General features: G+C 48.0%; 3 protein-coding genes and 1 pseudogene across 16 annotated transcripts; 2 read left to right on the top strand and 2 right to left on the bottom strand.

Annotated features, from left to right (window-relative positions):
- The first annotated feature begins 12,258 nt into the window (after positions 1-12,258).
- On the top strand, positions 12,259-17,020 carry NHP2 (NHP2 ribonucleoprotein). The gene is made up of 4 exons (XM_003404693.4): positions 12,259-12,510; positions 12,601-12,670; positions 16,264-16,369; positions 16,650-17,020. Exons 1-4 carry the CDS (start codon positions 12,351-12,353, stop codon positions 16,773-16,775), a joined length of 462 nt encoding a protein of 153 aa, XP_003404741.1. The 5' UTR covers positions 12,259-12,350; the 3' UTR covers positions 16,776-17,020.
- Positions 17,021-17,956: 936 nt separating this feature from the next.
- Positions 17,957-38,231, bottom strand: RMND5B (required for meiotic nuclear division 5 homolog B). Of its 12 annotated transcripts, XM_064279230.1 has the most exons (12): positions 29,385-29,495; positions 28,675-28,743; positions 27,831-27,959; positions 23,372-23,456; positions 23,089-23,234; positions 22,816-22,956; positions 21,389-21,489; positions 21,013-21,179; positions 20,011-20,176; positions 18,750-18,852; positions 18,505-18,659; positions 17,957-18,420 (listed from the first exon to the last, which is right to left on the bottom strand). In XM_064279230.1, the coding sequence occupies exons 5-12, from the start codon at positions 23,191-23,193 to the stop codon at positions 18,357-18,359; spliced, it is 1,002 nt and encodes a 333-aa protein (XP_064135300.1). In that variant the 5' UTR covers positions 23,194-23,234; positions 23,372-23,456; positions 27,831-27,959; positions 28,675-28,743; positions 29,385-29,495; the 3' UTR covers positions 17,957-18,356. The 12 variants fall into 12 exon arrangements, with proteins under 12 accessions (XP_064135300.1, XP_064135304.1, XP_064135301.1 ...); XM_064279234.1 differs by lacking the exons at positions 23,372-23,456; positions 27,831-27,959 and adding an exon at positions 23,798-23,865; XM_064279231.1 differs by lacking the exon at positions 27,831-27,959.
- On the top strand, positions 32,265-32,364 carry LOC111751865 (U6 spliceosomal RNA; annotated as a pseudogene).
- Positions 38,135-52,863, bottom strand: N4BP3 (NEDD4 binding protein 3). 3 transcript variants are annotated; one of them, XM_023551928.2, is made up of 7 exons: positions 52,713-52,863; positions 47,299-47,652; positions 46,510-47,040; positions 45,851-46,105; positions 45,199-45,736; positions 38,425-39,192; positions 38,136-38,249 (listed from the first exon to the last, which is right to left on the bottom strand). In XM_023551928.2, the coding sequence occupies exons 2-5, from the start codon at positions 47,617-47,619 to the stop codon at positions 45,209-45,211; spliced, it is 1,635 nt and encodes a 544-aa protein (XP_023407696.1). In that variant the 5' UTR covers positions 47,620-47,652; positions 52,713-52,863; the 3' UTR covers positions 38,136-38,249; positions 38,425-39,192; positions 45,199-45,208. The 3 variants fall into 3 exon arrangements, with proteins under 3 accessions (XP_064135299.1, XP_023407696.1, XP_023407694.1); XM_064279229.1 differs by having other exon boundaries at positions 38,135-38,249; positions 39,058-45,736; positions 52,713-52,862; XM_023551926.2 differs by lacking the exon at positions 52,713-52,863 and having other exon boundaries at positions 38,425-45,736; positions 47,299-52,675.
- Between the last annotated feature and the right edge of the window lie 17,509 nt (positions 52,864-70,372).

The raw sequence follows: 70,372 nt of genomic DNA, 5'->3' as shown, positions 1-70,372 counted from the left end.
CTTTCTCTGTCAGCTCTGGAGGAAGGTCCTTGTCATCAATCTTCCCCGGTCGAGGAACTTCTCAACACAGGGACTCTGGGTCCAAAGGACGTGCTATTCTCCTGGCTCTTGTTTCTTGGTGGTCTGAGGTCCCCTCTGTCTCTCTGCTCTCTTTTTTATATCTCAAAAGAGATTGATTTAAGATACAACATAATCTTGTAGACTGGGTCCTGCCTTATTAACTTAACTGCCTGTAATTATGCCTCATTAACATTATAGAGGTAGGATTTACAACATATAGGAAAATCACATCAGATGGCAAAATGGTGGAAAATCACACAATACTGGGAGTCATGGACTAGCCAAACTGACACACATTTTTCGGGGGAACACAATTCAGTCCATAACAGAGCCTCTCAGAGCTGACTCAGCTTCCCCTCTTTAACATATCTGGATTAGGTGACCCCTTTGTTGTTGTTAACTGCCACCAAGTCAGTCCCCACTCATGGCAACCCCGTGCACAATAGAAGGAAACACTGCCCAGTCCTGTGCACTCCCTGTAATCAGTTGTGGATTGGACCATTGTGACCCACAGGGTTTTCACTGGCTGATTTTTGGAAATGGATCACCAGACCTTTCTTCCTAGTCCATCTTAGTCTACAACTTTCACCGTAACCTGTTTAGCATCATAGCAACACGCAAGCCTCCACTGACAGATGGGTAGTGGCTGTGCTTGAGGTACATTGACGAGGAGTTAAACCAGGGTCTCCTGCATGGAAGGCAAGAATTCTACCCTTTGGATTCTAAACATGCAGCCTTCCTTTCTGATAACTTTTTCACAACCAGAACTCAGAGCTGCATGCTACTGCCCACTCCAGATCACCGGCTAGGAAAGTGGAAGGCAGGGTCCCAAGGCCTGTGACGCAGAACTCGCGGTCCAGCCCTCAGCCCCCATCACTACCATATGCACTGATGGCACAGAGGGCTACCTCAGCTTCCCCTGACCCCCACGGCCCACACAGAGTTCTCGCACATGCCTGCTAAGGCCAGAATCCCCCAGTCATCCCCAATACCTGCTGCTGAATAAATGATGATGTCCCTCCCACCCAGATCTATCCTTGGTAGAGAAAAGAAAAGGAAAGCAGGCCCACCCCTCATACTTGAGGGGGATCAGGCAAGAGTGTAGAGGGTCAGCAGAAAAAGAGAAAGACCCTCAATGAGATGGACTCATACAGTGGCTGCAACAATGGGCTCAAACATAGCAACGATTATAAGGATGGTGCAGGACTGGGCAGTGTTTCATTCTATTGTGCCTGGGGTTGCTATGAGTCGGAACCGACTCAACAGCACCTAAAAACAACAACGGCAAGTGTGCCAGTGGAGGCCCCCCTCTTCTGTTCCTATCCCCGCACTGTTCTGTGTAGTGGGGATCTCACTGGCACATATATGGACACCCCTAGCCCAACATTCACACTCTATCCATGACCTACCCACCCACACCTTGGCTACCCTCAGGCCTAGGGGCACAGTTCTCCTCTGGAAGACAGACTGAGGGAGAGGCTTGGGCAACCCTGGTGGGAATCCCAGGGTCCAAGTACCTGAATGCAGTGCGGGGTGGGTGGGCACAAACCCTGGGTCCTGCAGATTCTCACCTCTTGGGGAAGGGCCCAGGCAGACAAGGGGCAGAGTGAATGCACTAAAGTTCAGGCCCTGAGGGGTACCCCGGGCACCCAGGTCTAAGGGCAGGCAGAAGGGAACCTCCCACATCAAACAGGGGCCTCACAGCTGCCTAGGAGCTACCGTGATGTTGTCCCATTTGACCCTTATCCCACGTTAAATGTGAAGAAACTGAAGCACCAGCCAACCAACCAAGCAACTGATGTCCACCTGGCATCAACTCATGGAGACCCCACGTGTATCAAAGTAGAATGGTGCTCCATTGAGTTTGCAATGGCTGAATTTTGGGAAGTAGATTGCCAGGCCTTTCTTCTGAGGTTTCTCTGGGTTGACTTGAACCTCCAACCTTCTGGTTAGGAGCTGTAAGGAAAAACATAGATTGAAAATAAGAGGTTTTATGAGGGAGCAGGAGAGCAGTGGGATGCAGACCTCAAATTCTCATAAAAAGACCAGACTAAATGGTCTGACTGAAACTAGAAGGACCCGGGAGGTCATGGTCCCCAGGCCTTCTGTTAGCCCAAGACAGGAACCATTCCCAAAGCCAACTCTTCAGACAGGGATTGGACTGGACTATGGGATAGAAAATGATACTGGTGAAGAGTGAGCTTCTTGGATCAAGTAGACACACGAGACTACATGGGCAGTTCCTGTCTGGAGGGGAGATGAGAGGGCAGAGGTGGTCAGAAGCTGGCTGAATGGACAGGAAAAGAGAGTGGAAGGAAGGAGTGTGCTGCCTTGTTGGTGATTTAGGAAATAATATTGGAATCATTATTCCCTGTCTTTGAGCGTAGAGAATGTGACCTAGCTGGAGTTGGGCTCACAAGAGCTCACAAGGACTCACAAGGACACATCAATTGGGCCCTGAGATAAAGACAATAGATAGAATAATCTTGGAAGATATCTTTTAGGGAAACTTTCACATAAGCCAGAACACAAAAGACTTTCCACTCATCTTTTTCTATTAAGTGAATAGAAATTTGTTGGACCAATGAAGACCCTCCTGTCTGAGAGTTACTGAAACCTGTACCAATGATTGTTGAGAAGGACAATTCAAAATGTAAGATCACAGTTTCTAGCCAATCTGTGAAAAGGTGAAGCTTTCAATGATTTTGCCCATTTGTAATGTTAGTACATGCTGATGATTCTGTAGCCTTCCTGGGACTCCACAGACATGGCTGTGGCAGCATGCTTGTCCGTTTTCCCATTCTTGTTTATTCAGTAACGTTTCTTGGACTCGGGCAGACATGGCTGTGAAACGTGCTTGTCCGTTTTCCCAGTCTTGCTTACACGGCAATATTTCCTTGGACTTGGGCAGACATTAGCTCTGGCAGCATGATTGTCCGCTTCTCAACTTTTGTCTTTTTGAATATATGCTGAATAAAACTTTGTTTCTGCTTTACTAAATTTTGTGATGTTTTTTCCCCTACGACACTGGGGGGAGAGCAACTAGGAGTATATAGCAAGGTGTATATAAGTTTTTGAATGAGAGACTGACTTGATTTGTAAACTTTCACTTAAAGCACAATAAAAATTTTTAAAAAAAAAAGAAGAGGTTTTAAATCTCACTCTTGAAAATAAGGTAAGAGGCTCCTCTCTTCCCCTGTTCTTTCAGAATCCACTTTCGATAACTTGTAACTGTAAATTTTTTGTCTCTCTCTTTGAAAAGTATGTAAATCAAGGATGTTTCCTCAAGTGCTTGGGAGCCATTGTCTTTTGAAATGTAAACATCAAGGAAGATTACCCCTACCTTCCAGTTTCCTGTAAGAGGCTTAGCATAACTTCAGGTATCTGAAAGATACTAGGAAATTAGTAATATTATCTTGAAAACATGTAATGGGTTTTATCTGTTGCTATAAAAAAATATATATACATAAAGGATAAAATCCCTGTCTTGCAATCTCTCTAGCAGATTACCTGTGATGCATCACATACTAGTTTACGGTTTATTCAAGAATAAAACTTTGCTTTCTTTTCTGTTTTTGTGAAGAGGTTTTCTGGTTTGGGAGTATGCAGATTTCATTTTATAGTAACTTTTCCCCAACATGGCCAACTTATTAACTGGGGACAGTTAAAAAGTTCTAAACTATACACCTGATACTCAAATAAATCCTGGTCCATTTGACTCCTGATTTAGGAGCTAATATTGGAGCCATTATTTCCTGTCCTTGAGCACAGAGAATGTGACCCAGCTATAGCTGGGCTCACAGGAACACATCAGCTGGGCCCTGAGGTATAAAGACAATAGCTAGGGCAATCTTGGAAAATATCTTGTAGGGAAACGTCCACATAAATCATAAACAGGGCACAAAAGACCCACATATTTTCCATCCTTATCTTTTTCTATTAGCATTTAGTGAATAGAAGATTTGTTGGACCAGTGAAGACCCTCCTGACTGTTCTTACTGAAACCTGTACCAATGATTATTAAGAAAGACAATTCAAAGTGATTTAACAGTTTCTAGCCAATCTGTGAAAAAGGGAAGCTTTCAACTTTTTTACCCATTAGTAATATTAATATGGAAACCCTGGTGGTGTAGTGGTTAAGTGCTATGGCTGCTAACCAAAAGGTCCGCAGTTCGAATTCACCAGGTGCTCCTTGGAAACTCTACAGGGCAGTTCTACTCTGTCCTATAGGGTTGCTATGAGTTGGAATCGACTCGATGGCAGTGGGTCTGAGTTTTGATAATGTTGATATATACCAATGATTCTGTAATGTTCCTTGGACTCAGACAGACGTGAATCTAGCAGCATGCCTGTCCATTTCCCACTTTTGCCTCTTTGAATACATGCTGAATAAAACCTTTCTTTTTGCCTTACTAAACTCTGCGGTGTTATTACTCTGGAATACTCCTAAACCCGTGCTCTCTCTACCATATGCTTTCCATAGGCTTGGCTTAAATTGGTAAAGGATCTAAGCCCCATTAGGTATTAAAAATAATATAAAGAACAAACCACTACAGTTAGCAAAGCAGCTTAGTACTGTTGTAGGGGGAAAAAAATCACAAAGTTTAGTAAAGCAGAAAGAAAGTTTTATTTGGCATATATTCAAAAAGACAAAAGTGGGAAGCGGACAAGCATGTTTCTAGAGCCACGTCTGGCCAAGTCCAAGGAAATATTACTGAATAAGCAAGAATGGGAAAATGAACAAGCATGCTGCCACAGCCATGTCTCCCCGAGTCCAGAGAATATTACAGAATAGCCAAGAACGGGAAAATGGACAAGCACGTTGTGACAGCCATGCCTGTCCGAGTCCAAGTGAGGTTACAGAGTCATCAGTATATACTAACATTTCAAATGGGCAAAACCATTGAAAGCTTCATCTTTTCATAGATTGGCTAGAAGCTGTGATCCTACATTTTTAATTGCCTCTCTTAACAATCATTGGTACAGGTTTCAGTAACTCACAGTCAGGAGGGTCTTCATTGGTCCAACAAATTTCTATTCACTGAATGTTAATAGAAAAAGACAAGAGGAGAAAGTCTTCTGTGTTCTGGTTTGCACGAAAGGTTCCCTAAAAGATAGTTTCCGAGATTATTTTACTGTCTTTATACCTCAGGGCCCAGTTGATGAGTCCTTGTGAGCCCTTGTGAGCCCTTGTGAGCCCTTGTGAGCCCAGCTCCAGCTGGGTCACATTCTCTATGCTCAAGGACAGGAAATAATGACTCCAATATTATTTCCTAAATCAGTGCTAGAGAAAAAATAGAAAGACTGGGAATAGACCCCTGTACATTTTAGAATCTAATGTACAATAGAGGCATTTTACGTAAGTGGATAGAAAAAGACAAAGAATTCAAGAAATGGCACCAGGACCATCGATCGGCTAGTCATCTGGAAAAGAGGAAAGCTGGAGCCCTGCTTGCTCCGAACACAGATGATCAAAAGTAAAAGCACCAGAAGAAAACATAGAGGAGACTTACACGATAACAGGGTAAACAAAAACAAACCAGTTGCCAGTGAGTCAGCTCCAACTCACGGCACTGCCAGAAGTAGTTCTTTTCAAACATGGCACAAAACTTGGAAGCCATAGATTGATACATTTAACTACCTAAACATAACTTTGCTATAACAGTCAAAAGACAAATGACAAACTGGTTAAAAGCTTCTGTCTATATTTGCCACACATAAATCATATAGAGCACAAATTTCCCGAAAAATACAAAAAGCTTTTCTAAAGCTATGAGTCAACTCTATAGAAAAATTGGACAAAAATTTGAACAGGTAGTTCACACAAAATAAATACAAATGACCTGTGAAATTATGATATATTCAGCCTCCCACAGAATTAAAGAAATGGAAATTAAAGATACCATCTACTCCCTCCACAGCCACCAGCCAAAAAAGATGGCTAAAATGCTCTATTGGCAGCAATTAGCACATGAAAAGATGCTCAAAGTCTTTAGTCATTTGAGAAATGCAAATCAAACCCACAATGAGATGCCATTTCACTTCCACTATTGTTGTTGTTAGGTCCCAGTCCAGTCGGTTCCAACTCATAGAAGGAAACACTGCCTGGTCCTGTGCCATTCTCACAATCGTTATTATGCTTCAGCCCATCATTGCAGCCACTGCGTCAATCCATCTCATTGCAGGTCTTCTTTTTTGCTGACCCTCTACTTTACCAAGCATGATAGGGACTGGCCCCTCCTGATAACATGTCCAAAGTATGTGAGAAAAAGTCTTGCCATCCCTGCTTCTAAGGGGTATTCTGGCTGTACTTCTTCCATGCTTGATTTCTTCATTCTTCTGGCAGTCCACAGTATATTCAATGTTCTTCACCAACACCATAATTCAAAGCTGTCAATTCTTCTTCAGTCTTCCTTATTCATTGTCTAACTTTCACATGCATGAGGCAATTGAAAATACCATGGTTTGGGTCAGGCACATCTTAGTCCTCAAAGTGACATCTTTGCTTTTTAACACCCTAAAGAGGTCTTTTGCAGCAGATTTGCCCAATGCAACGTGTTGTTTGATTTCTCGACTGCTACCTTCACGGGTGTTGATTGCGGATCCAAGTAAAATGAAATCCTTGACAACTTCAATATTTTCTCCATTTATCATGAGGTGGCTTACTGGTCCAGTTGTGATGGTTTTTGTTTTCTTTGTGTTGAAGTACAATGCATACTGAAGGCTGTAGTCTTTGACCTTCATCAGTAAGTGCTTCATGTTGATGAGAATGTGGAGAAATTGAAATCCTCCTCCATTGCTAATGGGAATGTAAAATGGTGCAGCTGCTGTGGAAAACAGACGGCTCCTCAAAAAGTCAAATATGGAATTACCATATGACCCAGCAATTTCACTCCTAGGTATATACTCAAGAGAATTGAAAGCAGGGACCCAAACACATGCAAGTATACCAAAACTCACTGCAGTACTATTGATAACAGCCAAAAGGTAGAAACAACCCAAGTGCCCAAAATATGACAAATGGATAAAAAAAATTGTGGTATATCTATACCATGTAATAGAACATTATTTAGCCATAAAGAAATGAAGTTCTGATATATGCCAAGACATGAATGAAGCTTGAAAATATCATGCTAAGTGAAATAAGCCTGACACAAAAGGACAAATACTGTATGATCCCACTTATATAAAACATCTAGAATAGGCAAATGCATAGAGACAAACCTTATTTATTAGTGGTTACTAGGGACTGGGGGGAAGAGGGAATGAATTATTACTGAAGGAATTCTGTGCTTCTGTTTGAGGTAATGTACAACATTTGAAAATTGACAGTGGTGATGGTAGTAAGACAGAGGTCCCCAGGCTGCAGACAATTCCACTGCCTCAAGCAGCTTTCTTGGCATGCCCCGTAGCTTTACACTAGAATCCTGGTTCCTTTGCTTGGTATGCTCCTTAACTTTACATTAAAATCCTGGTTTTCCTCTCCTTAGCTGTTGACCTAAAACTAGAGGAAATTGGTGGAAACTGGTTGAGGTGCCATGTTGACATTCAGGATACATTTTTAGACCTTATACACAGTAACTTCCCTGCCTCTGGGTGTAGTTTAGCAGCCATTTTCTAAACATGAGATGCATGAAGTTATATGCAAACCCCATCGTGCCTTCACAGTACGATTAAGAATGTTGTTGATATAATCCGTATGAACTTCCTACTTGTAAACCCATCCCCCTAACCCTCATTGAGCAATCTTGGTGGCAGCAGCCCCGACTGTCTCCTTTCCTTGTGCAACGAAATAAAGGCTCTTTTCTACTCTCCCACCTCAGTCTCTCATTTATTGGCTGAGACGAGTCACGCAGAGCAGAACCTGGGGTTTCCACCTGGCAACAGTAGCACAGCATGGCGAATGTAATTAATATTACTGACTTGTACACTTAAAAACAGTTAAAATGGCAAGCTTTTTTAATATACATTTCACCACAATAAAATTAAGAAACAAAACCAGTATTGGCAAGTGTTTAAGAGATACATTATTAGATTTTGTAATAGTTTTGGCACAGATGTAGAGAAATTGGAACCCTTATATGTTGCTGGTGGGAATGTAAAATGATGCAGCCACTGTGGAAAACAGTCTGGCAATTCTCAAAAAGTTAGACATCAATATACCATTTGACCCAGCAATTCCACTCCTAGAGAAATGAAAGCATATGTCCACATAGAAACTTGACCATGAGAGTTCATAACAATACTACTCACAATAGCCAAAAGATGAAACAACTCAAATGTCCACCAACTGGTGAATGGATAAAATCTGGTATATCCATACAATGGGATAATATTTGGCCATAAAAAGGAATGTAGTTCTGACACATGCTGCAACACAAATGAACCTTGAAAACATTATGCTGGCTGAAAGAAACCAGATACAAAAGGTTACATATTGTACGATTCCATTTATATGAAATGTTCAGAATATGTAAATCCATAGAAGATGGAAAGCAGATAGTGGTCGCTTAGGGCTGGGGGTGCTGGGGGGTTTGGAGGTGATAGCTAAAATTATGGGGTTTCTTTTTGAAGTGATGAAAATGTTCTAAATTTGATGGTTGCACAATTCTGTGAATATATTAAAGTCATTGAATTTTGCACTTGAAGTGGGCGAATTATACAGTATGTGAAGTATATTAAAAAAAAAAAAATCCTCCTCAATTTTTTAAAAGATGGGACCTTAGTCCAGCAAGGCCTAACTTTTTCACTTTAAAGATAAGGCACTAAAGCCCAAAGAGGTTAAACGACTTGTACAAAGTCACTGGGCATTTAGGAGCCTGGGTGGTACAAACAATTTGTAATTGGCTGCTGACCCAAAGATTGGTGGTTCAAATCTGCCCAGAGGCTCTTGCAGAAAAAAGGCCCGGTGATGTGCTTCCATAAAGATTATAGCCAAGAAAAAAACCCTATAGAGCAGTTCTACTCTGTAACACATGGAGTCGCCATGAGTTGAAGGCTGACTTGATGGCAGCTAATGACAACAACATTTGACATTGAGAACTCTGGTCTACTGCCCATGAGTCACTATGTTCTCACCCACTCTATGCTGCTTCATGGAAGCTCGTGTGACCATTGTCATAGAGCAAAATCATAAAGCCTGGTTAAAATCCAAAGTAAAGAAAGAGTTTTATTGAGGGAATAGAGCCAGCTGCAGCACAAAAGAACACTGCAACAAGAAAACGTGGCGTCCCACCAAATGCAATAGGTGAATCCAAGGGGGAGAAATTGGAGGCACGAGATTATAGGGCTGGAGGAGGAAGTACAAAACACAATATTCTGATTGGTTTACACTGACTGAAGTCAGTCAAAGGTAAGACAAAGTAACGGATAATCTTTGACATTACTGGTTACATGAATACACTATTGGCTAAAAGACAGAACTGAAAGGCATGGGGTCAAGGGGGGGCTTCATGTTAGTAATAAAGCAATGACATGATGGAAAATTTCAGGAGTGGTCTGTTAAAAGTTACCTTGCTCAGAGCGTCAATCTCTAGAGGAGATTGGGAACAAAGAGCTTCCATCAGGGAACAAATGAGTTTCTGGGAGGTATTCACATTCTTTAACCTGACCAGAGAGAAACTTAATTCCTTAACAATAATAGGGGTTGGTTTCTAGGCAACAAAGGTAGAGTAAGGGGGAAAGGTTACTTTGAGCTCTTAGAGTTAGCTAGCTCAGTCATTTTACAAATACTGTCAGAAGCCTCTGATTTTATCCTTTATCACCATTCTAACAAAAAAAATTGGTAAAAATCATACAAACCACCTTGAATCTGGCACAGACCTCTGAAGCTGGCTTTAGAAATACACAGCGTGGTTTACTGAGGACACAAAAAAGCTGACACTTGTGACCTGGCCAGACTGAGGTTCCTACACTTTCACTATCAGCCACATTTCACAATCTTTGCACTAAAACCAACTCCCCTAGTATGGGGAGAGTCTGGGCTTGGAGACAAGCAGACCGTGGTTCAAATCTAGCCGTATGACCTGAACCGAGCTACTCATCTTTCTGAGCTTCAGTAAACTGTGAATAATAATGGTATTTTCAGTGAGCATTGAATGAGATATTACATGTAATATGCTGGGGACACAAACATTCATTTCCCTCTTCCTTCTGTGTAAGAGGAGCCCTGGCGGCGCAATGGTTAAGAGCTTGCCTGCCAACCAAAAGGTTGGCAGTTGGAATCCACAGGCTGCTCCTTGGAAACCCTATGGGGCAGTTCTACTCCTTCCTATAGAGTTGCTATGAGTCGTAATCGACTCTATGACAATGGGTTTGAGGCCTTGGTGAGGTCAAGGCCTCAACCAAAAAAATATGTTTGAATTAGGTTTCTCCAAGAAGAATTTCTCCATTGCTCCCCTGGACAGTTCATCATGCCCCATGCACTCATCTGGGGAGCTTCTCATCTTTGTGACCCTGGTACATTTTCATACCAGTCCTACAAGACTGAATCTGTTCATAGGAATGTCCCTTGGGAAGGAACAGAAAACCCTGCCATAGGTTCAAAGGAGACCACAAAGCTGGTCTCACAGCCTTGCAGACCACGTGGAGAGGCCTTCCCAGCGAGGAGCAGAGCTGCTGCTCCAGGATGGCCAGGGGAAGGGCATGGCAGGGGAGATTTTGGGGGTGGGAAATGGTTACTGCAAAGTTGTCAGCAGTGAGGCAAAAACTGAGAGTGACTTGTCAACCTAAGGCTCGGGAAGAGGCCACCTCAGGAAATTCCAAAGCAAAAAAATTTTATAAGTACATTTTTAAGTTGGACAAGTTGGCTTAACTGACCTATGCTCCAACTCCATGGCCTCCCACACACTTCAAAAGTTCCACTTACTGACCTGTTACATCACCACAAAAATGGCAGGCCTACCACTGAATAATCGAAGGCAATTAATTGGTAGCAATTATCTAATTAATATCCAGCCAGTGTGTTCCAAGACAGGAGTCCCTGGGTGGTACAAAAGGTTAAGGCTATTAATCAAGCAGGCGACTAACCGAAAGGTGGTTCAAATCTACCCACCCAGAGGTGCCTTGAAAGAAAGGCCTGGAAATGTACTTCCAAAAACCAGTCATTAAAAACCCTATGGAGCACAGTTCTACTGACACGCATCTGGTCGCCAAGAATCCAAACTGACTTGATGGTAACTGGTTTGGATTTTTTGGTCTGGTTTCAAGACAAAGAACTATGTCAAAGATACCAAGATCCATACCAGCCCAGGCCTGCTCACCTGACCAGCGCCCCCATCCCTCTACAGATCCATTCAAATCAGTCTGTCTCCTCAGCGCTCTCCTGCACCCCTCTTGCCCCAAATCTCAGACCCAAATGCCTTTCCCTCCCTTGTCCTTCATACCCAGCTCTGTCTCAGCGATGTGTGAAATGCCAGGCACAGTGGTAAGAACTATTAAGAAAATAAAAGGGATAAGGGATGCAGGTGGGAGGCCGGAAGGGGCCACAACTTTGGATAACGTGATCAGAGGATCCTGTCCTATGGGGTGACATTTGAGCAGATACCTGAAGGAAGACACGAAGCGAGCCCAGGGGCTATCTAGGGAAAAGCGGTCAACGAGTGGGGCCATTCCTTGCTCTGTATCTTCCTTCCACAGCCGTGCAACGCGGGCCATGAGAAAGCAAATGGAGAGACACTATGCAAAAACGGAAGAAACCATTAGCAGTGTCAGGCTTTACCATTAGCAGTGTCAGGCTTTACCTTTAGCACTCAGACACTACCCAGGACCAGCTCAGGAGCCGGGACCTGACCAGGCTCCGCACTGACAACCTGAAACTTCAGACCTAACTAAATTGGTCCGGAATCACGCTAGCACGGATTTCCAGTTCTTCCACTATGGTCGCAGACTCCGCCCATCGGCGTGGATCCCGTTCCGTCAGGCATGGCCACGCCCCCACAGGTACTTCCTCCTGTTCCCGCTCCCCGCGACCCCCACTCTCGGACAATAGGAGACAATAGGAAAGTGCAGGCTATTCCCGCCCCACCCCCTAGGCCCCGCCCCTCGCCTTAGTTCTTCCCCCCCCCGGGCCCGCCCTAATCCGCTTTGTCCAATAGAAGTGGCCCCGCCTCCTACGGCCAAGACTCCGCCTCCCTCTCCGTCAACGATTGGCCTGAACCTAGTTTCCCAATTGGTTGTAGCGCACGGCTGGCTTCCCGCACAGTGGGACGACCCGGAAGTGATTTCTGCAGAGGCTTGCCGCGTGGGTTCGCCTCCCGGGAGTCGGCGTGGGTATTGCCGCGGCTGCCGCGATGACCAAAATAAAGCCAGACCCGGACGGGCCGGAGGCTCCTGCAGAGGCGTCCTGTGGGGAACGCACGTACCATGAGCTGCTGGTCAACCTGAACCCAATCGCGCAGCCCCTGGCCTCCCGCCGCCTCACGCGGAAGCTTTACAAGTGCATCAAGAAAGGTGCAGCGGACGCGGGGGCTGGCGGGGCGCGGGGGCTGGCGGGGCGCGGGGGCGGTGCGAGACCCCCGACTGACTCTCTTGTCGTTGCAGCCGTGAAGCAGAAGCAGATTCGGCGCGGCGTGAAGGAGGTTCAGAAGTTTATCAACAAAGGCGAAAAAGGGTGAGACTCCCCTCTCCGCCACGTTTCGCGTTTCTAAACGGTGAACTTAGGTGCTCTGTAAAAGTCGGGTGGGCTGACTGTCCCCTATAATAAAGCAGTCGGTAAGTTTCACTCAGTATAGATACCGACATACCATTTGCAGGAGCTCAGAGGGACCCCATGAGCAAAGTGAACTCCAGAAGGAAGCTAATCGTATCATCTAATTCAATTCGGATAGACCCCTCTCCCTTCATTGAGCAACTAAATGTTTTTTGAGGGCTTTGTCAAGCACTCTGCCTATGGGGATGCAGTGACATTGGGCAAATAATCAGAACACAGTTACAGGTTGTGATAATCACGAAGGAAAAGTGCCGTGAGAAAGACTTCATTCCTCTGCTTCTTTTCTGGCATTTAACAGAATCTGAAATTTGTATTTACATTTTTATCTCCAGTGCCTCCCACGCAGTCCAGACCATAAGCTTTTTGAGAACAGGGATTCCCATTGCTTTATCCCCAGCGTCTGGCACACTGTAGATGCTCAAGAAATAAGGCTGGGGGATTTGGTGCACAGTTGGGTGTCAGACCTAGTTTGACCTGGGTCGGGGGGAGGTCGTGCATCAGGGAGTTTTATTTGAGCTGAACCCTGAAGATGCAGGGGCTGATGGAGGTATGAGGGGGAAGGAGGTGGTTCCAGCCACAAGAGGGGCCTATGAACAATGGTAAGGACTTTAGTTTTTGTACTTGGTCTTTAGGGACCACTGAAGGGTTAAGGCCAGGGAGTGACATTATATTTATGCCTTAACATTTCTCAATCCAAGAAAGAAAGGATTAGAGAGACAAGAGTAGATTTGGGAAAACTCTTGCTAGGAAGGTTACTGTAGTCCAGAAGAGGTGAGGGAGATGGAGAGAATGAAAGTGGGTGGATTTGAGAGGATTTAGGATATGGAGAGTGAATTGCAATTGACTTCTGGATTTTGGCTTGCCCAGCCAAATGGATGGAGGGCCCCATTCACTGAGAGCCAACAATGGAGGGCCAGGTTTATGTGGGAATATCTCAAGTTTGGTTTTAGACAGTTTTTTTTAGGTCCCTTTGAGATACACACCCCCAGCCCCCAACACCCCTCTGCAGCCCCCAGTGCTACTCAGCAGCACAGGTGGCCACGTGGGCTAGGAGCTTGAGAGGACCGGGCTGGAGAGAACAGATTTAGGAGTTGTCAGCACACAGTGTGGGGAACACCAACACTTAAAGGAAGAGTAGTAGAGGCCAAGATGCCAAAAGAAAACTAGAATACAGAAGCAGCATTTTCCTGAATAATCTCTTCAATTGCTTTATCTCTGTGTTCCTTGGCTTGTTTTGCGTATTGCCTTATTTCCTTCTTGATGTTTTGAATGGTTCTGTATATTAAGCTTTTGTATTCTGCCTCTGGTAATTCCAGGAAGGCACTTTCATCTAGAAGATCCCTTGATTCTTTGTTTTTAGAGCTTGTTGAGGTGATCATGCTGTTTCTTTATGTGACTTGATATTGACTGTTGTCTCTGAGCCATCTGTAAGTTATTGTATTAATTTTATGTTTGCTTACCGTGTCATAGCTTCTTGCTTTTTGTTTTGATATGCCCAAATGGGTTGCTTGAGTGAGCTAGCTTGATTATTTCTGCCTTTGGGGCTCTGACGTCCTCTTCCCAGATGGTTAGAGTTGTTATCAGGTGTATTAGTCTAGAAGTCCATTCACTTTTCTTGTATGACTTCAGCTCAGGTGTCCAGGTAGCTGATCTTCAAGTGTGTTAGTATAGGCTCTGTCCTACAGTCTTAGAGGGGCAGGGATGATTGGTGTAGATACCAGTATCTGGTTGCAGCAGGGGGTCATGCTCTGAACAAGGCGGGGCTAAGAATCATTCCCCATGTGTCTCTGAGGAAAGCCTGTCCCTGTTCCCTAGAGTGTACAGGTGGGTGGGTTCTGCAGACGGACCATGGGCACCCAGTGTTCTTGGTTGTAAGGACTGGGAGGTACCAGTTATCCCTGGACCCCTGTCGCGGGTGGCTGGGTGACCTGAGTGGAGCTACCAGTCCTTAGGCCCCTGATGTGGGTAGGTGAGGACCCTGTTCAATAGGCAAAGCAATGTCAAACATCAAGCACCCACTTCGCCGCCGCACAGCTGAAACAGTTGGAGTTTGCCAACAAGGATCTATTCTCCTGAGATAGGCTCACCCAGGTCCATGCAGACGGGAAAGGTACTCAAAAGTCCACAGACTGTTTATACTTGGACAGGAGCTGCTTCTGTCCTGAGCTCCCCCGGTTAGTGGAGCTGGCAAATTATCTTTTCCCCTAATTGCAAATTTATTCCTTCAGCAAGGCCGGGAGGATGGCTCTAGGTGCTCAACAGGGCCTATCTCAGGCCCAGGGAATTCAGCTGTTGAAGCCAGCTGGGGGACCGGGGGGGGGGGGGGTTAAATTATACGCAAGTACTTAGTTTTTGCCAAGAGTGCCGTTCTCCTCAGATTCCAGAGGTGTGAGCAGGCTGTGTGGCTGGCTGCTTCTCCCTGAGGAAACTGCGGCCGAACGCTAGTACCAGCCTGCCGCCGCCGCTCTCGGGAATGGTTCCTGAGGGCTCCTCGCGATTCAGGTCCAATAACTTGGTAAACTGTCTCTTCCTCCCCCTGCCCCTCAATTCGTTTTCTAAGCTTGCCTTTGATGCTCATGGCTCTTAGCTTGTCATAAATATACTCGTTTCACTTGTTTTTTTGGGTCTCTGTTGTAAAGAGGGCTCACCGAAGTGTCTATTCTGCTATCTTGGCTCCACCTCTCCAGAAACAGCATTTTGAACTGAGACTTCTTGTGTTTGCCTGTCCCTCTGTGTCTTCAGGCCTCCTGTGGCCCTTGCCCAGAGCCCCAAGGCAAACCTTGCTAGTCGAGAACCCCGAGGATTCTCTGGCATGCCCTTAGTGGTTCCCATCACTCATGGGACACAGCCCAGGCTTCTTAGCCTTGGTACTCAAGACCCTCTGGCAGGTATGGCCCCCATCTGTCTCTCCAGCTTTCTTTTCCACCCTACTACCCCTGGATTGCAAATCCATCCCAGGTGGCCAACAACCCCCGTGTTTTGTGGTTCCATTCTGCTTCTCAGCTTTGAATGCTTTCCGTATCTCCAGTGCGCCACCCAACCATGGTTGCAGACAGACATCATTCAACCTTCAGTTCAAGTGTCACCTCCTCAGGCTTTTTTTTTTGCGTCTCCTAGGAGAGCTGAGCACTTATTCCTTGGGGTCCGCCCCCCGCCCCCGCCACACCTTTCCTGTCCCAGCACTATACCAGTTGGTGGCATAAACGTTGCCATGTCAGCTTCTACTGCTTAGTCCTTCTTCAGCTTTCTTGGGTCAGACATACTTTTGAAACTGTGATTAAAAAAATAAAGACCATCTCTTCAGAAGAACACACTCAACCAAACACACAATTTTGCACCCACTTTCAGATGCTACATTCCACTATTAGTAACTGGGCTTCTTGAAGGCAAGGTCATCTCATTTGCCTCTGTATCCCCAAGACCCAGTCCTGAGGCAGCACTTGATTCCAAAAGGAAGAACAGGCCAGAAATGACCGTGATTTCTTTCATTTTAGGATCATGGTTTTGGCAGGAGACACACTGCCCGTTGAGGTGTACTGCCACCTACCAGTTATGTGTGAGGACCGGAATTTGCCCTATGTCTATATTCCCTCTAAAACGGTAAGGAGCACATGACCCTGCCAACCCTGGTCAGCTCTGGGGAGGGGTTGCCTAGTAGGAAAAAAAACACAAGCTCTGCAGTGAAGATAGGCCTGAGTCCATTCTTAGTTCTGCTGCTTCCTCATTGGGGTGCAGTAAGTTACCTCTCTGCACTTCTGTTTCTTTCCTGTGTGTGGACCAGATTAGGCCCTTCTCCATCACTGCCCTTCATCAGTTTGTGACTCCTGGCATACAGGTTGTGTGGCCTTCTTTCCCAAATAGCCCATCTTTTTCTCTGTAGGACCTGGGAGCAGCGGCTGGCTCCAAGCGCCCCACCTGCGTAATAATGGTCAAGCCCCATGAGGAGTATCAGGAGGCCTATGACGAGTGCCTCGAGGAGGTCCAAGCCCTGCCCCCGCCACTGTGAGGGACTTGAGCAGCAACCTGGCACCTGTTCTGGAAGCTGCTGGGCAGGCAGCAGGCCAACCGGCTAGCACCCACACTCCCAGCATCTCTCTGATTGCCTGCGGCATGTATTCTTCCCAGGCAGCTCCAACAGCTACTTCAAGAGGATAAAACCAGCACCTTCTCACTCAGCACTGTTTCCTGTTGGGCTTACATGAAGACAGTTCCAAGAATCTGGTGTGGGGGAAGTAAATGCTAAGACTAAAATGTGAGTCTGTGGGTGTTTTTCTAAGCAGCAGCTTCAGGTGGGGCCAAGGAGTTGGTGGACAGGAAAGAGCAGAAGCGGCTGTTTTAACCAGAGGCCACAAAGGACTCTTAAGAGAGTTTAGTGCTTGTGCTTGGCGACCCAGGGCTGGGTGCTTGGGCTCAAGCTCAGAATGGACTCTTTGCTGCCCGCCAGAGCTCTCAGCTCCCACTTCCCAAGTAGGGAGCTGACAGCAGGCGGCAGAGCTCCGAATTCATTTCACGGAAACCTGCAGCCCCAATGTTGGAGGACACTCTTGTTTCTCTTCCCCCAGGAGCTTAAATGTTACTGTGAAACTTCAGTAAGCAGTTTATCTACCCACACAGTACATTTTAAACAGGGATATGAAATACAAAACCCCAGGCCATCTCTCCCGTTCAGCATAATGGCCCCTGGTAATCTTATCCCTTTGGACATTTTAGATTTCTTCTAATTGTCAAAGGTCCAGTGCAGGGCTCAGTGCACATAGTAACCAAGTCTTAAGCACCCTGAAATAAACTGGAAAGAGTCTGGGCTTGAGAGTCAGATCTGGTTTAAATTCTAAGCTCTCTCCTTTGTAAGCTGTGAGCTCTGCTGTGCAAGTCATTTGATCTTCCTAAATCCCCTCACACTGACTGACAATACACAGGTAATAAAACCTATATATGTAAAAGTACCTTGCTCTGGGTCTAGCATCTCCCAGGTTTCTCCTTAAAGCCTCTGGCTTCTACCTTGTTTGTACCCTATGGAAAATGCCTCAGGCTGTTCATTCTCTAACCGGAGATGCAGGATGAGTTCTCTCTGCCTGGGCACTGGCCAACCATGCTCCTGCCAATGCTGCAGTCAGGACAGGCCAGGACCTTGTGGACAGCAGACATGTAATCACTTGTCAAATGAAGCTAAGGGCAGGTGAGGAGAGGTAAGGAGAATATATTTACTTACAGTTAGAAAACAGTGACATTCAGCTCTCACTTGGACTATTTACAGTGGGAGATTCATACATACAGTTGTGTACAGCAAGAGGTGGCCACAGCAGGTACCCATGTGGTGCCAGGGTTACCACAGGCCAGGGTTAGCATGGTGTTGGCATGGCAAAAGATACGGCAGAGGGCAGGGATGGAAAGAGGCCAGCATCTTCATTCCTTGCCAGCAGAGGAGCCAGCTGCCCAGTGCAGGGTGGTCCACCTCCCTCCTCGGCCCCTCCCCAAGGGAGCCCTCCTCAGCCAGTTGCTCTGAAATGAACACAAACTACTGAGGCCAACCACCCAACCAAGGCTCAGGGGTGAAAGACCCTTTGACAAAGTTCCTTCCAGGCAGGAATCAGAAGATGATACGTTTCCCATCCGCTGGGTTCTGCTCCATGGGACAGTAGGGACACTTCAGCCTGCAAAGAAAGGAGAACCAAGGAGGTCTCAGGACAGCCAGCAGGACAGCCAACCTGAGGAGGAGCCAACCATGGGGCACTCACTTTCCTCCGTTAATGAGTTTGTTGAGCGCGTCTCGGGAGATCACGTGGCCGCAGATGAGCTTGATGGGAGGGTTAGAGTCCGACGTCTGCTGGCGGAGGATGGGGCAAGCGAACACTGAGTGGTACCAGCACTTCATGCCTAATTCGATCTCGATCTGAGGAGGCCAAGCACGGGTGAGCCCCATGTCCTGTCCTGGCTGTCTGCCCTGAGTCCCTTCTGCTCACACCCCCCTACTGGGCCTCACCGGCAACTCATCTTTGTGGCTCCAGACCCCGGTGCACTGTCGCTGCTCAATCACAGCTTTGATGTTCATCAGCACAGGCAGGGCCACACAGCCAGAGGCAAAACTGCAGGATGAAGAGCAGAGCTGGGTCAGCTTGGCCCTCAGGAGCCCAGCAGACACACAGTCATCCATATGCCCTGTCAGCAGGTGACTCGTGCCTGAGGTCCAAAGTAGCCTAAGATTGTGTCAGTCTGAAAATCTCTTATATCACTTATAAAGTGCCACATACATAGTTGTGTGTATCCAACTCTAGACAGTCATTCTAATGCACCTCCAAATTTGAAAGCCTACAGGAAAAACAAAAGGGAAATCCAGGGGCAGATGTCTGCTCATCCAAAACATTAAAAAATCCTTAGTGTGACTGAGGTCCATCCTGCACGTAGGACCAAGGTGCTGCTGTCAACCAGAACCTCTGTCTCAGTAGTATCTAGAGGGGGGGAAGGATGTAGTGGAGGTGGGGGGGGGTCTGTTGGCTGGAGGGTGGACGGTAGAAACTGCAGGGCAGTGCTGCACAACATGGGAACCATCCTGCCTAGAGCCATGGCCTAAGTGCACGTTAACAAGTTAAATGAGATTGGAGGTTCATCAGATTGGGGTAGGCTGGGGTACTGGATTCCAAACTCAGTCTAAATAAAAATACCCTGTGATAGATATCCACTGCAGTGGAATACGTGGCCATGGAGTCAGGTCTAGTAGCCCTTAGTTCCCCGTGAGACTTTAGGCAAGTTGGTTACATCTTGAGCCTTGTTTTCTCATCTGTAAAATGAGGGTGGTAGTGCCTCTAACTCCTAGGCCACTGAAGTTGTGAGAGAGGAGTATTAAGGTAAAGGAGCTTCAAGGTACAGCTCTAATGGTACTCAGTCCCTCTCAGGTCTCCCCTGAAGGAGAGTGGGGTTTTCGAAAGATAAGGTGGTGAGAATGGGGCAACTGCAGGAGGGTCTTGCAGAAATCCAGGGTGAGATGCAAGCAAGGCAGGGGCCTCCTGCCAGAGATGTTATGAGAACCTTTGCCTGCCACTGACATGGGGACCTCAGACTATAACGCTTCCTCATCTAAGCTTGTTTGTAAAAATGGAGGTAATTTCAATCTCAAAGAATGACTAAGACCCAAAGTGGGTCTGTGGAAGCACAGAACATCATGCCTGGCACAGCAAATCTTTGCAAATTCCTACATCCCTCTGTACCCTCCCGTTTTTGCTGCCCCCCACAGGGCTGGGTGGTACCTGACGCTGAGTGGGGACTCTACAGAAAGCCCCAGCAGGGAACAAGCATCCCGGGTGAAGGTCTCACAGATCTCGGCCCAATGGCTGTTGTCCAGGAGGTGGCCATAGGGCGACTTCTCCAAGCCCAGCGGCAGGTACACCAGGCTGCCCATCATCACCTGGATCTCTACAAGGCAACCAGGGTGGCAGCTCAGGGTGGGGCCCAGGAGCCAGCCTTTCCCACCAGGTCTGGGATTACAGCACCCTCAGGCAGAACTGGTTTTCCCAAAATCCAGTGGAAAGCTGGCATCTAGGGGCTCCCTCACTTCCAGGCAGGGAGGCAGTGTGGGCACCCACTGGTGGCCTGCCCATGTGGGACAAAGAGAATTCCACAGGGAGGCAAGCCCTTTCTTGGGTCTCCCCATCCTTCTGAGTGCCTCCAGGAGCAAGTGCGAGGCTGACACTAAAGTCTTTTTTTCTCCAACTCTCATTTCCCTTTTAAGCAGAGCAGACCTCAGAGTCAGTACTTACGGAGGCAGCAGTATCTAGCTAATAAGTTTAAGGACATTTGCTTGGTTTTCATACTTATTTCAAATGAAGTTTAAAGTAATAAGCATAAGTTGAGCTAGAGAAAACCGTTCCCACCGGGGTCGGGAAGGATGCTGCAGAGGAGGTGCCCGGGCTGAGCCTAAAGAAATGGGTAGGAACTTTCTAGGCAGGGAAAGGCATGTACAAAAGCAAGTGGAAGGAGGGTCTGGCACATTGTGAGCGCTGGGAGAAGTCTGAGGCAGTTGTGCGTATGTGGCAGGGCACTGGAGACCGGAGTGGCCTGAGTAAGCTAAAAAGGTGCCCCACGGAGGGAGCTTGAGTTCACCCCGCAGAAGATGAGGGGCCAAGGAGGTTTCCAGGTGGGGAGGGCATGGAAGTAACTACAGCCTCATGTAGGGGCAAGACTGACAACCCAACAAACTTGCCAGAGCCAGCAGCTCCAATGCCCGTGTCCACACCCATCCAGGTACCTACCGCGCTGGTGCAGACGAGCAAAGGGCTGGAAGTGCCGGGCATAGCTGAGGGCCTCCAGCTGCTTCTCAGGGCCGCCCGCCAGGAGGCGGATGAAATGCAGGCGGTGCAGCTTGAACTCCAGGGAGCTGTTGAGCTCCAGTAGGCGCTGCCTGTGGGAGACGGCCCATCTGGGAAGAAACGAGCCAGTTTAGAGCTGGTGGCAGAGCCAGGACCTGAGAGGTGGGCTCCCAAAGCCTAAGTGAGGCCCCTGGAGGCATGTCAGATTACATCTGGGTGAAATGAAGGCCACGACAGCCCTGTCCCCTGGGAATCAGCAAAGGCAGGAGACGATTCTCTGGGCAGAGCAGCTGCTGGCCCACCCCAAGGGCCTCCTTACTCCAAGGCAGGGCCCAGGTCTTGTTCATGCAGAGCTTCCAGGATTCGGTTCAACTCCAGGAAAGGCTGTTTGAAGTCCAAATCCACATTCAGTGTTGATTCCTGTAGGGGGAGAGAGACCCCACCCACTGGAGGGCAGTGTTTCCAGAATTCTCTGCTCTTCTCGTGATGAATCCTCATCCACCACGACAGGCTGGAGGGAGCAGGATTTGCAACAGGAGCCATTTGGGCTCTCTCATTCCCACTTGAGCTCTGGGGAGGCAAAGAGCTGAATGCTGGGCTTCCCCAAATGTGGCCCGCAAAGCCCACCCGCCACCGTGGTGCTAGAGACAGGCCCAGGCTGCACTGAGTACCATGGTGAGAAAATTACGTCCCCTTCAGCTCCTTGCCAGTCCTGATCACACTGAGGGAAAGTCTCGTTGACTGTCAGTGGTCTTTAACACCTAACAACTCTTCTGTCCCTTTTTTACTAAGTTCCCCTGTTAATAAAAGGGATAGTAAAGAGAGAGTTTGGTATCAGGCCTGAACCCAGGGCCCTGGCTGGCAACAAACTCTTACTAGAATTTAAAAACTTCACTTTATTTTCATCATATATATGTGTGTGTGTGTTCATATATAAGGTTACATTCATTTATGGCAAGAAGAGACTGATACCCTTTCTAAAATAAATATATTTAAAGAATAACAGGGATTACACTGAGGCTGAAGGAACCCCCGAATCTACTGCCTGGAAACAGCTTTTAAGCCTTGAACCAAAACTATCCTACAAAGCCATCTTTAAACAAGACAAGTTAGTGCGTTTAATAAAGAATGTCTGCCCTGAGCATTCTGCTCTTTTAAAAAATTATCTGTACGAGATTAAATGGCCAACAGTAGCTCTGAAACACAGACGAGAACTTCAAGGAGCAGACAGCAAGTTAAGGGTGGTGAAACAAGAGGGGCAGAGGTAAGGAGAATGGTGATGCCGTGGGAAGTATAGCCACAGCTGATGAACTGTACATGTAAAAACTGGTGAATGGGTTTGTTGTGTATATTTTCACTCAAAAACAAAAACAGAAGAATAACAGGGACTGAACTGGTGGCACTGGTGGCTCAGTGCTGGAATTCTCGCCCTCCATGCAGGAGACCCGGGTTTGCTTCCCAGCCGGTGCACCTCATGCGTCAGGCTTACGTGTTGCTACGACGCTGAACGGCTTTCAGTGGAGCCTGGAGACGAAGCCAGACTAGGAAGAAAGGCCGGGTGGTGTACTCGCAAAAACCAGCCAGTTAAACCCCGTGGATCACAGCGGTCCCATCTCATTGTGCATGGGGTCACTGCGAGCAGCGGGCCGACGTGACAGTAACTAACACCACCAACAACTTCAGGAAAACCATCAAGTACAAGCCGCCCAGGCAGGCCGTCCCCACACCTCCCCAGGCTGGCGCTACCTGACACAGCTCCTCGGCAACGCTGAGCATGCCCTCCTGGTACAGGTGCTCCACGATGGCCATCTGCAGGATCTGCTGCTGCTTCTCCCGCGAGTCCCACACCGCGTCAGAGACTACACCGCAGATCTCAGAGTCAAAGTTCTGACCAGGGCGAGAGACAGAGCCCTGTGACCGGGGTGCACCTCTGCCTTCCTGCGGAGCCCCGGACTCACCAGCTCCAGAACAGCCCCACATATCTCTCCAACCCAGGTCTAGGGCCGCCTCTGTGCTCACCCTGTCGATGGCTTTGCCCACTCGGGAGACACTGCTGTGGATGTCCTTGTGGTCTGAAGCCAGCTTCTGCACGGTGTCTTTGATCTTCCGGCAGCACTGGGACATCACAAGAGAGAGGGTGGCTGAGAGTGGCGTCCCCTGGAGGGCTGCAGAGAAACGCTGGCACTGAGTCAGGACGCAGAGGAGGCAGACCTGAGCACCCGCTCCCACAGCAGGCCTTGTCTCTACTTCTCTAACTGCCAGCCTGGCGGGGGGAGGCAGCCTTAACTCAGGAGTAAAATACCTGGAGGAGCTTCTATCCTGGGTCCTGCTACTTTTTAACTGCATGACTTAGGGCAACCCAGATCTCTGGGCCTTCATTTCCTCATCTGTAAAATAAGGGATAGTATTACTTGTAATACTTGTAAATTGTTGTGATGGTTTGGGGCCCTGGGCAGTGCAAAAGGTTAAGCACTTAACTACTAACTAAAAGGCTGGCCGCTCAAAGCCACTTGAGGTGCTGTGGAAGAAAGACCTGGCGATCTGCTTCTGAAAGGTCATAGTTATTGAAACCCTATGAAGCAATTCTACTCTGTACACATGGGGTCGCCATCAGTTGGAACTGACATCATGGCAACTGGTTTTTTGGGCTTTTTTAAGTCTGTGAGTTAAGTGAGGGCAGTGATGGGATTCTCGCCTCCCATGTACCTCATGTGCAGCTACCACTCACCTGTCACTGCTGTGATGCGCTGCTGTGATGCTGACCAGGTTTCAGTGGAGCTTCAAGACTAAGACAGACTAGAAATAAAGGCTTGGCAATCTATCATCCATGGATCACAATGGTCCAATCACACTGTGCGTGGAGTCGCCATGAGTTGGGGGCTGACTCGACAGCAGCTCACAACACAATGGGGTTAAGTACTTGAGACACTTCAACTCATTTAACCTCACCACCACGCCATGCCATGGATACTCTTAGTATCCCAGTTCTATAGCTGAGGAGACTGAGGTACCATGATTCTAAACTGACCCAGGACATACAGCAGTAAGTGACAGATCTAAAGCCTGTGCTTCTCATCACTATGCTAGACTGATGCATATTATCTTGAGTGAGATAATGTACATGAAAAGGCTTTGAAACATGAAGCTTTGTCCCCACAACAATACTTCTTATTAACCAAGGGACACAAGACAGGCTGGGGTCTGCCAGGGAAGCTCAGGGACATTTCTGTGTCAGGATGCCAGGCCTACAGTGGTCTGCATACCCCCATGGCCAGGCTGGAGCACAAAGGGCCTAGAGGAATGAGACAGGAGACCATTGCTTCTTCTGGTCCAGCATCTACGCCCCCTTCAGATGGCAGTGCCTCAGTGCAGGGATAGGCACATGAGCAAAGAAGGCCAGTAAGCCTCTCAGCTGTGAGACTGGAAGCCCCAGAAGAGAAATACTCTTCCTGCCAGGCTGCTAAATAAGAGTGTGAACTGGAGCTGCTAGGACATCATGGTCACCTTGAGAAGGTGCTCTGAGTGCAGCCTTGAAGAAGAGTGAAGAGAAAAAGATTCAGGGTATCAGATGAGCACCTGGATGCAGCTGGGCCTGGACACTCAGTTATGTGAGCTAATGAATCCATCCCCTTTTGTTTAAGCCAGTCCCAGATGGGTTTCTGTCACTTGTAACTGAATGAGTTCTGACAAATATAAACAGGAGGTTTTGGTCAGGCCACTACCTCCTCGAGACAGACAGGTCAGAAGTCCAACTGTACTCCACTCCCAGCACCAGCACTGCCCTGCGGAACCCCAGCTTCTACTCATTCCTCACCATCTGCTGTGCCGCCAGGTCACAGGGGTACACTGTGCACATTCCCTGGCCATATCCCCTTTAGCACAAAGCAACCAGCTCTCAGGAAACCAAAGCCTTTTAACCTAGAAGTTCCCAAATCCCCATCTCGCAAGGATCACACTGACTATCATTAGCCCAACGATTCCACGTCTGAGAAGACACAGTATCCCTGTAAACACACTGGAGCCAAAACATAGTATCTCCTGTTAACTAAGGACACCAAAACCCACTACCGTCGAGATGATTCCGACTCATGGTGACCCGCAGGACAGGGCGGTACTGCCCCATAGGGTTTCCAAGGCAGTAAACCTTACAGAAGCAGACTGCTACATCTTTCTCCTGCAGAGCAACTGGTGGGTTCAAAATGCCTACCTTTCAGTTCGGCAGCAGAATGCTTAACTGCTACGCTACCAGGGCTCCTAACCAAGGGCACAGGCAGCCGCCAAAGAACGTTTCCAACCAGCGAGAGAAAACTGTTTTTACCTCATGCAGCTAACAGATGCCACCAGAAGCAAGGTGACCTGGGCATTTATTGCAGCATGGCACAACCATACGATGGACTGTTGGGCAGCTGTTAGCACGAATGGGGCAGAACTCTGCGTGCTGATGTAGAACACTCTCCAAGACACATTGTTTAGGGAAAAAAGCCTTCAAGGTACAGCAAGTATGTATTTTATGCTACCCTTTGTGTTTTTTAAAAAAAGAAGGTGACCATACAGGATCAAACTGACAATAACAACTTGAAAGATTAGATAGGAAACTTAGCGGGCAGTGAGTTTGTTAATGGGGGAGGAACAACTCAGAAAAGGAGGGGAAGAATGGTTGCACAACTTGAAAAATGTAATCAGTGTCACTGAATTGTATAGGCAGACACTGTTGAATTGGTATATGTTCTGCTGTGTGTATTCTCATGAAACAGACACCTATACATACCCCTATGTGTTTACACAGATGCTATTTGTAAGGACAGCTGAGAAACTGGGGACAAGGGTGGCTTTTAGGGAGGGACACTTAGAAACTGGCAGTCAGGGGTGAAAGGGAGATTCACTTTTCATTTTGAACTTGAAGTTTTTTCTCTGTGCATATATTCTTCGAAAATAAAGATTAAAAAATAAAACTAGTAGATTTGCTTTTTCTCTGTGGTACTGGGTGTAGTAATTCTGAAAATACTTTCTATGTATTATAGAAATTGAGCAAATGAGAAAATATATTGATGATGTTGGGAGCCAGGTTTCATACTGTCCTGAAGGGAGATATAACTATGGAATGTGAGAAATCTAAGAAGAACCAGTTGATACGAACTCACGGTTTGAAATAGGTAAATAGAAATAAACAAGGAAAGAAAGACAGAAGTCTATCTGCTAAAAGAATCTAGAGATAATGACTGCCAGTAGCAACCCAGATCTTGGTTTCCAAATACCATTCCCCACTAAAAGAACCAAGGCTCCTTGGAGAATGAAACATCTTATTGTGCTAGAAAGTAAATAAGTACTTAAAAAAAAAAAAAAAAAAGGAACATGTCAAAAGGACATAGGAAGGAAAAGAATAGTCTTTCAACAACTAGATCTCCACGTGTAAAAGAATGAAGTTGTACCCCTTACCTCACACAACAAAAATTAACTCGAAATGAATCAATGACCTAAATGTAAGAGTTAAAATGATAAAACTTCTCAGGGAAAACAAAGATGTAAATCTTCATGGCTTTAGATTTTTTTTTTTTTTTTTAGATTAGGCAATGACTTCTTAGATATGACTTGAAAACCATAAGCAACCAAAGAAAAAATAAATTGGACTTCATCCAATTTTAAAATTAAAAACTTTTGTGCTTCCCAGGCGGTCATGGTCCCCAAACCTTCTGTTGGCCCAGGTCAGGAACCATTCCCAAAGACAACTCATCAGACATAGAAGGGACTGGACAATGGGTAGGAGAGAGAAGCTGATGAAGAGTGAGCTACTTGTATCAGGTGGACACTTGAGACTGTGTTGGCATCTCCTGTCTGGAGGGGAGATAGGAGGGTAGAGAGGGTTAGAAACTGGCAAAATTGTCACGAAAGAAGAGACTGGAAGGGCTGACTCATTAGGGGGACAGTAAGTGGGAGTATGGAGTAAGGTGTATATAAGCTTATATGTGACAGACTGACTTGATTTGTAAACGTTCACTTAAAGCTCAATAAAAATTATTAAAAAAAAAAAACAACACTTTTGTGTTTCAAAGGATACTACCAGGGAAGTAAAAGACAACCCACAGAGTGGGAGAAAATATTTACAAATCATACATATGATAAGTGCCCTGTATATAGACTCTGTAAAAACTCAACAGTAAAAAAACAAATAACCTAATTAAAAAATGGGCAAAGGACTGGCATAGACATTTCTCCAAAAAAGATTTAACAAATGGCTAATGAGACTTTTAAAAGATGTTCAACATCACTATTTATTAGGGAAATACAAATTAAAACCACAATAGGACACCACTTCGTACCCACTAAGATGGCTTTAATAAAAAAGGCAGACAATAACAAGTGTTGACAAGAATGTGAAGAAACTGGAACCCTCACACACTGCTGGTGGGAATGTAAAATGCTGCAGCCACTTTGGAAACAGATTTGTAGTTTCTGAGAAAGCTCAACATAGAGTTACTATAACCAAAAACCCAGTGCTGTCGAGTCAATTCTGACTCATCGCGACCCTATAGGACAGAGTAGAATTGCCCCGTAGAGTTTCCAAGGAGCACCCGGCAGATTCAAACTGCTGACGCTTTGGTTATGACCCAGCAATTCTATCCTAGGTATATACCCAAGAGAAGTGAAAATACACGTCCATACAGGAACTTAATGGCTATTGTGATCAGTGCATGCTTATAGCAGCACTGATCACAATAGCCATTAACAGGTAAACGGATAAACAAAATGCAGTACATCCATACCATGGAACCCTAATCAGCCATGCCACAACAGGGATGAACTTTGAAAACATTCTGCGAAGTGAAAGAGGCCAGACACCAAAGGCCACGTTATATGATTCCACGTGCATGAAATATCCAGAACAGGCAAAGCTGAAACAGACAGAAAGGAGATTACTGGTTGCCAGGGGCTGGGGAGAAGGAGGAATGGAGAGTGACTGCTAATAGGTACAGGGTTTCTTTTTGGGGTGATGAAAACGTTCTGAAATTAGATAGTGGTGATGGTTGCACAACTCTTTGGTCAAATCTGGCGTAATCTGAGTATCAAAATAAATGACAGTCATGGATTATATAACCCAGTGAATAAAAGTAAGAATCTGCAAATGTGAATTGATAATTGATAAATAAATAAGGGAAAAGAGAAAGCTCTTCCTTACAGCAGAATGCCAGCTAATAAATGTTGAAGGAAAGATTCAGCAGGAAAAAATCACCATGTTGCAACTAGCACAGTAATATTTGATTCAGACATGAAGCATCATGGATTTTTAAAACGAGTGGGTTGAAGTTCGATGATAAGCAAGGTACCTATACAGTCTCAAAATTATCTTCCCACAAATTACTTAGTAATTACAAATGAAAAAATAGTAACTTTATGGTAGAGGAACCTGGCAGACACCATCTTAACCAAGTGATCGAAGTTAACATCGCCAATAACGGAACAAGCCGACAGCATGTGCTTCCTAATATGATGAACTGAGAAGAACACATCACTTTGGAAGTTCTCCTGCCAAAAATACAGAACCTGTAGCTAATCATGAGGGCGCATCAGACAAATCTAAATTGAGAGCCGGTCTGCAAGATAACTGACCTTAATGCTTCAAAATGTCACTGTCACAGAAGATAAAGGAGGGTCGAGGAAATGTCCTAGATTAAAAACCTAGAGAGACAAAACACTAAATGCAGTGCATGGTCCTGAACTGGATCCGAGCCCAGAAAATAAAATTGCTTTATGAAAATTATTGGGATGATAGCAAAAATGAATATGAGTTGTGAATTTTAGATGATATTATATTAACGCTCTATTTCTTGATTTTAGTAATTATACTGTAGTTATGTAAGAATGCCCTTGATCTTAGAAAATACACACTGAAGGTTTAGGAGCAAAGGAACATGCTATCTGCAACTTACTTTCAAATGGGTAGAAAAGAATAATAGTATGCAAGAGGATGACAAAGCAAATATGGCAAAATGCTTTCAAAATGCTGAATCTTAATAAGTATATGAGAATATATATGAGTTCTTTATACTATCCTTGGGACATTTCTGTAAGTCTGAAATTATTTTACAATGTTTAAAAAATAGTTTTAAAAAGTGAAATGGCAACAATCTCAGGTAAATTAATTTTTGTTGGCTTTTGAAAGAGCTCAGAGACTTGCAATACACTTCCCTTTGAGGAAGCCTAGGGATCCATATACCAATGTCCTAACTATCATCCTTCCAGAACCCTGTCACAAGGTGGCCTCCAGGTCTGCTAGGTGCAGTGTGGCTGCTGGGGGCTCTTGTCGGGAGGACACCCACCTGCACTGGCCAGCTCAGCCCTCAGCTGGCCCACGTAGTGCAGTAGCTCTTCCAGGCTCTGCTCGCAGTGCTGCCCGTAGGTGAGGAACTTCTGCAGGACCTTGTCCAGCTCTCTCTCCACGCATGCACACTGCTCCATGGTGGCCTCGGCCTAGAAAGCAGGGGTCGGCTGTGTCAGGCACCACTGGGACCAGGCTGGCATGGTGAGCTGGGCTCTCTCACACCATTTCCTCAGATGCCCTCACCAGGCCCATACATCAGTGTTGCACAAATTCCCCTGCTTAAAACATCTGTCCACAGCGCTCCATCAGGCTGGGAAGAAGGCAGTTTTTTGAATCGTGGTGAGAAAATTACTCCCTTTTCAACTCTACATTCAATAATCTTTGTTCATCTCCCTTTTTAATCAGAAGAGAGAGCACTCAGCAGGCAGCACTACCTAACAAGAAATCAGTAACCCTGCACGTCTCCATGTATTTATTTTATGACCACCTTCTTTTACGATGGCGCCCTCGTGGTGCAGTGGTTAAAAGCTTGGCTGCTAACGAAAAGGGTGGCAAGCCTGAATCCAGCCGCTCCTTGGAAACCCTATGAGGCAGTTCTACTCTTGTCCTGTAGGGTTGCTATGAGTCGGAATCGGCTCAACAGCAACGACTTTGGTTTTTTTTTTTTTTGGAGGGGGGGTCTCTTACAATAAATAGAACTGGTTTTCCATTTACTATACAGGATAGTCCCCAACTTACAACATATTAGAATTCTGATAAACCGCATTTACGACTTTTTTTTTTTTTTGGACATCTTATAATTAGTAATATGGATGTATATATTAAAATATATCTCTAAGTTTATATGTAATGTTTCCAACCCCCAAAGACAAATAAAGATCAAATTTATGAAGATACTGATAATAAAAGGCAATAGTGAAAACTAAAAAAAAAAAAAAAGTATTCTACTTACATCAGAACTGACCTACAATGGAGTTGTCAGAACGGAACCCTGTCGTAAACTGGGAACTACCTATAGTGATATAAACCATAAAGGCAGACCCTGAATGGCTGATTATTTAGAAATGCAGCCTGGGGAATAATAGCCAACCACGTTGCCCAACTGGCCTTGCCCACCGTGCCAGCCTTGCTGCTCCTCCACAGACAGCCAACCTTGTGTCCAGCTAGCTGGCCGGAACGACCTGTTCTCTCTTGGCTCCATGCCCCGGAAAATGCTGCGTCCTCTCCCTGCTACACTCTCCATTACCGTGCACCTCCTAGACTATTTGAGAAGATGGTTTATTCTTTCCTTGTTAGCTCAGATGTCATTTGCTTCAGCAGCTGTTCCTAGCCTGCTCCCACCCTGGATCCCTCTCCTCTCAGCTTTCCCCAAACTTTGTGCCCTCTATGTCAGTTTCCATCACTGGGTAATGACCTGTTTGAGTGCCTGCCTTCCCCACAAGACTAGAACCTCTCTTGTTGTAACACAGCCTTCCCACATCATTATACCACTGGAAGAAAGCTAACTTGTCCCACTTCTCTACCACTGAGGCCTCCTGCTTAAGTCCTGTCCACCCTGGGCCCTGCTCCTTTCCTTCATTTCAGAGCAGCCTTTCACACTCAGCATGTGGACAATCCTCAAATGTTGGTGAGAGTTACTCTCCTCCCCACCCCTCCATCTGTGGGATTTGAAATGAGATCAGATGTCCCTCTAAAACATTCAAATCTAGCCAACTGTCCATTCTCTCAAAGGCGGGTAGAGACTAACACCCCAAAGAGAATCCTGTGTCCACGATGACCACTGGGATTTTCCAGTTTCACCTGCACCCAGACTCTCTTCCCATTCCCACCAGCACCCTCCATCCTGACCTCACCATCTCAGACTAGCCTGCTGCCACTGTCTCCCTATCAGACAGGAGGTGCCTGCTGGGGAAATGGCATCCAGGGATGTGTTTACACTCTCTCCTGACGGCTGATGCCATCACACTGGAAGCCGTAATCGTGCTGCCCAGAAGATATGCTCCTGCCGCTGCCTACCCCTGAACAACTATCCTATGACTGGATGTGAGCCATTACTGGCAAAATAAAAATAAATCAACACAAAGGAGAAAAAGGTCCTGCATGGATCGATTAAACATGCCATGAATTTAGAAGTATGAGTAACTCAGTAATATTATTGCTATTGCCCTTATCAATAGCTAACATTTGCTGTTGTTGGTCATTGCTGTCTAGTCAGTTCCCACTCATGGCAGCAACCCCATGTGTACAGAGTAGAACTGCTCCATAACATTTTCAATGCTGTGACCTTTCGGAAGCAGAACACTAGGCCTGCCTTCCAAGGCGCCTGAGTGGATTTGAATTACCAACTTTTCAGCTAGCAGTCGAGTGCTTAACCATTTGCACCACCCAGGGATTCCTAACTAACATTTAAACTCATTGCCATCAAGTTGATTCCAACTCATAACGACCCAAAAGCCAAAGGAGAACTGCCCTATAGGGTTTCCAAGGAGCAGCTGGTAGAGTTGAATCGCCAATCTTTTGGTCAGAAGCCGAAGCTCGTCATAGCTCTTAACCACTGTGCTACCAAGGCTGCAACTGACATTTAGTAGGTGCGTATTATGTGCCAGGCACTGCTCTAATGACTTTGCACGTATTAATACATTTACTTAATTCTCATAAACACACTACAGGTACAATTATTAGACCCATTTTATAGATGGGAAATAAAACACAAAAAGATTAAATAAGTTGCCTTATTTAAGGTCACACAGCTGGTAAGTGGAGAAGATGGGAAATGACTGCAGGAAGGCTAAGCTTCACTGGTACTCTCAGGACCTGCTTAACAGCCACTATGTCACTACTGACTACAATGAGTGTATTGCAAGCATTAATGATGGCTTTGCTTCAGCAGCACATATACTAAAATTAGAACGATACGGAGATTAGCACGGCCCCTGTGCAAGGATGGCACGCAAATTCATGAACGGTTCCATATTTTTCACCACAAAAAAAGAAAATTACAGACCTATATCCCTCATGAACTTAGATGCAAAAATCCTCATCAAAATTCTAACCAATAGAATTCAACAACATATCAAAAAAATAATTCACCATGACCAAGTGGGATTCATACTAGGTATGCAGGGATGGTTCAACATTAGAAAAACAATTAATGTAATACATCATACAAATAAAACAAAAGACAAGAAACGCATGATCTTACCAACTGATGTAGAAAAGGCATTTGACAAAGTTCAACACCCATTCATGATAAAAACTCTCAGCAAAATAGGAATAGAAGGAAAATTCCTCAACATAATAAAGGGCATTTATACAAAGCCAACAGCCAACATCATCCAAATGAAAGTATTCCTCCTGAGATCAGGAATCAGACAAGGATGCCCTTTATCACCACTCTTATTCAACATTGTGCTGGAGGTCTTAGGCAGAGCAAATTAGGCTAGATAAAAAAATAAAAGGCATCCAGATTGGTAACGAAAAAGTAAAAGTATCTTTATTTGCAGATGACATGATCTTATACACAGAAAACCCTAAAGAATCCTCAAGAAAACTACTGAAACTAATAGAAGAGTTCAGCAGAGTATCAGGATACAAGACAAACATATGAAAATCAGTTGGATTCCTCTACACCAACAAAAAAGAACACTGAAGAGGAAATCACCAAATCAATACCATTTACAATAGCCCCCAAGAAGATAAAATACTTAGGAATAAATCTAACCAGAGACATAAAAGGCCTATAAAAAGAAAACTACAAGACACTACTGCAAGAAACCAAAAGAGAACTAAAAAAGTGGAAAAACATACCATGCTCATGGATAGGAAGACTTAACACTGTAAAAATGTCTATTCTACCAAAAGCCATCTATAGATACAATGCAATTCCGATCCAAATTTCAACAACATTTTTTAATGAGATGGAGAAACAAATCACCAACTTCATATGGAAGGGAAAGAGGCCCCGGATAAGTAAAGCATTACTGGAAAATAAGAACAAAGTGGGAGGCCTCACTCTACCTGATTTTAGAACCTATTATTATACTGCCACAGCAGTCAGAACAGCCTGGTACGGGTACAACAACAGGTACAAAGACCAACGGAACAGAATTGAGAATCCAGACACAAATCCAACCACATATGAGCAGCTGATATTTGACAAAGGCCCAAAGTCAGTTAAATAGGGAAAAGACAATCTTTTTAACAAATGGTGCTGGCATAACTGGATATCCATCTGCAAGAAAATGAAACAAGACCCATACCTCACACCATGTACAAAAACTAACTCAAAATGGATCAAAGACCTAAATATAAAATCTAAAATGATAAGATCATGGAAAAAAAAATAGGGACAGTGCTAGGAGCCCTAAAACATGGCATAAACAGTATACAAAACATTACTAACAATGCAGAAGAGAAATTAGATAACTGGGAGCTCCTAAAAATCAAATACCTATGCTCATCCAAAGACTTCACCAAAAGAGTAAAAAGACTACCTACAGACTGGGAAAAAGTTTTTAGCTATGACATTTCCAGTCAGCGTCTGATCTCTAAAATCTACATGATACTGCAAAAACTCAACTACAAAAAGACAAATAATCCAATTAAAAATCGGCAAAGGATATGAACAGGCATGATCACTAAAGAAGACATTCAGGTAGCTAACAGATACATGAGGAAATGCTCAAGATCATTAGCCATTAGAGAAATACAAATCAAAACTACAATGAGATTCTATCTCATCCAACAAGGCTGCCATTAATCCAAAAAACACAAAATAACAAATGTTGGAGAGGTTACGGAGAGACTGGAACACTTGTACAGTGCTGGTGGGAATGTAAAATCGTACAACCACTTCGGAAATCAATTTGGCACTTCCTTAAAAAGCTAGAAATAGAACTACCAGAAAATTCAGCAATCCCACTCCTTGGAATATGTCCTAGAGGAATAAGCCTCTACATGTACAGATATATGCACATCCATGTTCACTGCAGCACTGTTTAAAAAAAAAAAAGCAGCAAAAAGATGGGATCAACCAAGGTGCCCATCAACGGATGAATGCATAAATAATGGTATATTCACACAGTGGAATACTACGCATCAATAAAGAACAATGATGAATTCGTGAAACATTTCATAACGTGGAAGAATGCTGAGTGAAATTAGTTGCCAAAGGACAAATATTGTATGAGACCACTATTATAAGAACTTGAAAAATAGTTTAAACAGAGAAGAAAATATTTTTTGATGGTTACGAGATCAGGGAGGAAGGGAGAGGGGTTTTCACTAATTAGATAGTTGATAAAAACTATTTTAGATGAAGGAAAAGACAACACACAGTACAGAAGAGGTCAGAACAACTGGACTAAACCAAAAGCAAAGTTTCCTGAATAAACTGAACGCTTTGAAGGCCAGCGTGGGGAGGGGGGGGCGGGTTTGGGGACCACAGTTTCAGGGGACAGCTAAGTCAATTGGCATAATAAAAGCTATTAAGAAAACATTCTGCATCCCACTTTGGAGAATGGCATCTGGGGTCTTAAACGCTAGCAAGCAGCCATCTAAGATGCATCAATTGGTCTTAACCCACTTGGAGTAAGGGATAAGGGAGAATACCAAAGATACAAGGTAATCATGAGCCCAAGAGACAGAAAGGGCCACATAAACCACAGACTACATCAGCCTGAGACCAGAAGAACTAGATGGTGCCCAGCTACAACTGATGAGTGCCCCGACAGGGAACACAACAGAGAACCCCTGAGGGAGCAGGAGAGCAGTGGGATGCAAACCTCAAATTCTCATAAAAAGACCAGACTTAATGGTCTGTCCGAGACTAGAAGGACCCCGGAGGTCATGGCCCCCAGGCCTTCTGTTAGCCCAAGACAGGAACCATTCTCCAAGTCAACTCTTCAGACAGGGATTGGACTGGACTATGGGATAGAAAATAATACTGGTGAAGAGTGAGCTTCTTGAATCAAGTAGACATATGAGACTATGTGGGCAGCTCCTGTCTGGAGAGGCGATAAGAGGGCAGAGGTGGTCAGAAGCTGGCCGAATGGACACAAAAATAAAGAGTGGAGATAAGAAGTGTGTTGTCTCATTAGAGGAAGAGCAACTAAGAGTATATAGCAAGGTGTATATATACGTTTTTGTATGAAGAGACTGACTTGGTTTGTAAACTTTCACTTAAAGCATGATAAAAAAAAAAATTACCAGAAAACAGGAAACCATCCATGAAGCCTGTGAGAATGTTCAGCTGGGGAAGATGGCGGGGCAAAAGACTGTTTGCTAAGAGTGCTTGGGATCCAGAATCACTGTTTACTAGAAAATAAGTGTAGCTCAAGAAAGGTCCCTAAAGTCAAACATAGTCTGGTCCTGTCAGAAATCAACTGACACCCAGATTACCAAAGAAAGCCCAAATCACCATCTTAAAATTTTGCATCTCAGCATCGTTCATTGTGGAGGGCAGTGGTGGTTCAGTGGTAGAAGATACAAGCAGGAGACCTGGGTTTGACTCCCATCAATGCACCTCACCGCCACTTGTCTGTCAGTGGAGGCTTCTGTGTTGCTAAGGTGCTGAACAGGTTTCAGCAGAGCTTCTACACTATGACAGACTAGGAAGAAAGGCCTGGCGACCTACTTCCAAAAATCAACTAATGAAAACCCTGTGGATCACAGAAGTCCAATCTGCAACCAATCATGGGCATGGCACAGGATTGGGCTAACAACAACACTGTTTGTTGTGGAAGGGAATTGGAGACAATCTAAGGGCCTTATCACTAGGAGAATCTATGAGTCAAATAGGTAAAACATGGGGAATGTACCTATGGAAACCTGTGTAGCATTCAGATACACCGACAGCAACATCAACGAGACCTCAATACATTGTACTGAGCGGGGAAAAAAGAAATAAAATGAAGCCTAGGCAGAATACCATTTAATTAAATAAAAAAATGTACGCATACAAGCAAGGACACATGCAAATGAAAAGAAATACACCAAACACATCAGAGTGGTTTTCTATGGTAGGAGAAGAAGAGAGGACTGGGAAGAAAAGGCAGTACTGTACATAAATAAACACAAAGGAGAAAAAGGCCCTGCATGGACCGATGAAACATGCCATGAACTGAGGAATACGATTAACTCAAAAAATTAAGTAAGCGAGCTGAGAAAACAGAACGGCCTGGGGGTAGTCCATCCAAAATGCTCAGGAGGCTAATTTGGTCTGTGGAGAGTAAGCCACTGGATGAATCACGCTCTGTCATCTTCTCCAGGCATAAGGACGTCCGAGTGTGCGCATGCATGAATTTGACAAGGACTTCTGTGATTAATATAACCATTGATGACTGGAACTTCATGTCCCCTCCTCCTCTAGTTCTCCCATTTACAGAAATTATCTGCCAGGCTGATCCTTCTAAAACACCCATCAGATCTGTCACCTCTTGTCTCAAACCTACTATGGCCTGACATACAAGTCCTTTGCAACTGCACACTCGCCTCCTTTGAACAAGCCATTCCTGTGCCAGTGTGCCCTCTGTACTTCTCAGCATGGAGAACACAGAATACAGTTTAATCATCTGCTCTCAATGACATCTCATGAAGCCCTCAATGAAATCTGCCTCCCTGTCTGCTTCATTTGTTCTGGCAAACCTCTGTGGAGAGCACCCATAGCACACTCATCTGAGTTCTCACCAGTGCGGTGCAGTAATGCCTATTCAGATGCCTATCTCCCCTGGAAGACTGTGAGCTCAAGGGCTGGAGTCCAGACTCATTTCTCTCTCTCCCCCTCAGTGCCCAGCCTAGGGCCTGGACGCTGGTGGGGCCTCAGTAAACAGTAACCCTCGGGCTGGGGAGCCTGAGCTCAAAGCTACAGGCTTGGGGAAGAAAAGACATGAGTGAAATATCAAAATTCCCACCAAGACACGCAGGGGGGTTTTATTCTGTCTTCAGCATCCTAAAACAAGAAGGCCCCCTTCTGTGGGGGGGGCGGGGGAGAAGGGAAAATTATGCAAATCACAGGAAGTTCCCCTTTGCCTAACACAGAACTAGACAGGATCCATTGAACTAGACAGGACCTACTGATCCAGGATCCATCCTTTCTTACACTTTTGTACCCTTCGCCCCCATCCATTCTCCACCCTACACATCATTTCTCTGCTTAAAACCCAACAGCTTCCTGCTGTGCTTAGATTAAAATCCAAGCTCCTTTCTATAGTCTACAAGGTTTCATGTGAACCAAATCCCCACCACCTCTACTCTCCAACCTCATCTCCTACCACCCTCTCTCTCACTCACCACACTAGTCTTCTTTCTGGTCCTTGTTGACATCAAGTTTATTTCTGTCTCAGAGCCTTTGTACCGGCTGTTCCCTCTGTGTGGAACACTCTTCCCCCAGGTTTTCCCATGGCTGGCTCCTTCTTACTTGGGACTCAACGTGGAAGTGTATCTCTTCAGAGATGCTCTCCTAGACCACAGCGTTTAATACTCCACCTCGCCCCCACAACCGTCACTATCATAGAGTCCCTTTTTCTTTACTGCACATTCCTATATGAAATTTCAAATCTTTCTTTTCTCACTAGACAAAACTGGAGGAAAAAGCCTACCATTTCCCTGGGATAGGAGCCCCTATTGGGCGTTTCATCTGCATAAATGTGCAAATGACTGTCGAAATCCTACTGATCCTTCAAAAATCTCTTCTCAAATGCCCTGCCTGGACCCCAGCCCGCACCAAGTTACCTCCGACTCAGCCGGGTGACACTAAGATGGGACTTCTGAGTCCGAGTGCCTGCCCAGGCAGGTAAGGCTCCTCGAGGCGGTGCCTGGGTCCTATCAGTCTGGAAGATTCCAACTCCCGACCCGGGACCGACCACTGCAAAGAGAACAAGCCCAAAAGCAGTTTGATGCTGGGGCTGAGTAGGGGAGGAGGCCTTACTGGATGAAGGTTGGGGGCCAGGGAGCCGAGCCGAGCGGATGCCCACCTCCGCCCGCCCAGCGCGCCCCGCCCTCGGCCTGCGCCTCCTTGCTCAGCACCCGCCCGCTCTCACCTCGCCCCGCAGCCCGGGCCCCGGCTTCCGGCGCCGCTGTCATCGGAACCGGAAGCCGCGGCGGTTGCTCCACCGGGCCGGCCTCGCCCACTTGCGGTTTCGCGGAGGGGTGGCGGTTCCCCCCGTCCCCCGGAGCGCGGGTTGCCTGTGAGCGCCGAGCCTCCCCCTTCCGCGCACGCCGGGAGTGGAGACGCCCACAGGGGCCGGGCGGTGCCGGAGGAAGTGGCGCCTCCCGCAGTCAGGGGGTCGCCGGGTGCGCTTCCCGAAGCGCTATCTGGCAGGCTCGGCCCTGCCCCTCCCCGTCCGCTGGCCGGAATCGGCCCTAACCACTCACTCGCCGGCGGGGGGTGCGAGGGGGCGGTAGCCCCGGCACCTGGTCGGGGTGCGCCTGGGTGCCAGCTCCTTGGCTCTCCCCAGCTCCCCACCCTCTGCGGTCCGGGTTTGAGTGCTCCGAAGCCCTAAATGCAGACGTGATTATGCCACCTCGTTCCCCGCCCTCATCCAAAGTCGAGGCTATACCGAACAGTACAATGTATGTAAGGAGTCCAACAGTGAGGTTTTTCCGGCGATGGCTCTTCAGGGCTGTCCTCTTTTTGTGTCCCGGCTTTGCAGGTCCCCTAAACCTGTACTTACTTAATCTGCCCACAGGGTATCCAACAGGGGAATTGAGTTTTCCTGGGAGGACACAGTTCCAGCCCTTCCTCCCTCCCTTTGTCTCTCTCCTCGGTGGTGGGGAGTGGCAAGGGGTGGGGGCGTCGCACAGCGGCCCTAAGGAGAGAGGGCAAGGGTTATGGAGAGAGGAGGGGCCATAACCCCAAGCCCTCTCCAGGACTGAATCTTCCAGCCCCCAGGCCCTTACTCTGGAGGAAAGGGGCAAAGAAGCCCATACAGGCCTCAGGGTCCTGGACTTAGACACAGCCCAAGAGAAAAGGCTCTGTCTCTGTTTCCCCTACTTTTAGGGCATCCTCCCTTGTAGCCCTCCACCCTCTCCTCTCTCCCCAGCCACCTCAAAACACTCTTAATCTTGTACTATCCAGTTTTGTTTTCTTTATAGCACTTGACTTGAAATGATCTTTTGCATTGTTCTGCCTCCCCGTCCCTATCTCCCCACCCCCTTCTGGGATAAAGGCTCCATCAGTGCTGGGACTTCCTACTCATCACGGTTGTATCACCAACACCCATATGCTTGGAACACAGTAGTTTCTCAAGTATACTTCGAGGTTGCTAAATAATTGGCAAACAGGCTTAAAAAACTTATGGGTTCAACCTGGCAGGGAGGAGGGTGTCCGCAGCGGCGTCGGAGCGGCCCCAGAAAGGCCTCTTGGTGCACCCGGAGCCTGGGTGTTGTGGGCCCCACGCGGGAGCCGCGGAGGTGGGGAGTTGGTGAACCTTGCCCCGGGGGGCCGAGGGTCTCCGTCACCGCCTCTGAGCCCACAGGACCTCACAGGCTTTCGCAGATGCCCCGGGCTTCACTGTTTAGGCTCTGAAGCCCAGGCCTGACACACTACGGTCATTTAACCTTTGTCATTGCTTTCCCAGGGCAGTAGCTGTCTTTCCATCTTGATTTTATTACTTTTCATTGTGCATGAAGTTTTGTGAGATAGTTGATTTTGTCAGTCCGTCTCCATTGGGTTTTTGTTTTGTGGGGTTTTTTTTGTTGCTTTTTTTCCTTTTTTGCTTCAAAACGGAGATACTTAAGTCCCCCACTAATTCATTAATAGCCTATTTAACTCTTTGCTGGATTTTTTAAACTTAACTCCTCAAATGTTCATTCTGGCAAGGGATGGTGCAAAGTATGACCTCCCCCCCCCCAATCATCCAGTTATCCCAGCACCCCTTGTTAAATAATCCTTATTTTGTTTTGAAGTCATTTACCATATATTACCTACAAAATTGAATCTACTTTTGGCTCTTGATTCTGTTCTGCTGAGGTTTATTTTTATTTTTGCACCAATATCATATTGGTATTGTTTTATTTGCTGTTTTGTAATATGCCCTAATATGTGGTGGGGTTAAACATCCCTCACAAGAAGGAAAAAGAAAAGAAAAACAAGGTCATTGAGAAAACAGATAAATGGTTGTCAGGAACTGGGGGTGGGGGATAAGGGTTGACTACAGAGGAGCACAGAGGTTATCGAACTATATCTTGATTGTAGAGTTGGTTATACAATTCTATGTGTTTGTCAAAACTCTAAAAACTTTACTTAAAACATGGTAAATTTTACCATATGCAGGTTATACCTTGGGAAACCCTGGTGGCATAGCGGTTGAGCTATGGCTGCTTATCAAAAGGTTGGCAGTTCAAATCCACCAGGCACTCTTTGGAAACCTTATGGGGCAGTTCTACCATGTCTTACAGGGCTGCTGAGTCAGAATCAACTGGACAGCGTTTTTTTTGGTATTTTTTTTTATACCTTAAGATGGGTGGAGGGAAAAAAAGGTACACAAAGAGTTGTGTGCTGCTGCGCCTATACTGACTCACAGCATTGGACCCACTGCCTGCCCTCCTCCACGGAACCTGGGAGCACTAGGGCTCAGCCCGTGGGAGCCAAAAGGGCCTTCCTGATCACCCTAGCCAGACCTGGGATCTGCTCAGGCCCTCTTCATCTTCTTTTCCTTCTGTTGCCTGCAGGTGGCCCCTAACCTGATCCCTGCCCCTTTTCCCTGTTCCATCACTCCTGCAAGACTTTGGTTTAGGCCAGGGCCAGCTACATATTTTACATCGTCCAGTGCAAAATAAAAATACAGGGCCCCTTGTTTAAAATTGATTAAGAATCTCAAGGCAGCAACCCTTAAAAAACCCCTTTGCTGTCAAGTCAGTGCTGACTCTTAGCGACTCTATAGAACTGCCTCATAGGTTTTCCAAGAAAAGGCTGGAGGATTCAAAGTATAGATCTTTTAGTTAGCAGCTGAGCTCTTAATCTCTGTGCCACCAGGGCTCCAAGACAGCATGGCATTATACCAAGTAAGCGTGGGGTCCTGCGTGACTGCTGGTCTTGGGTCACTCTTCCCCCTGGCTGCTCAGGGACCCCACCCATGGCCTGCAGAATAAAGTCCTCTTGTGCTTGCTTTTTTACAGGCTGTCTGGGATTGGTTCTGCCTCCTGGTCCACCTGCCCTTTGCCATGCCCCCCAACCTGGCATCCAAGCAGACCTTATCCCCCAAAACCTGCCCCGTACTTCCCTTGTCCACATCTAGACGATGCATTCTGGAATGCCCTCAACTCATACCTAACCCCAAGGAAATCCCCCAACCTCAGTGAAGGCCAGCTTGGTCGTCCCTTCCTCAGGGAAGCTTGCCCCACCCACCACCCAGAGTGACAATTAGTCTGCTCTCCCCTGACTGCCCACAGCACTGAAGCCTCACCTCTCTAGTGGGACACACCACTTTTGTTTGTATTGCAAGAGACATCATATGCTTTTTCTTTCCTGAATCAAATACAGAGGGCTGAGCCCCCACCCACTAGGGTGAGGAGGAGCCCTATCTGAATTGTCCCTGCAGGGCCTGCACCCTCCTTGGAGAAAGACTCCCTAATACAGTCTGAGCAATTTCCCCTCATCCTCCCAGGAAGGGCCCCTCTGCCTTCTCCATGCCCTGCCGCCTGGCTCACTGCTGCAGAAGCCACTGGTTGTTCCTGTGTCTATATGTCCCCCTCTCCTACAGCTCTGAGCTCTTCTGGAATCTCCCCAACCTCCATCTCCTGCCTGGCCCCAGTCACTCTCCAAAATGTTCACTAACATGAATTTGTATTATCTCCCTCCCCCACCCATGGGTCATCACAGCAAGGGCAGGGAGCCGGAGGGCCTTAGATCACCTCTGTGTGCTCACCTGAGAACCTTCACCTGTGGAATGAAGGGCCACTGGCCTTCTAGAGCCTCTGTCTTCGCACAGGGCCCAGCATGGGGCAGGTGCCACCAATAGGGCATGAACTTCAGAGCTGGAGCCTTTCCTACCGCACCCCACCCCCAATTAAAACCCACCCTAGGTTAAGGGGGCATCTGGTCGCCCTTGATTCCACACCCCCCCCCCACCATTGTCATCTAGGCTGGCGCTGGAACAGGGCTCTGAACAGGGATAAAAACAGAAGGTGTCACTCTGCCCTGGCAGTGCCCACAGCCCGTGGAGACAGATGCCCAACAAGTACAGCAGCTGATGGACATACGGGGGCTGTGGGCACAGGGAGGAGGGGGTACCCAGGCAGTGCAGGGGGCAGGGATCACCTGTGGAGGCAAGATACGAGCACTGTGAGGTGGGGTGTACCAGGAGGATGAGGGCCCAGAGGGCTCTGAGGGGTGGCTGGGTCAAAAGAGGGCACCACACTGGATGACCCGGGAGGCCAGACTGTCAGGGGCCTCAGTGATAGGCTAAGGGGCCCAAGGAGCCATTGGAAGCTTTGAATCGGAGGCATGACTCGATCAGAGCCTGGGGGGAACAGGACGGATGGGGGGCTTGGTGGGGGGGCTCACCACAGGCCTGGAGTGGACTGCTGGGCTCCTGGAGTCTCCAAGATAGAGGGTGGACAGAGCAGCTGAGGAGCCACAGGGCCCAGCAGCCACAGGAGGGAGGGGCTGCCCCGAAGCAGTAGCCACTGCACTGGCACCTGTGATCAGCTGGCCCCAGAGCCACCCAGCCGGCTTGGGGACCCGAGAACTGGTTTGCCTGGCACAGATTAGCTAACCCAGGGATCTGGTTCCCTCTGAGACGCCCCAGTTCCGGCTCTCTCGTGCCCTCCCCCAACATTTGGGCCTGGCTGTGGTTTCTGGCACAGCTGCCAAGTTTTGGTACCGCCCACCCACTCCCCGAGGGCTGTGCTGGCCAGCCCAGCTCCCTAATTGCTAGGTGGGGAGCTGTTCTACAGGCTGGTATACCACGAGGTAGCCCTGGCCCCTGTGGGGCACATGGGCACCAGCCTGACCATCAGCTGGCCATAGGAAGGTGTGACCTCAGCTTCAGGCCAGCACCCAGCTCTGGGGGGTCCTCTGCAGGGCCATCAGCCCAGAGCCCTCTGGAGGGGTCTGTGAAATGGACACTAAGGATTCGTGACAGGCCTGGCTAACCTGGGTACTCCCCATTTCCTAGGCAGAAGACCTGGGCCCAGGTGTGGGCCTAGATGGGTCTCAGCTAAGCCCAGAGGTCCATCCGGGCCTGACCAGACCTGATAAAGGGACTGGGGCTGGCAGGAAGGAATGGGGGTAGAGAGAGGGATTGGAAAGCAGCTTTCCCTGCCTCCAACCCAGGAGGGCCAGGTGTCCCAAACACACCCCCTTGGACACACCCACCACCCGCAAGCACACACCTCTACACACACCTGCCACTCAAAGAGCTATAAACACCATCCTCAAAACAGACAATTCACACACCCCATTCTCCACCCTACAAGGGCGGGTGTACCAGCTCTTGTTCCACAGCTCATAAACACCCCATCCACCCATCCATACCCCTATACTCTGACTCGACTTCACCACTACAACCCACCTGCTCGCTGAAGGATACTACCAGGCCTTGGCCCTGGTAGGCAGGTACACAGTAAAAGGGAGCAAACTAGGGGGTTTCTGATGAGAATTCAGAGGCTGCCACTGCTAAACCAGAGGCTGAGAGGGGGGATAGTAAGCACTATCAGATAGTAAGCACTCAGTGCAGGGGCAGCCATCCTAGTGATACATCTCCAAGGAAGCTGAGCAAGAGCAGGGGAGAAAAGAGGTCTGTTTCCTCCCTAGGAAGGACTTTCCAGAATACAAATCCCATTCATCTCACCCCAGCTTACAAATACGCCATGGTCACTGCCACGGGGAAATGTTCACACTCCTTGCTGTGCTGAAGACCCTGTACCAACTGACCTACAAGCTTTCCTGCTTCTTCTCCTGCACCTTCCTAGCCACCCTCCCACCCTCTAGCATTAACTGAAGAAGGGCCCACCACAGACACACAGAAAGACAAAAGTGCATCTGGGACGGGCAGGGTGGGGCTCTCCCAGAGCCTTTGGCAGAAGCTGTCAGGCCAGTCGTAAACCTAGCAGGGGTCTGGGCACCTGCGGCCCAGGCTTCCCACCAAGAAAATGGTTCGTGTTCTAGAAATGCCCTGGTTGACTTGCCCTTTTGTTTTCCTGGGGTTCCCCTGTATTGTTCCTTATCAATAACCCCACTGGTGCTGAAGAAATTCTAGCCCACGCAGCTGCTAAGGAATCGTGCAGTGCTAAGGTGAGAAGAAAGCTTCCTTCATTCCCCAAATGATGGCACTCAGTGGCTTCACACACAGACCCGGGCACATATCCCTCTCACTGACCAAGTCCTCCTTCCCAGGGAGGAGCTGGAGCCCAGGTCAACAACCCCAATCAGCCACCACTCTTTTGGACTTGGGCCAGGGCCAGGCCTGATGTATCAGCCAGGGCCTTCTCATAGAAAACCTGGTTTTATTCTGGGGGAGGCCAATGTTTCCATCCCAGCCTCCTTCCAGGGAGGTCTCAGCCCAGGTCCACACCTCCCTCCTTCATGCTGGCCCTTCTGTATCACGGGGCTCTTTATGCCCCAATCTCCTTTCCTGTACTGCCCCACTCCAGGGAGCAGGTCTGGGCCCTGCCTGGGTGCTCCTCTCCAAGGGTACTCCTTCTCCTGGCACCTATTCAGCCCACAACCCCAGTGGATCCCTCCTCTAGGTGGACTCCTACCCCTGAACCAGCCTCAAAGATTCTGCCCCAGGCCTAGGGAAGGGAAGGGGCCTGCTGCCTTGGGGCGGACTTGCCCAGGCCATCTTCTGACAGTTCTTCTGTCAGCTTACTCTGCTGGCCTCAGATCTTGGAGGATTCAAGCCGAGGGCTCCAGGGTGTAGGGAGCTCCCGCAGTGCCCGTAGCTCCTGCTCCAGCACCTGGTTGCGGCGGTACATGTCCATGTAGCCCCCCTGGATCTCCCGCTGGTAGCGCAGCACTCTCTCCTTCTCCTCCTGCCACGTCCGCCGCTCCTGCTCAAAGCGCAGCGCCTGCTCCTGGCCCCGCAGCCGCTCCTGCAGCAGCTCAGCCCGCAGCTGCTCAGCACTATCCCGGGCCTCGCTGCCTCCAGCCTCTCCCAGTCGCCCCTGGCTCTTGCAGTCATCAGTTTCACAGCTGCCCGGGGCTTCCTCCCGAGGGGCTTGCTCCTGCAAACTCCGCACAGCCTCACGCAGCCGGGCCAGCTCTGCGTCCTGGGCTTGCGCCTGCATCCGGCTGCCCCGAAGCTGCGTCTTCAGGCTGAAGATCTCAGCCAGCTTCTGAGCCAGCTCTGCCTGGGCCTCCCGCAGCTGCTGCTTCAGGAGGCTGATCTCCGCTGTCTTCTGGCACACCTGCAGAGGGACACAGGATGGGCAAGGTAAGGGGAGATGGCTGGGGGCAGGCAGAGGACCGGACCGGGGCCACAGGGTCGGGGGAGTTCCTCTGAGCACCTGGCCATCTCTCACCTCCCATCTGGCTTCCTCCTCCGGTCGGATGCTGGGGTCGCCATCTGGAAGGGTGCCCAGGGACTGAGGCTCAGGGCCCAGGCCCTGCTGAGCCTGCAGCTCTTTGCGCAGGCGCCGCTGCTCCTGCTGGGCCATGAACAACTGAAGCTGGAGGTTACGCTCACTCCGCTCAGCCTTCTGGGCAAACTCATGCAGCCGTTCCACGTACAGACGCTTCAGCTCTGACAGCCATAGCCGCTGCCGCTCCTCCAGCACCTGTCCAGGAGAAGAGGAGCCAGCTGCAGCCAGTGCAGTCATGTTGGACACCCACCCACAGCCCAGCAGCCTCGACATGGACCGCTGCACTCATACAGCTGATATCCCAACACTCCAGCCCTGGCTCATGTCCTATACCCAGCACCACCGGGCTCAGTGCCCCAGACACACATGCTGCCTGACTTGGGATGCCCCCTAGGGAACCTCTCTCTCTGTCCCACCCAACTCCCACGCAAGGACCACCAGTGATACGTGGGGTGGGGGACAGAAGCCGAGTCATCTTCCCCTTTGTTACTCTCCTGTGCTCAGAGCTATGTGGGTGGGCTGGCTGGGGACTTCTTGTCTGCCCCATACCCCAATGCCAAGGGACAGAGGAGGACCCCCCGAGAAGGTGCCTCATTTACCTGTGTGAAGGGGTTGGAGCTGTCCTCCTCCCCGAGGCCCCTCTTGAGCTCCTCACAGGTCTCAGGCAGCACTGTGGCCACCACCTCCTCGGCAGTGGGGCAGGAGAATTCGTAGGGGGGTGGTGGCTCAGGAAGACAGCTCAGCACAGCCAGCTGTCCTGCCTCCTTAGGGCCCCGTGAGGCCCGGTCCAGGGAGCCCCCCAGGTGGTTGATGTGGCCCACGGAGGAGCTGAAGGGGCTGGGGCCAGTGCTGGGACTACGGCCAAAGCTCCCCCCGCTGGAGGAGTCTGACAGGCTGGGCTCGGGCTCAGGACCACCCTCATCCAGGCTGAGGGCATGCAGCAGCTGGGCCCGGACCTGTGCCTGGCTAGCCCGGGGACCCGGGCTCAGGGGAGGGTGGCAGGCCAGTGTGTGCAGGCTGCCATTGCTGCGCCACAGCTTCTGGCCCTTATTGGCAGCCAGGCTCTGCATGGATAGGAAGCCTTTCTCAGTGCCTGCTGCGGGCTTGAACACCGATGGGCGAATGCGGCACTGCGGGAAGAGAGGGCATCGTGAGTCTCTGGGCTGCCCGCCTTGTCTGCCCACCCAATGCTCCCCCGTCCCCGGGGATCCTTCCAGAGAACAGTGTGCCTGTGTCGCCAACAGGCAGTGACCGAGCTCAGGCCAGCCCAGAACAACATTTTACATCCGAGCCTACCCTGTCCCAGCCCCAGGGTCTCCAAGCAGGCCTCCAGAGTCCCATCCCCAAGCCTCTCCTCCCCCAAGTGAAGGGCATGGACAGAGGTGCACCTTGTCGAAGCGGCCCCGCTCAGGCAGTGAGGTCTTGCTGAAGTCCCCAGCCCAGGGATGTTCACGGTAGTAGAGGGTGGTGTAGTCAGAGGGCTCATTCCGAGCAGCCCGCTTGGCGGTCTTACTGTCCTTCTTGGGGAGGTGCAGGTAGCTGAGGAGCTCACGCTGGCCCAAGCCCTTTCGGAGGAGCCCATCGTGCTGGCGGGTGCCCCGGGACCCTGCAAGCGCTGCCCGTAGCTCTTCAGGGGAGAAGTCCTGCCGTTCCAACAGGCTGCCCACGCTGCCCATGGCAATGCCAGCAGGGCCTGGGGCTGTGGCCATGAAGTTTCAACAGGGCATAGGCAGCGGCTGCTTCTGGGGATCAGAAGACTCCATCAGGGGTGGGTGGGATTTGCTGCCCACCTCCCCAGTGTCCCTGAAACCAGGTGCTTGCTCTTGGGGATAGTTTTCCACTTGGCCCAGGCTCAGGCCCAGGGGCAGGCAGTTGTGGGTCCCAGAGAGAATCCCAGGACAGGATTCTCAGGCTGGTAAGAGAAAGAGGTGCAGACCCCAAAGCCACTGGGCAAGTCTGAGGAAAAGGACATGGGAGCTGCCCCAGCTGGGGCACCGAGACTAAAGAGGGTGTGGAGGATGGGTTATGACCCTCAAGCAGCAAGAGAGCCTCCCTGCCCCTGCCCCCCCACCCACCTGCCCGGCCCAGGACCGAGCAGCAAAGGGCCAAGGAGGCTGGACTCAGGCTCTGTGTGAACCCTGACCATACTATCCTCCCGGGCTCCCCACCAAATTTGGGGGGCAAGGGCACAGGGAACCAGGGCCCATGGCTTCAGACTCTCCATTCCGTCTTCATTCCTTGGGAAGGTGAAAACCCAGTTCAGCCCCTCTTCCTGCCAAGGGTCAGAGTTCCCCAAGGGAAACATCTGGAATGGGTGGGGCCTGGGGGCTACAGTGGGAGGGATACACACAGGAAGGGCCTGAGGGGAGGAAGGATGGAGCGGACAATGGACACAACTTCCGGGACAGGTGTTCATGGCTGTGTAGAGGGGAAGGCAGAGGGAAGGGGTCGCTGAGCCCCGGCCAACCCCTGCAGATGCTGTCACTCCAAAGCCCACCACCAGGCAGGGCAGGATCCCAGACTCTGACGCTGCCTGGAGCCAATCAGTGAATGACCTTGCCAAACCATGGCTTCTTTGAAATGATTTCCTCATTTGTAAAATGGAGATAATACATCATACCACACAGGGATGCGGCAGAACAGGGTGAGATAATATGACAAAGCACCCAGGCCAGCGTGCCTGAGTCCACGCTCGCCGGCTGGAGCTAAGCTGAGCCAGTCAGATCCATATGCGCCTGCTGGCCGGCTGAGTGACCAAGCCTACGGACCTCTCCCACCTGTGCTGGGACCCGGACTCTGGAGGAATCCCTTAAACCTTGCCCAGCACCCTGCACACAGTAGGTGATTTGTGGGATGGATGGACAGATGCCATCCTCTCTGCTCACACGCACGTGCAGCTGAGCACATTACCGGACAAACTCCCAGCAGGCCGGCTGGCTGCAGCTGCAAGTCCCCACCACCCACCAATGTGCTTCCGGGACACCCAAGCCTGCCCCAAACAATGGTCTTTAGGAGGCTCCATCTTCCTCAACCATTTCCAGGTTTTGTGTTTGTGGGAGACCAGGGAACGAGAGGAAGGGCCATGCCTTGCCCCCGACACCCTGTAGCCCTCAACCTTACCCCGGGGACAAATATCCTTCCCAACCAGGCCCTTTCAGCCACCAGACCTGGGTAGGGGAAGGGAGGCGGATGCGAGTGGGCATATCCCAGGCTCCAACCCCTCTGAGGGTGTCATAGCCACCCAGGGTGGGGAGAGTAGGGTGGTGCTCAGACAGGTACAGAATCACAGGTGCTGCGCTCCTATGGCATTGAGGCCCTGGGTAGAGGTCTGAGTCCTGTGACGTAGCTACTGTCAGTATTTTTAGGTTAAGGACACTGGCTCAGAAAGGTGCAGTGACTTGCCCAAGGTCAAAGAGCTGGTCAGGGTGAGGGTGATCCCAGTACGTGGCTCCTGAATGACTAGTTGAGGGCCCCAGGATGTCACCCATGGGCAAAAGGATTGGAATTCAAGCATCTTGCCTCCCACCCTGATTCCCCACCCACCCCCCAGTGGTCATTCCCCCAGTGACAGAGACACACTGAACTCCTGTTGCTCCTGGGAGGCAGCCTGGGGAGGAGTACAGCAGACAGCTGGTGTCCAGCCCTGCCCCACACAGCCTCTGTGGGACTCTGGACACTGATGCTCCACCCCTTGCCATAGCTCAGTTTCCCCATCTCTAAAATGGGAAAGACAGTGCCTGCCTTGCCTCTCTGGCAGGGTTCTTGTGACAGTCACAGAGACAGCACAGGGTGAAACATAAACCCTGTACAAACATGGGGGCAGCAATGTTGGCCATGGTGCCAAATACGCCCACTTCACTACACATACCACCTCGCCTTCCCCTGGGCAGTGCCTATCTTCCTGAGATGACTGACACCCTGTTTTCCCCACAATGGGTCTCAGGTTCAGGAGGAAACCTTGGACGAGAAGTAACCACAGCAATGCATACAATACACTTAACAGTCCACAATCAGTCCCACCCAGCAGCACGGACAGTCCCTCCAACAGCAGACACAGTCACACAGCACCGAGCATCCCAGGACACACACACAGATGGAATAGAGCAACACCCCAGCATGAAGACCCAGGTCTCCTTCCCAGCCTCCAGGCTAGATGCAGGTGCACGTGTGTGTGTAAATAACTGGAGCAGTTAGAAACAGCCATGAAGTTTGATGAAAGGGGTACAGGTGGCCCCTCTCCTCCAGGCCCCCTCCCCCACCGGGTAACTGCTCTGCTATATGGCCAGCTCCCCCAGGAGGGCCCAAGCCCCTAGCTTTCCGGAGGCTCCAGCCTGCCCGGGTCTGTCTGGGGACTAGTCTCTCCTCCTGAAGGGGTCTACCCCACTGCCACCCCGTCCCTCAACATACACATTCCTCCCTGTTGCTGGGAAGCCACGGGATTGGTATGGTCTGGCTGGGGCAGCTGCGCAGGCTGGGCTGCAGAGGACTTAGGAGAGAAAGAAGTGGGGGCAAGAGGGCAAGGGCCTTGCAGCCTCAATGGGACCAGCAAAGCAAAAAGCTGGGGCTTCCTCCTGCTTCCCTGGCCAGAGCTGGGTGCCTGCCCTGGGCCCAGGGCTCAGCACAGAGCTGAAATTCCCCACCACCCAGCTGGGCTAGATTTGGGCCAGGCAGCACAAGCCACATCTCCCTGGGCCCCAGCTGCCCCAACAGGGCCCCTTACTTCTGCTCTCATCACCTGACACCAAGACTAATGGGCAGCACAGAAAACCCTGGGCACAGAGGGGTAACTTTTTTGGACTAACTTTGTGGAGATAGACACAGGGCATCTGGGGGACTGTACTGGCCTTGAAGCAGAGAAGGACTAGCAGGGAGTATGCCCATGCCTGGCAGTGGGTACCAAGTTGGGTCAGGCCTGACCTGGGCACTACCACATCCTTGTAACACACACAGGAGGTGAGGACTGTTATCGCCTTCTTCGGAAGAAGAAACTAAGGCCCAAGAGGTGAAATAATGTGGCTAAGGTCCTGTCAGCTGCCCAGAGAGAAAGTGCACAGGTTTAAAGAGTATGTTTGTCTTATTAGGAGGCCTTCTCTGGCCCTGCCTTGCCTCTCTCCTCTGGGGTGGACATCCCAGCCCCTATGTGGGCAGGAAGCTCCCAGTCTGGTCTTAGCTGTGGTTAGCCCCTCCTGAGCCCTGGCCCCAAGGGAGGGTCCCACCACCTGCTGAGGGATCAGCTTAGCTGGAGGCGTGTCTGCAGCTGCCCCAGAGGAATGAGACTGGAATGTCCCAGCTCTAAAAGAGGGGGCAGTGGGCAAGGGGGCCCAGAGAGGAGAGAGGACACTTGGGGGCAGAGCTCAGTGCCTAGCCCCTGGAGGAGCGACTCTTAGTATTGCTATACAGTTGCACAGCTTTCTACAGTTTTCTTAGCCCTTGCATTTCATCATCTCATCTCATATCCACAACAGCCTCTGGGGCAGGCAGGACAGTAATTACCTTCATCCCATTTTACAAACAAGGAAACTGAGGTCCAGAAAGAGGAAGTGAGTTGCCCCAAATCCCACAGTGGCAAGCAATCTGGATTCCCTGGACGAAGTTCTCTCTACTGGACCAGACTGTCCCTGCCAAGGGTCACCTCCTGGCCCCCATGGGGACACACACTGTCTCTATGTATGTTTACCTCAGCCCCCCACGCCCACTTCTCCCGAAAGCATCTGTAGCAGGCAGGTTTGGACCCTAGCCCCCTCCTCCAGCCTTGATTCCCTCCTGCCTGCCCCTGGGGCAGGAAGAAATAGTGGGATCACTCTTCCATGTAGACTCCAAGCCCTGGAAGCTACTAGCTCCATAGGCGGTGGCGGGGAGCAAGCTGGCGCTTTCATTCACAGTCTCAAACGTACACACCCACACACAGCCACAGAGAAGCCCTGCCTGCCTGCCTGGGAAGGCCCCGGGAGCACGCACACTGTTCACCGGGCCAAGACGGCGCCCGGTCTCTGCCCCTTCCCCAGGCTGTGCAGAAAGAAGGCCGGCAGGAGACAGAAGGTGGCAGGGGCGAACCCCTGGGGAACGCCTGGAGAGCCCCATCTGTTCCGATGGGGGTGGGGGTGGGGAGGGGACCGCGGGTCCCAGTCCTATTCTCGGACACAGCTGAGGTCCTGATTTCGACCTGGTCCCAGGGCGGCCCTCACTTTGGCCAAAGGTTTTGTCTAAGTACTGGGACAGTGCTCTGGGCGCCAAAACCTGGGGGCGTCCCTCATCCACAGGTCAGGGCGCCTGGCAGCAAGCTGCAGCGTGGACAGGCGGGGGGGTGAGGAAAAAAGGGGGTATCTGGGCGCGGAGAGCCAAAGGGTCTCATGGGGCGAGCCGAGGGGCAGCCGAAGCTGGCATCTCCACCTAATTCCCCTCGAGCTACCTGGGGTGGGGGGCGCGGCTCTACCCTCCCTGGGGCTTGTAGGGAGTTGCTTAACACTGGGGTGGAGGCTGCTGGGTCCGACTCCCGCGCCCCGGACGCCTGCCCCAGGGGTCCGGGGCGCTGCGCCAAGTAAAGAGCACTTGCAGGGGGCGGCGGCGAAGAGTATAAACCTGCCGCCTAACCTTCCAGCCGGGCGTCGGGATCGGTCCGTGACTCGGTCGGTTCCCGGGAGTCGCAGCCACCTTGGCACACTCGCACCCTGTCTCAGACGGGTGCCTCAGGCAGCGAGGGGCTACAGCTTGGTCAAGGACGCCCAGACAGAACGACCACGGCGACGGCCCCACCCCCGGGTCTAGCCCGGGCCCTGGCCCGCGGCAAAGCGCGCCCACTTACCATGTTGCCGCCGCACTCGTGCGCTCGGCGCCGGCCGCGCTCCCCGCCTTGCGCACTACGCTTTCCTCGCGCGGATTTGAAACCTCTCTTCAAGCAGCCGCTCTCTGCGGGGACTGCGAGCCGGACCGGCGCGGCGCTGCGGCCGGCGCCGGGAAAACGCGGGAGGGCGGGCGGGCGGACGCCGGAGCCGGATTGGCGAGGGAGGGACTGGCGCGGCGAGCGCTGCTCTCCTGGCCCAGAGGTGGAGGGAAAACCCGGTCTGACTCACCGCGCGCGGCGAGCCCTGAGCCCGGCCAGGCCCGGATGGGGGGGGCGGGGACCGCGGGGCACACCCGCCCACCCGTAATCCAACCTGAGCTTTGCCGGGCTCCGCTCTACCAGGCCGGCCCAACAGCGTAGCTCTCTGCTGGCTGCACCCCGCACCGCGGCCGCCCTGGGCGCGCCAGCTTCGGACTGGCCGGGTCCGCAGCCCCAGTGCGGTGACGCCCTGGGACGGCGCCTGGCTCCTCCTCCTCTTCCTGGCCTCGCCCGCCTCTCTCCGTTTCCAGAACTCGACAGCTTCGGTCCCTCACCTTCATGATCTCAGCGCCTCCTCGCACGTGAGCAGCAGCATCCTTTTGAGGCTAAGCGAAATAATACTCTGAGAGGTGAAGACACTTTCTCGAGGTCCACTGCTTGTTAGCCGCTGACTTGGGCACTCTCCCGAGTTTTTTGCCGCCAAAGCCTTCCAGGGGCAGCAAATTCAGATGCCTTCAGGGGCTAGACAAGTGAGTCAAGCAGGCTGGGTGTAAGACAATGGGAAGAGATGGAGACCGTGGCATCCACCTAAAGGCATTCGAATCCCAAAAATTCAAACTTCTCTTTTCGTCAAAAAGTTAAACATACAGTACTATAAAAAAAAAAAATAAATAAACCCAGTGCCGCTTTATGAGGAAGCAATTCCATTCTTAGGTATATACCCAAAAGAATTAAAAGAGGTATTCAAACAAATATTTGTACAGGTATGTTCATTGACAGTAGCCAAAAGGTGGAAACTACCCAAATATTCATCAGCAGAATAATGGATAAACAAAGTGGTATATCTATACAATGGAATATTATTCACCCATAAAAAGGAAGGAAGTACTGATACATGCTGTATTGGGGGTCAACCTGTAGAACATAATACTAAGTGAAAGAAGCATCTAGAGGATGGCCGTGTAGAACATTAAGCTAAGTGAAGGAAGCCCGACACAAAAGGTATTATGTTGTATGATTCCATTTACATGAGACATTCAAAAGAGGGAAATCGAGAGAGACAGAAAACAGATTAGTGGTTGCCAGGGAATGGAAGGGGGGGAGTGAGGAGTGATTATTTAATGGAATTCTTTTTGGGGTGGTTAAAATGTTTTGGAACTAGAGAGTGGTGACGGTTGCACAACGCTGTGAAAGTAGGAAATGTACATTGTGAATTGTGCATTTTCAAAGGTTAATTTTATGTTATGAGAAGGGGCTCCATGATTAGTTCGGATGAAAACTCAGCTTCAGGGGTCACAAGCCTGGATTGTTACAAATACAGTGACTTATCCAGGGTCTTCTGACTTCTCAGTCCAATGTTCTTTTCCCTGCATCAGGCTGCCAGTGGGAGCTGGGAAGGGAAGGGTGTTCAGCATCTTGGAAATTCCCAGCAGGTGGGAAAGAAATCAGAAGGCATCCTCCAGCCCTGAGATGTCAAAGACAGGCTGGTGAGGGGAGAGGGTCCGGAGGGTCCTGACTGACTGGAACATGGAGAAAGTGGCTGAAAACTCAGGTAGGAGGCTGTTCCCACCCCCCCCGCCCCGCCCCGCCCCGCCCAGCCAGTCTCCCCCAACAAACAGCTCAGTAGTGAGCTTGTCTCACACCTGATGTGGGCTTCTCTGCAGTGGATTGGGATGCAGGGCTCAAGGGGTTGGGGTAGGGCTAGAGAGCAACCTGGCTCTGTCCTTCTAGCAGACTCATCATTTGCAGAAACAAAGTTCAGCTTCCCAGCCCCTCCCACCAGGACCAGGCTACCTGTCCTCACCTCCTGCACAGGCTCCTGCACAGGCTCTTCGCTCTGGGGCGATGAGAGCATACCCCTCCCCCACAGCCTTTGCCTCTGGAGCTGGCCTGGCAGATACTCCTTCCTGCCTGGCTGTCTCTGAGGCCTTTAAGGTTGCCCTGGTCACCTGGTTAGGTAGTGGCAAGCTGCCCCAGGGTAGAAGCAGTTTCAGTCCTAATCAAAAAGTACCTCCTCGTCCCCCTCCACGCACTCAGTGCATTCACCCCTTCCTGTCCTGTTACAGACTGAATTGTGGCCCCAGAAATATATGTTGTGATACAATGAAAAACGTCTCAGCACAAAAAAGTAAGTGAAAAAATGAAATTGTCAACAACACACATAAAAAGGCATCAAAATGACAGCACTAAACACATACTTATCTAAAGTTACGCTGAATGTAAATGGACTAAACGCACCAATAAAGAGAGAGTCTCAGACTGGATAAAGAAACATGATCCATCCATATGCTGCCTACAAGAGACACACCTTAGACTTAGAGACACAAACAAACTAAAACTCAAAGGATGGAAAAAAATATATCAAGCAAACAACAAGCAAAAAAGAGCAGGAGTAGCAATATTAATTTCTGACAAAAAAGACTTTAAAGTTAAATCCACCACAAAGGATAAAGAAGGACACTACATAATGATTAAAGGGACAATTGACCAGGAAGATATAACCATATTAAATATTTATGCACCCAATGACAGGGCTGCAAGATACATAAAACAAACTTTAACAGAACTGAAAAGTGAGATAGACACCTCCACAATTATAGTAGGAGACTTCACCACACCACTTTCAGAGAAGAACAGGACTTCCAGTAAGAAGCTCAATAGAGACATGGAAGACCTAATTGCTACAATCAACCAACTTGACCTCATTGACTTACACAGAACACTCCACCCAACAGCTGCAAAGTATACTTTTTTTCTAGCGCACATGGAACATTCTCTAGAATAGACCACATATTGGGTCATAAAACAAACCTTTGCAGAATCCAAAACGTCAAAATATTACAAAGCATCTTCTCAGACCACAAGGCCATAAAAGTGGAAATCAATAACAGAAAAATTAGGGAAAAGAAATCAAATACTTGGAAACTGAACAATACCCTGCTGAAAAAAGACTGGGTTATAGAAGACATTAAGGAGGGAATAAAGAAATTCATAAAATGCAATGAGAATGAAAACACTTCCTATCAAAACCTCTGGGACACAGCAAAAGCAGTGCTCAGAGGTCAATTTATTTCGATAAATGCACACATACATAAGGAAGAAAGCCAAAATCAGAGAACTGTCCCTACAACTTGAACAAATAGAAAGTGAGCAGCAAAAGAATCCTTCAGGCACCAGAAGAAAACAAATAATAAAAATTAGAGCTGAACTAAATGAATTAGAGAACAGAAAAACAATTGAAAGCATTAACAAAGCCAAAAGCTGGTTCTCTGAGAATATTAACAAAATTCATGAACCATTGGCCAGACTGACTAAAGAAATACAGGAAAGGAAACAAATAACCCGAATAAGAAACGAGATGGGCCACATCACAACAGACCCAACTGAAATTAAAAGAATCATATCAGATTATTACGAAAAATTGTACTCTAACAAATTTGCAAACCTAGAAGAAATGGATGAATTCCTAGAAAAACACTACCTGCCTAAACTAACACAATCAGAAGTAGAACAACTGAATAGACCTGTAACAAAAAAAGAGATTGAAAAGGTAATCAAAAAACTCCCAACCAAAAAAAAAGCCCTGCCCCGGACAGCTTCACTGCAGAGTTCTACCAAACTTTCGGAGAAGAGTTAACACCACTACTACTAAAGGTATTTCAAAGCATAGAAAATGGCGGAATACTACCTAACTCATTCTATGAAGCCACCATATCCCTGATACCAAAACCAGGTAAAGACATCACAAAAAAAGAAAATTACAGACCTATATCCCTCATGAACATAGATGCAAAAATCCTCAACAAAATTCTAGCCAATAGAATTCAACAACATATCAAAAAATTAATCCACCACGACCAAGTGGGATTTATACCAGGTATGCAAGGCTGGTTTAATATTAGAAAAACCATTAATGTAATCCACCATATAAATAAAACAAAAGACAAAAACCACATGATCTTATCAATTGATGCAGAAAAGGCATTTGACAAAGTCCAACACCCATTTATGATAAAAAATCTCACCAAAATAGGAATTGAAGGAAAATTCCTCAACATACTAAAGGGCATCTATACAAAGCCAACAGCCAATATCACTCTAAATGGAGAGAGCCTGAAAGCATTTCCCTTGAGAACGGGAACCAGACAAGGATGCCCTTTATCACCACTCTTATTCAACATTGTGCTAGAGGTCCTAGCCAGAGCAATTCGGCTAGACAAAGAAATAAAGGGCAACTGGATTGGCAAGGAGGAAGTACAATTATCTCTATTTGCAGATGACATGATCTTATACACCGAAAACCCTAAGGAATCCTCCAGAAAACTACTGAAACTAATAGAAGAGTTTGGCAGAGTCTCAGGTTATAACACAAACATACAAAAATCACTTGGATTCCTCTACATCAACAAAAAGAACATCGAAGAGGAAATCACCAAATCAATACCGTTCACAGTAGCCCCCAAGAAGATAAAATACTTAGGAATAAATCTTACCAAAGATGTAAAAGACCTATACAAAGAAAACTACAACGTACTAGTGCAAGAAACTAAAAAGGACCTACATAAGTGGAAAAACATACCTTGCTCATGGATAGGAAGACTTAACATAGTAAAAATGTCTATTCTACCAAAAGCCATCTATACATACAATGTACTTCCGATCCAAATTCCAATGACATTTTTTAATGTGATGGAGAAACAAATCACCAACTTCATATGGAAGGGAAAGAAGCCCCGGGTAAGTAAAGCATTACTGAAAAAGAAGAAGAAAGTGGGAGGCCTCACTCTACCTGATTTCAGAACATATTATACCACCACAGTAGTCAAAACAGCCTGGTACTGGTACAACAACAGACACATAGACCAATGGAAGAGAATTGAGAACCCAGATATAAATCCATCCACATATGAGCAGCTGATATTTGACAAAGGCCCAGTGTCAGTGAATTGGGGAAAAGATAGTCTTTTTAACAAATGGTGCTGGCATAACTGGATATCCATTTGCAAAAAAATGAAACAGGACCCATACCTCACACCATGCACAAAAACTAACTCCAAGTGGATCAAAGACCTAAACATAAAGACTAAAACGATAAAGATCATGGAAGAAAAAATAGGGACAATGTTAGGAGCCCTGATAAAAGGCATAAACAGAATACAAAACATTACTAAAAATGACAAAGAGAAACCAGATAACTGGGAGCTCCTAAAAATCAAACACCTATGCTCATCTAAAGACTTCACCAAAAGAGTAAAAAGACTACCTACAGATTGGGAAAGAATTTTCAGCTATGACATCTCCGACCAGCGCCTGATCTCTAAAATCTATATGATTCTGTTAAAACTCAACCACAAAAAGACAAACAACCCAATCAAGAAGTGGGCAAAGGATATGAACACACACTTCACTAAAGAAGATATTCAGGCAGCTAACAGATACATGAGAAAATGTTCTCGATCATTAGCCATTAGAGAAATGCAAATTAAAACTACGATGAGACTCCATCTCACTCCAACAAGGCTGGCATTAATCCAAAAAACACAAAATAATAAATGTTGGAGAGGCTGCGGAGAGATTGGAACTCTTATGCACTGCTGGTGGGAATGTAAAATGGTACAACCACTTTGGAAATGTATCTGGCGTTTTCATAAAAAGTTAGAAATAGAACTACCATACAACCCAGAAATCCCACTCTTCAGAATATACCCTAGAGAAATAAGAGCCTTTACGTGAACAGGTATATGCACACCCATGTTTATTGCAGCTCTGTTTACAATAGCAAAAAGCTGGAAGCAACCAAGGTGTCCATCAACGGATGAATGGGTAAATAAATTGTGGTATATTCACACAATGGAATACTATGCATCGATAAAGAACAGTGAGGAATCTGAGAAACATTTCATAACATGGAGGAACCTGGAAGTCATTATGCTGAGTGAAATTAGTCAGAGGCAAAAGGACAAATATTGTATAAAACCACTATTATAAGATCTTGAGAAATAGTATAAACTGAGAACACATACTTTTGTGGTTACGGGGAGGGAGGGAGGGAGGGGGGAGAGAGTTATTTACTGATTAGTTAGTAGATAAGAACTACTTTAGGTGAAGGGAAGGACAATACTCAATACATGGAAGGTCAGCTCGACTGGACTGGACCAAAAGCAAAGAACTTTTCGGGATAAACTGAATGCTTCAAAGGTCAGCGGAGCAAGGGCAGGGATTTGGGGACTATGGCTTAAGGGGACTTTTAAGTCAATTGGCAAAATAATACTGTTATGAAAACATTCTGCATCCCACTTTGAAATGTGGCGTCTGGGGTCTTAAATGCTAACAAGTGGCCATCTAAGATGCATCAATGGGTCTCAACCCACCTGGATCAAAGGAGAATGAAGAACACCAAGATCACACGATAACTATGAGCCCAAGAGACAGAAAGGGCCACATGAACCAGAGACTTATATCATCCTGAGACCAGAAGAACTCGATGACTTCCCTGACAGGGAGCACAACAGAGAACCCTTGAGGGAGCAGGAGATCAGTGGGATGCAGACCCCAAATTCTCATAAAAAGACCAGACTTAATGGTCTGACTGAGACTAGAGGAATCCCGGCGGTCATGGTCCCCAAACCTTCTATTGGCCCAGGACAGGAACCATTCCCGAAGACAACTCATCAGACATGGAAGGGACTGGACAATGGGTTGGAGAGAGATGCTGACAAAGAGTGAGCTACTTGTATCAGGTGGACTCTTGAGACTGTGTTGGTATCTCTTGTCTGGAGGGGAGATAGGAGGGTAGAGAGGGTTAGAAACTGACAAAATCGTCATGAAAGGAGAGACTGGAAGGAGGGAGTAGGCTGACTCATTAAGGGGAGAGTAAGTGGGAGTACGGAGTAAGGTGTATATAAGCTTATATGTGACTGACTTGATTTGTAAACTTTCACTTAAAGCACAATAAAAATTATTAAAAAAATATATATATATGTTGTGAATCCTAACCCAAATACCTGTGGAAAGGAGCCCTGGCAACTCAATGGTTAAATGCTTGGCTGCCAACCAAAAGGTTGGCAGTTCGAACCCACCCAGCAGCTCCACTGGAGAAAGACCTGAGGATCTGCTCTGTAAAGACTGCAGCCAAGAAAACCCCTTGGGGCAGTTCTACTCTGTCACAGGGGTCTCTATGAGTCTGAATCCACTTGAAGGCATCCAACAACAACAAACCTGTGAATGTAATTCCATTAGGGAATCTGTTTTCTTTGTTATGTTAATGAGTTAGCATCAGTGTAGTGTGTGTCTTTAGCCAGTCGTTTTTTGAGATACAAAAGGAACAGATTAGGCACAGATGGGGGAAGATAGATGCCACTCCACATGAAGATTGCCAGAAACAGAGGAACAGAAGCTAAAAAGAGATATGGACCTTTCCCCAGGGACCACAGAGAGAGAAAAACCAAAACCAAACCAAACCGTTACCATCAAGTTGATTTGGACTTAAAGTGTCCCTATAGGACAGAGTAGAACTGCCCCGTAGGGTTTCCAAGGAGTAGCTGGTGGATTCAAACTACAGACCTTTTGGATAGCAGCCTAGCTTTTAACCACTGCACCACCGGAGCCCCAAGAGACAAAGTCTTCCCCTATAAATAGTGACCTGAATTTGGATTTCTAGCTTCCTAAATGGTGAGAAAATAAACTTCTGTTCATTCAAGCCAGCTACTTGTGGTATTTCTGTTATAGCAGCACAAAGTAACTAAGATACTCCCACATCCGCAATCGTAAACCATACGTTGACTCCTTGGATGCCCTCAGTCCAACCTCCTCAAATGAAGATGAAGCCCAGAGACAGCACATGCCCTTTCTCCCACAAAGACCATCTTAGAGCTAGTTCCTGGCGGAGCTGGGCCTCTTGTTGCCTACTGTTATTCTTTCAAATGCAGGCTGCCCTCTGCCTTCTCACCTGTGCACCCTCAGCCCTGGCAGTGATTGTAGCACTTCAGAGCAGTACTGTTCACAGTAGCCAAAAGGTGGAAATGACCTGAATGTCCATCAACACATGAATGGATACACAAAATGTGGCATATTCATACAAGGGACTATCATTTCGTCGTAAAAACAAGGATGAACCTTGAAAACATGCTAATGTTGGTATTAGCCTTTAGCCTGCTATCTGCCTTTCTGAGGCCTTTGAAAGAAGGTAGGCTGGGCAGAGGTGGGAGAGTCCAGAGCCAGGAGGAAGATAAGGCTTGTGTCCCCTCTCCCCACTTGCCTGGACTAGTGGGGAAAGGGGAACTTATGAGGGAGAGTGGGCTCTTGGGGAGGGGAGACTCATAGGAGAAGGGGGACTTATATGCAGTGAACTTCACTCACCTTCCTGGGGTTGTAGGGCAGAGCCTTCTGCCTGGAGCCCCTTGTCCCCAGACTTGTGGCTTTCCTGGAGTTGGCTTGGGAAGGACACTTCCAAGGTGCAAAGGGGTGAGGCACTTCGGGTGCCATGCCAGGAGAAGTGAAACCAAACACCCTGAATGCACCCATTTCCTCAGTTGGCTAGCCTTGGACAATTTAATGTCTCTCTCCGAGCCAAGTCTCAGTTTCCTCATCTTTAAAATGGGATAGAAATTTGGCTGTGAGGATCAAGTGAATTAATGTATGTAAAGTTCCTACCAAGTGCCTGGCAAATGGTAGCCATCTGGAAATGTTTGGCCTCTCTTCTCTTATGGGGAAAGTTTATCCAGAGGACAAAATGCCTGACATGGAGCCTGTCTTGAAGTGGCCGGGAAGGCTATGTGAGGTCACTGTGCTGCCACACTGGCATGTACTGGCACTGCCTAGGGTCTGAGCTGGGTAATCTGTGCATGTCCTTGCTGGGATAGTGTGGCCTTTGAGTAGCCAGGACTGTGGAATCATGGAGCCACCAGTGGTGACTACGTTTGCCCCCACTTCTCTGGCTACCACCTCTGACCTCATCGCCTTTCTCCTTGATGGCTGCGTCAGCCTGCGTGGACTCCCTACATTGCAGTGTCTCTCACTCTGCCCCAGAGGAAGCTTCCTAGCCCACACCGCCGTCCCCACACTCCCCTGCCTGGGAGGTGGAGTCCCAGCGCCAGGACTGGTCCCGCGGCTTCTTCCAGTTCAGCATCTGCTTCCCTGCACCTCTGCTCTGGCGACCTGCCTGGTGTCCTCATCTGTAAGTGGCTGGGTTGTTGGGAGACTCCATCATGGGCACCCACTGTGCTCAAGGCCCCTCACCCACCCCCAAGGTTCCAGACCTCATCCGTTTCTTCACTGTAACCACACAGTGACTCCACTTACCACGCTGCATCCTAATTTGTGGCTGACCTGTCTCTCTCCCCAGGAGACTTGAGCCCAGAGAGGACGAGAAGACAGGGACTGGTGTCCAGCTTGTATCCATACTCCAGTGCCTCTTCCAGCGCATGACAGTTGACCATGTTCAGCTCCAACACACCATCTGCAAAAAGGAAACTGCGTGGCTGTTTTCTAACCAGGAGGAGGAGAGAAGAAAGGCAGCCCAGGTTTTAAGTCCTGGACTGTAACTTCCTGGGGAGCTCTCTGAGCCTCAGTTTCTTCATTTGTAAAACAAGCAACATCTCCACAAGGATTAAATGAAATAACTCAGGACAGGGTTCCTGGCAGGTTGAGGGATGTGACAGCTGCATGTCCCCCACCTGCCCTTCACCTCTTGTCCTGCCTCTCCCTCCTGGAGCAGGGCCAGCCCCAGCCTGAGGGAGAGAACTGGGCGTTTCTGAAGAAGCAGCAGTGTCTGAGGATTTCAGACCTCGGAAAAGCAGGCTCACAAATCTAGCTCCTGTCAGTGCCACCAAGATTGGTTAAGCCCGAGAGCTGTGCCCTGGAGGGGACATTGTGGCTGTGTCCGGATAGGAGGCAGTAGGATCCTGCACCAGGGTGCACCCACCCTCACACCCTGATAGATGTGCCCCATGCCCTGGGGTGAAAGAGAACTTGTGGGACCCTAACTGCCCTCCCTGAGTCACCAGTGCTGGGGAGGAGCCCTTGTTCACCCCTGTTTGCCCCCTTCCCAGGGTGACCGGGCAGCCCCAGGCGGGAGGTGGAGGTGGAAGCTGAGAGCTGCCAGGACTTGCGCAGGTGCTTACCTACCCCGGGGCAGAGCTCAGACCTGCAGGAGCCAGCCAGGACTCCATGTGGACGCCACCCTGGAAGCTCAGGCCACACAGCTGGCCCACTTTTGGTCACGAGAAACCTGGACGGGCCCTGTGGCCAACCCCAGGTTGAGTTGCCAGCCCAGATGAAAAGGGGGTGCTTTGCTCTGGAACTCAGGAGACCTGGGCTCCAAGCCTTCCACTGCAGTGATTTAGGGAGGCGGGGATGGGGGTGACATGGGGTGGGGGAGGTCACTGCAAACCTGTCCAGTGCAGTGGGCTTGGATTTTCGTTCTCCAAAACCTCTTGCCATTGAGTCAATTCCAATGCATGGTAGCCCGATTTGTTACAGAGGAGAACTGTGCTTCATAGGGTTTTCTTGGTTGTAACTTTACAGAAGCAGATCACCAGGCCTTTCTTCCATGGCACCAGTGGGTGGGTTCAAACCTTTGGTTTGCCTTTAGTTTAGCAGCTGTTTGCAAACCTCTGCTCCACCCAGGGAACTTTCTCATGCTCCATAGTAGTCCAAAACGTGCTGGTAGCGGGACAGGCATTTATTTACAGAGACTTTCTTTAGATCACTTGTGAAAATTTTCAAATATATACAAAGGCAGAGAAAAGAGAATGAAAGTTTCTCAAGTACCCATCGCCCAAATTCAGTAGTTACCAGTTGGAGGCTGATCTCATTCACCTCCACGTAAACCCTGCTGTCAGCCCCTTTCTCGCTCTTAGGTTATTTTAAAGCAAATTCCAAATATTATGATATTTCATCCTTGAGTGTTTCAGTGTTGACACGCTTTTCCAGTGCCTTTATTTTAGGGCAGACAGTCTCACGGATGTGATTGCCAACAACGAGGCTGGAGGATGAAGACCCTGCAGGATCTGCTGAGCAGCGTCCCGTCAGTTGGTCTGTCTCTCCACTAGTGCCACAGACCACCTGCCCACTGATACTGCTCTGCCAAAAGAGAATGAGGAAGCTCACCCCACTCTTTCCACTTCAAGGGAAGGCCAGGAGAAGTGACTCTTGCCTGCCCTTCCTCCTCAGGGTGCCCCAGAGGGAGAGAAGACGTGGATTACCTGTGGACAAGGTGGCTAAGGTGCTGAAGTGAACCACCTCGGCACCAAAAAGAGGACGCTTTCCATGGAATATGGGGGCCACAGGCCTGACCAGTAGGTCCCGGTCCTAGGGGTCCCAGCCACCTCGCCATCCATGCACCTCTCACCTACATGCCACCCATCAGCCAGTCATCCTCCTTTCCATTTATCCACGCCCAGGATATGCCAGGGGCATAGCCCTCCCTCCCTTGGGCCCTCAGTGGAGGCCTTGAAAACCCTCTGTAAGCCATTCCTCTTTCCTCAGTATATTCCGCTAAGACAAAGTTTTCCTTGGGTCCCTGTCTGTTCTACTTCCTGAGCCCAGTGAGCAGGAGTGCCTGACATAGCCTGTCTCCCTGGCCTCTGTCCCAGACCCGCAGTCTGGCCGACTCACAGGGCCTCGTGACGGCCGCCACCCATACCTAAACATTAATCCAGCCCCACCCAGGAGAGCCAGACAGGCACACACACCTTGCCTGCCTGGTACTGCCTGTCCTGCCCCCACCTTCCTTCCAAACCTACCAGGGCAGCAGCTCCGCCTCCCCAAGATCCGGGCCACACCCAGGTCCTTGCAGTCCTCTGGGTCCTTCGAGCATGAGCACTTCACACCCTGGACAGGTCTGATGGCAGGATGGTACAGGGTATGCAGTGTGGAGAGATCAGGATATACAGGACCTACACCGGCCTCTTGTCCACTGCTGGCAGAAACCAGGGGGCTTTCTGGGCAGATGGGGCCAGAAGGGTGGCCTGAGATGGTGAAGACCACCTGTCCCTGGGGACTGGTGGAAAGTTCACACGAACTTTCTGAGCTACTCGTCAGAGCTTGGCCTTCTGGGAAGTGGATGTTGAGATGGAGTTAGGAGTGCAAGAGGTTTATTGCGGAGTAACATCTGTGAAAAGGAGCCCTGGTAGTACAGTGGTTAAAGCGCTTGGCTGCTAACTGGAAGGTCAGAGGTTCGAACCCACCAGCCACTCTGAGGAAGAAAGATGTGGCAGTCTGCTTCTGTCAGCCTTGGAAACCCTACAGGGCAGCTCTGCATTGTATTACAGGGTCACTCTGAGTCAGAATCAGCTTGAGCCAGGTTGGGCAGGGGGCGCCATCAGACTGCAGTGCTTGTTGCTGTTAGCTGTGGTAGAGTCAGCTCCTGATTCATGACAACCCCATGCACAATGGAGAGAGATGCTGCCCAGTTCTGTGTCATCTCCATGATCAGATGCACATCAGACCCTTGTGATCTGTAAGGTTTTCGCTGGCTGATTGCTGGAAGTAGATCCCCAGACCTTTCTTTCTAGTCCCTTTTAGTCTGGAAGCTCCACTGAAACCTGTTCAGTATCACAGCAACATGAGATCCTCCACTGCCAGACAGGTGGTGGCTACACGTGAGGTGCATCGGCTTGGAGTTGAACCCAGGTCTTCTGTGTGAAAGGTGAGAAATCTACCGCTGCACCATACCCCCAACTTGGCCAAGCCTCTGCTTGCCCAACATGGAACTCAGATCTGTTAGAGGACTCCTCACCAGGCAGAAGAGGCCAGGACCTTATACCACTGCTGGTGGCTGTGTGAGAAGAGCATGACCTGGATCTGAACGCTGTAATGGTCCCAACCATACTCTTTGCAGCTGGACGGTGGGTCCTTTCTGGAAGGGGCACATCTGCTTGTCTGCCACGCAGCCACACCAAGCCAAGCTGTGTGCTAGGCACCCTGGGACTGCAGACAGAAAACCTTTAGAATGGAAGGTGCTGATGGTGGACGGTGGGCGTGACCTCTTAGATGTCATCTCCCCATAGTGTGCTGCAGGGCACTTGGAGTTGTTGGATGAATGCGTGAGCAAGTGCATGAACTCATTCTTAAAGAATTATGTTTTAGTGACTGACTTAGTTACCTAGTGCGGCCATAATGGCAGATGCCACCAGTGGGTGACTTTAAAGAACAGAAATCTACTTTCTCATGATTCCGGAAGCTAGAAGTCCAAATCAGGGTCTGGGTCTTGTTGAGCCCTGTGGGCCCCTCTCCTAGTTTCTGGTGACTACTGTCAATCCTTGGCATCTGTCTTTCCCTATGTATGTCTCTGTGTCTATTCTGCTTTATTTATAACTCAGAAGTGATTAGGTTTAGGACCCAACCTATACTGGTATAACCTCATTAATGTAACGAAAGAAACTTCCTATTTCTAAACAAGGTCATAGGATTAGGTACAGGGCTTAGGATTTCAAAGCATTTTTCAGGGGGACAGAATTCAGCCCCTAACAGTGAGATCCTGAAATTTGGCATCAGGGACCTGCACTAACTTTGGGTTTCATCCCTTGTTAGTTGTGTAACCTGTAACCTGTTCTAGACCTTAATTTCCTTATTTGTGAAATGAGGGTGGTGACCTCTGTTGTGAGGCTTAAATGTAGTGATGTGTGTGAAAGCCCATTGTGGAGTAAAATCCTGGGTATGGCGTGCACTTCCTTGTGTGGAACATAAATACCCAGGACAGGAAAAAGGAACAGAAAGAAAATTTACTAGGAATGTTAACAGTCAATAGCTCTGGGCAAATACCTTTTAGACATAACAGAAAAGGTGCAAAAATAGAGGAGTTCTCTTATACCCTCACTCAGCCTCCCTCAAGTGCTAACATCTTGCATAACTATAGTACAATCATCAGTTATACTAAGAAATTAACATCAGTACATTACTACTCTTAACTAAACTACAGATTTCATTTGGATTTAGCCAGTTTTTCCACTAATGCCCTTTTTCTGGTTCAGGATTCAACCTAGAATCCCATTGTTGTTGTATCTCCTTAAAAACCAGTTGCCAAACCAAGAAAAACATAACGACTCAGCAAACATAGAGTCAAATAATATGAAAATGAGGAGCACACAATTTACAAAGAAAAAGTCTCAGCACAAAAAAGTAAGTGGAAAAATGAAATTGTCAACAACACACATAAAAAGGCATCAAAATGACAGCACTAAACACTTACTTATCTAAAATTACGCTGAATGTAAATGGACTAAACACACCAATAAAGAGACAGAGAGTCTCAGACTGGATAAAGAAACATGATCCATCCATATGCTGCCTACAAGAGACACACCTTAGACTTAGAGACACAAACAAACTAAAACTCAAAGGATGGAAAAAAATATATCAAGCAAACAACAAGCAAAAAAGAGCAGAAGTAGCAATATTAATTTCTGACAAAATAGACTTTAAAGTTAAATCCACCACAAAGGATAAAGAAGGACCCTACATAATGATTAAAGGGACAATTGACCAGGAAGATATAACCATATTAAATATTTATGCACCCAATGACAGGGCTGCAAGATACATAAAACAAACTTTAACAGAACTGAAAAGTGAGATAGACACCTCCACAATTATAGTAGGAGACTTCACCACACCACTTTCAGAGAAGAACAGGACTTCCAATAAGAAGCTCAATAGAGACATGGAAGACCTAATTGCTACAATCAACCAACTTGACCTCATTGACTTACACAGAACACTCCACCCAACAGCTGCAAAGTATACTTTTTTTTCTAGCGCACATGGAACATTCTCCAGAATAGACTACATATTGGGTCATAAAACAAACCTTTGCAGAATCCAAAACATCAAAATATTACAAAGCATCTTCTCAGACCACAAGGCCATAAAAGTGGAAATCAATAACAGAAAAATTAGAGAAAAGAAATCAAATACTTGGAAACTGAACAATACCCTGCTGAAAAAAGACTGGGTTATAGAAGACATTAAGGAGGGAATAAAGAAATTCATAGAATGAAAACACTTCCTATCAAAACCTCTGGGACACAGCAAAAGCAGTGCTTCAGAGGTCAATTTATTTCGATAAATGCACACATACATAAGGAAGAAAGAGCCAAAATCAGAGAACTGTCCCTACAACTTGAACAAATAGAAAGCGAGCAGCAAAAGAATCCATCAGGCACCAGAAGAAAACAAATAATAAAAATTAGAGCTGAACTAAATGAATTAGAGAACAGAAAAACAATTGAAAGCATTAACAAAGCCAAAAGCTGGTTCTTTGAAAAAATTAACAAAATTGATAAACCATTGGCCAGACTGACTAAAGAAATACAGGAAAGGAAACAACCCAAATAAGAAATGAGATGGGCCACATCACAACAGACCCAACTGAAATTAAAAGAATCATATCAGATTATTACGAAAAATTGTACTCTAACAAATTTGCAAACCTAGAAGAAATGGATGAATTCCTAGAAAAACACTACCTGCCTAAACTAACACAATCAGAAGTAGAACAACTGAATAGACCCGTAACAAAAAAAGAGATTGAAAAGGTAATCAAAAAACTCCCAACCAAAAAAAAAGCCCTGCCCCGGACAGCTTCACTGCACAGTTCTACCAAACTTTCGGAGAAGAGTTAACACCACTACTACTAAAGGTATTTCAAAGCATAGAAAATGGCGGAATACTACCTAACTCATTCTATGAAGCCACCATATCCCTGATACCAAAACCAGGTAAAGACATCACAAAAAAAGAAAATTACAGACCTATATCCCTCATGAACATAGATGCAAAAATCCTCAACAAAATTCTAGCCAATAGAATTCAACAACATATCAAAAAATTAATCCACCACGACCAAGTGGGATTTATACCAGTTTTATGCAAGGCTGGTTTAATATTAGAAAAACCATTAATGTAATCCACCATATAAATAAAACAAAAGACAAAAACCACATGATCTTATCAATTGATGCAGAAAAGGCATTTGACAAAGTCCAACACCCATTTATGATAAAAACTCTCACCAAAATAGGAATTGAAGGAATATTCCTCAACACACTAAAGGGCATCTATACAAAGCCAACAGCCAATATCACTCTAAATGGAGAGAGCCTGAAAGCATTTCCCTTGAGAACGGGAACCAGACAAGGATGCCCTTCATCACCACTCTTATTCAACATTGTGCTAGAGGTCCTAGCCAGAGCAATTCGGCTAGACAAAGAAATAAAGGGCATCCGGATTAGCAAGGAGGAAGTAAAATTATCTCTATTTGCAGATGACATGATCTTATACACAGAAAACCCTAAGGAATCCTCCAGAAAACTACTGAAACTAGTAGAAGAGTTTGGCAGTCTCAGGTATTAAGATAAACCTACAAAAATCACTTGGATTCCTCTACATCAACAAAAAGAACATTGAAGAGGAAATCACCAAATCAATACCATTCACAGTAGCCCCCAAGAAGATAAAATACTTAGGAATAAATCTTACCAAAGATGTAAAAGACCTATACGAAGAAAACTACAATGTACTAGTGCAAGAAACTAAAAAGGACCGACATAAGTGGAAAAACATACCTTGCTCATGGATAGGAAGACTTAACATAGTAAAAATGTCTATTCTACCAAAAGCCATCTATACATACAGTGCACTTCCGATCCAAATTCCAATGACATTTTTTAATGTGATGGAGAAACAAATCACCAACTTCATATGGAAGGGAAGGAAGCCCCAGATAAGCAAAGCATTACTGAAAAAGAAGAAGAAAGTGGGAGGCCTCATTCTACCTGATTTTAGAACATATTATACAGCCACAGTAGTCAAAACAGCCTGGTCCTGGTACAACAACAGACACATAGACCAATGGAACAGAATTGAGAACCCAGATATAAATCCATCCACATATGAGCAGCTGATATTTGACAAAGGCCCAGTGTCAGTGAATTGGGGAAAAGATAGTCTTTTTAACAAATGGTGCTGGCATAACTGGATATCCATTTGCAAAAAAATGAAACAGGACCCATACGTCACACCATGCACAAAAACTAACTCCAAGTGGATCAAAGACCTAAACATAAAGACTAAAACGATAAAGATTATGGAAGAAAAAATAGGGACAATGTTAGGAACCCTAATTCAAGGCATAAACAGAATACAAAATATTACCAAAAACGATGAAGAGAAACCAGATAACTGGGAGCTCCTAAAAATCAAACACCTATGCTCATCTAAAGACTTCACCAAAAGAGTAAAAGGAGCACCTACAGACTGGGAAAGAATTTTCAGTTATGACATCTCCGACCAGTGCCTGATCTCTAAAATCTGTATGATTCTGTCAAAACTCAACCACAAAAAGACAAACAACCCAATCAAGAAGTGCGCAAAGGACATGAACACGCACTTCACTAAAGAAGATATTCAGGCAGCGAATACAT

Source organism: Loxodonta africana, chromosome 2 (assembly GCF_030014295.1).
Source record: "Loxodonta africana isolate mLoxAfr1 chromosome 2, mLoxAfr1.hap2, whole genome shotgun sequence".
Lineage (NCBI taxonomy): Eukaryota > Metazoa > Chordata > Mammalia > Proboscidea > Elephantidae > Loxodonta > Loxodonta africana.
This window is presented reverse-complemented; position numbering and strand designations above follow the sequence as displayed.

Excerpts from the sequence above, each read along its gene's own strand:
- NHP2 (XM_003404693.4), top strand. The coding sequence starts at position 12,351 with ATGACCAAAATAAAGCCAGACCCGGACGGGCCGGAGGCTCCTGCAGAG. Across the intron at positions 12,511-12,600 it reads TTACAAGTGCATCAAGAAAG|CCGTGAAGCAGAAGCAGATT; the intron begins GTGCAGCGGACG and ends TTGTCGTTGCAG. Across the intron at positions 12,671-16,263 it reads ATCAACAAAGGCGAAAAAGG|GATCATGGTTTTGGCAGGAG; the intron begins GTGAGACTCCCC and ends CTTTCATTTTAG.
- RMND5B (XM_003404692.4), bottom strand. The coding sequence starts at position 37,708 with ATGTCAACAAGGACCAGAAAGAAGACTAGTGTG. Across the intron at positions 23,235-29,384 it reads GGCTGAGCTGGCCAGTGCAG|CCCTCCAGGGGACGCCACTC; the intron begins GTGGGTGTCCTC and ends GTTTCTCTGCAG. Across the intron at positions 21,490-22,815 it reads TTGCCGAGGAGCTGTGTCAG|GAATCAACACTGAATGTGGA; the intron begins GTAGCGCCAGCC and ends CTCCCCCTACAG.
- N4BP3 (XM_023551928.2), bottom strand. The coding sequence starts at position 47,619 with ATGGCCACAGCCCCAGGCCCTGCTGGCATTGCCATGGGCAGCGTGGGC. Across the intron at positions 46,106-46,509 it reads GCTCCAACCCCTTCACACAG|GTGCTGGAGGAGCGGCAGCG; the intron begins GTAAATGAGGCA and ends TCTCCTGGACAG. Across the intron at positions 45,737-45,850 it reads AGGAGGAAGCCAGATGGGAG|GTGTGCCAGAAGACAGCGGA; the intron begins GTGAGAGATGGC and ends GTCCCTCTGCAG.